Here is a 71710-nt window from a genome sequence, read left to right on the forward strand (position 1 = left end):
GTGATTGGACCCTGAAAGGAAAGTTATTCTTTAAAGGTTTTAACAAAGATGTTCCATCACTAAAAGCTTCAAAAATCTTCTGCAGATTCTTACGATATATACTAATCTTTTACAAGCAGAGGATTTACATATAAAGTTTGAGGCCAAAATACATTTTTCTGCTATGGGGCTTCATCACTAGTCATTTTTAGTAATGTGGAACTGCTCAGACTCAGCACTGCGCTCATACACATATATGTTCATTGGGGGGATGAAGGAACTTTCCCTGAGATGGTGAAATGTATGTCTTTATTGTCATGTTTGGTTTGTATTTGTTGTATTTTGTCTCCACAATCTACTTTACTTTAAATGTTCACTTTGAGGTCACCAAACAAAAAATAGAGAGTACTCCATTGTGACAAGTCCAGATCACATTGGGGGTCAAATTATTTTAACTGAAAAGGTTAATAAACCCCCTGATGTTGGTAAAATCCAGATTTTCTTCTCTAAGGGTAATGAAGTGTTTTTGGGGTGCCATAGTAAAGGTAAGGAGGTGGCCTCACCAGTGTGCCCCATACTTCCAGTACTTTATTGAGCAAGGCATAGGGAATCATAGACCAAATGTGGAGGAAATGCAGGAAATAAGCAGCTACTCTGCATTAGGTTGGATAGTAGAACATGCTTGATAATTACCTTCTATATTACTAGATTGCTGGATTGCCATATTCAGGAAAAGGATATTGGAAGAACCAACTGAAGGCGGTCAATTTAATAGGGATAATAGTAAACTGAAGAGGAAATATTATTTTGTTTGTTTGATTTTATTTATTTTTTGTTTATTTTATTATTAAGGTAAAAAAATCATGAATTGAAAGATTTTTATTTTTTTAAAACTTGTTTTAGTTTATTGTGATTTGTTTTATTGAAATGCATTGTATTTGTATGAAATTAAAGCTAAATGTTGCAGGGAGGATGTTTGGTAATGGTCACATTTTAGCATCCTCATTTTTAGAAAAGGGGAACTTTGTAGAAAATGAATAAAGTGAATACAGATGTTGCAGATAAATTATAGCTTTATTTTTTTCTCTGTGCATTGTAAAAACTTTCTAGTGTATAAAGCTGTGTGTGGTCAGTGGACCAGAGTATGGAGTATTTTAGGGTTCTTTTGTTATACACTACAAAACATTGTTGTTGGGGGAAATGGTAGCCATTGTCATTGTCAATTGTTTCTGCTGAGTGTCTGGGTGTTCACCTCTACTATTGTTTGTTTACTGTAATTACCAAATCCCATCACCATTGCCTTCAGTTCCTCCTCTGTGTATTGTCTGTTGGGTGTAGGCTGAAACCATTCAGGGTAGATCTTATTGTTCTGGTAAATTTCTGTGCTCCAACACCTTGGGTGTACGGAATATTGTAGTCTGACTAATTGCTTAAAAAAATAAATAAGCTCAACTTGTTAGTGGAACTCTGAAAAGTTTTAAGGTAATTACTTGGAAACTGTGGGCACCATCTGCTGGAAATGGCTGCCATGTTTAGTATGGAAAGCTTTGTAACTAAAGCCCGCCATAGAAGGTTCAAATCTTGGACGGTTCAGCAAGGACCTGCCAATATTTAACCTATGTATAGGTGTGGTGAATGTACCAAAGTTGATTGATCGATCAAATTGGGTACAGCTAATAGACTCCCTTCACCACCTATCTCCACCAGGGGAACAGAATAGCTCAATGGGAGGGATTCCCCCATCAACACTGACTGTGTTGATGGGAGACTAAAGTGATTTTGCTTCCTGCACCCCGTGACTATAAGACAATGAACTCTCTGAGATCTATTATCTCTAGTGGTATAATTTAGTAAAGTATATTGATTGGGTAACTTAATTTGTGACCACTTGTCAGAAGACTCAACTGAGGGTTTCAGTGCAACATAGTGGGTATTAGAAGACCTCCAAAACAAACAGGGAGGATACACCACAGAATTGTTTTTCAATATTTAGATCTCCCATAAATATATTGGAAGAACCATTAAACACAGTTAATTTAATGGGGAAGATTTCAGTAATGGGAATTTTTGGGTTTAATCTTTTTTCTCACTATGATATTTTTATTTTATAAGGCAAAAAGCTGGACCTTTTTTTTTAATAAAAGCCTTAACAGTTTTTTCATTTAAATTTTGTGTCACCTAAATGCATTGGGTTTGATTTATTAAAACTGGAGAGTGAAAAATCTGGTGCAACTTTGCATGGTAGCCAATCAGCTTCTAACTTCAGCTCGTTCAATTAAACCTTGACAAAAAACCTGGAAGCTGATTGGTTTCTATGCAGGGATGCACCAGATTTTGCACTCTCCAGTTTTACTAAATCAACCCCATTTTATTTTGCAGGAAAGTGAAACTAGGAGAAACTTATGGAGATGATTTTAATGTTTTAAGCATTCTCATTGCTGGGAAAGTGGAAATGAATTCATTACTTCCAATTATTTTAAATAGATGAGTTTTGGTCTTTCTGTGCAAGGCTAAAACACGTTCTAGGGTATGGAGCTGTGTATGTGTGGTCAGTTTAGCAGATACGTATTTGTTGGATTGTGTTTTTAATATCTGTTACATCTAGAATACATTATTATAAGTTGAGGTTGACTTTTGAGGTGTACTGCCCCCTAACATTGGCTGTTGAATTGCTTGTGGTAGTTATTAGCATAACACTGCCAATGTTTACTGTTCCTATTGTCCTCCTGGGGGGTCCACCTGTACTATTGTTCATTCCATGCTTACTGTACATACAGGATCCCATCACCATTGTTCATCATGTCCCCTCTGTCTATTGACTATCAGGTGTTGGCTATTCAAAGTAGACACCATTGTTATTCTAAATTTTGTGTCTCCATCCTGTGTATGGAATATTCCAGTCTTAGAACATTGTGGGATACATTTTTTATTTGTTTTATTTCAGAAAGCCAGGAAAGCGTATCCAAAAATACTTTACCAAGTCAGCTTTACCAAATTAAAATAATTATGAAAGGATGTTCAAGAAACAAGTGCCACATGATCAGATCGGCATTTCAGACTTATGTATTATTGGACTACCGAGAACTGATTTTTTTTTTCTTTTGTGATTATGAACTTCGTACATCCAGAGCAAAAATGATGGACTACAGACATTAAGATCCAGATCTATGGAAGAGAGATCACAGAGCTGTACTGGAGTCTACCTCCATTCTGCCTTCCAATGGGGTCCAATCTGCCTCCATTCTGCCTGGCTATGTGGTCTAGTCCCCCTCCCTGCCAAAGGGGTCCAATGTGAGAATAGATATCATTTTGTGATTAAAGAGTCTTCAGAATACAAAGGCAAAACTTGAAATCTTAAAGGAGATTGCATATAAACCATTATTACATGTGTGGTCTGGTTTTACTGGCTACAAGGGGGTGACTGTTACAATATGAGTTTATGTGAAATCTCCATTGGTAGATATCAATAGTTCTTGTACTGAGAAATATATATTAGCTAGAGTTTGATCAATGTGGTTGTGTAATATGTCTTATACTGTATGTCCGGGTTCTGAAGATAGAAGGGAATTGTTTGATTTAAATGTAAGCTGCCAAGGGGCGATATTCTATTAATTACAGGTGATACTGTATGACATAACAATAGACCGGGTTGCAGGAAGGTAGTCATATTGGCTCATTATAAGGAGAATCTGATTCCATCTTATCATATTTGTTGTAATTCACCTCTTCTCATTATTGTTCTACCTGTCTGAACAGACTGAATACAATCAATACACTTGCTGTGTAGCTTCCCCCTCATGTCAGCTGTTGTTCATCAAGGAGGCCTACTGCATGGAGATGGTCACTAAAAAACAGCTGAAATCTGAAATGTAGTGAAAAGTATAAAACAAATAATTTAACAATTTAGGTAAAATGTAACAATACAATAGAGATTGTGATATTTAATAAAATATGCTTTAGTTTTTCTTCATTCTATGACAATGACTATGTAGTTGCAGAATAAAGAGAGAAATGTTACCCCCAGGACAGAACTGATCATCTCAATGGTGATGGGCTTGTGAATTGATATGTTAAAGAGGAGGTAGAACACCTGGCTGAGGTGTGACTGCCGATACTGCTTGCATCACAATGGACATTTTTATGGGAGCCACCCTCCATTGTTGGGACTAGGGGTGTCCCACTGTGGACCTCTGGGAATGCCAAATTTGCAGGATTATCTCAGCATAGGAAGGGACACAACTGCTTACATTAGCAACTGCTACAAGAGTTGCCATAAACACCAACAACCCAACTATTATCAGATCAAATGTGCTGTGCTAGCCCTGTAACATCTCAATGAATCCAGGGATGCACATAATCAATTCATGAAAATGACAAATACATTTGTATTAAACCATATAAATGATACTTAAATAATTAATTGCATATCCTTGTGATGGTGGAGAAACACGAATACCAGCTGCGATTTTTGGCTGGATTCCTGGAAGTGGATCATTTGCACTAAGTCACTTCTTTTGCACTGAGCAGTTATATTTTATTGATCACAAGGATATGTAATGGTTTAACTAAAAGTATGATTTATAGGAATTGATGAGAATTTGTCACTTTCACAAATTGATTATATTTTTCACTGCTGATGAGTGAATCTTGATGGAAAATGATGGGTGAATCCTCTTTGAATTTAAATGCAATGGACAAATCTTAATTTAGTTGAAATCTAGTATGTTGTATGTAGATGACGGTTAAATATTGTTTACCTTTCTCAAATAAGATTCATCCATCTGCTGCATTTTTCCAAGAGAATGAATCCCCTGTTAGTGGCATAAAATACAGATGAATGAATGTCCAGCAAACCTTTGCAGTAAATCCTTTATAAATAGCTACAGATTTGGTTTTGTTATAATGCAATATTTCTAAACATGTTAAAGAGAAGTTTAAATGAAGCAAAAAAAATTGACATCAAACTTAATTCAGTCTTTTTTTGTTTACAAAAGTTTTTATTAAAAGATGGGACTACAAAAACTGCACATCATACATGAGATAGAATGAACAGCAAGAAAAATGTACATAAATAATTTACAATGAAATAAAGATAATCACAAAAAATGAAAGATCAAGTACATGAGAGAGGAAGTCATCATTGTAGGCAGATTAACCACATAACTGACAAGAGTCAAAGACAAACAATGGTACAGCAGATATTATCTATCATTAAGTGCCAATGCATCATCCAACCATCCCATTTTCTGTTGAACGAATGCATCCTGTCCAGTAATGTGTACTGAATACGTTCCATGAGCATGACCATATCAACTACCCACAATACAGAGGCAGAGGAACTACTGGGGACTTCCAATGGAGAGCAATGGCCCATAGGGTGGAAATGCAAATAATATGGATAAGTCTATTATTATACAATATTTATATAGCGCCAACGGTTTGCTCAACGCTGTACATTATAATGGGAGACAGTACACGAGACAGTACAGTAACAATACACGAGGGATTCGAGGGCTCTGCTCCTTGGAGCTTGCAATCTAGGAGGGAGGTTATAGTGGTACCGGAGGAAATAGCTGTGGGGGATAGAGTGGTAGGAAGAGTGGAGGAGATTGGCAATTAGCTGAGGGCAGGGTAGGCTTCCCTGAAGAGATGGGTTTTCAGGGTGCGCCTAAACGTGAGGAGGGTATGCAACAGTCTGATGGATTGGGGTAGTGAGTTCCAGAGGATGGGGGAAGCCCTGGAGACGGGCATGGGAGGAGGAGACCAGGGAACTCGAGAGTAGGAGGTCTTATGGGGAGCGGAGAGTACGTTTTGAGTGGTAAATGGATACCAGGTCGGTGATGTAGTTTGGGGCAGTGCTATGAACAGCTTTGTACATCAAGGTTAGTAATTTGAATTTTATGCGTTGGGCAATCGGAAGCCAGTGGAGGGATTGGCAGAGGAGGGTGGCGGATACAGAGCAGTTGGTGAGGTGGATGAGTCTGGCTGCAGAATTCAGCATAGACTGAAGCGGGGAAAGCCTGCGGTGAGGTAAGCCAGTGAGGAGGGAGTTACAGTAGTCAAGTAATGATATAATAAGGGAGTGAATGAGTTGCTTAGTAGTTTCCGGGATAGGATCGGATGTGTTTTGGAGATGTTGCGGAGGTGGAGTCTACATGAATGCCAGTGATTGGACCTGGGGCTGTAAAGACAGATTGGAGTCTAGGATGACATCTAGTACTCTGGCTTGCGGGGTGGGGCATATGGTGGCGTTGGTCGTGATGGAGAAGTCGGGGTGGGGGGGGCGCAGGCTGGGGAGAAAGAAAAACAAAACTAGGAGCTCGGTTTTGGAAAGGTTTAATTTGAGGAAGTGGAGTGACATTCAATCCAATATGTCGATCAGAAGGCTAGTGATTCAGGCGGAGACTGAAGGGGTGAGGAAAGGGGTAGAGCTTTGCATGTCATCGGCAAAGAGATGGTAGTTGAAGCCGTGGGAGTGTATCAGTTGGCCAAGGGAGGAGGTGTAGATGGAGAAGAGAAGGGGCCCGAGGACAGAACCTTGAGGGACCCCAACAGAGAGGGGGAGTCAGGGGGAGTTGGTAGCGTTATAGGTAACACTGAAGGAGCGCTGTGATAGATAGGAAGAGAACAGAGTCTGAGGCCAAGAAAGTATAGTTTTGAGGAGGAGGGGGTGGTCAACCATGTCAAAAGCCGCAGAGAGGTCAAGGAATAGGAGCACTGACTAGTGGCCATTAGCTTTGGCGGTTAGCAGGTCATTGGAGAGTTTGAGTAGGGCGGTTTCGGTGGAATGTAGGGGACGAAAGCCAGACTGTAGGGGATCAAGGAAGTTGTTGTCGGTGAGGTGGGAACTCAGGCGATTATAGACTAAGCGCTCAAAGAGTTTGGATGTAAATGGCAGCAGGGAGATGGGTCTGAGGTTGTTCGGGTTGGTGGGATCCAGGGAGGGTTTTTTAAGTATGAGAGTGATGTGCGCATGCTTCAGAGGGGAGGGGAATGCGCCAGTAGAGAGGGAGAGATTAAAGATGTGAGTGAGGGAGCATAGGATGGAGATCGTAGGAGTTGTGTAGGGACAGGGTCAAGGGGGCAGGTGGTAAAGCGAGCTTCAGAAGACCTTAGCAACCTCTTCAGTGGTAGCAGGGTCGAAGGAGTGGAGTGTTGAGGGGGTTTTAGTGTGAGGAATGTTGGGCGGGGTGGAGGTCTGGACAGTGGCGAGGTTGAAGGAGAGGAGTGTTGAGGGGGGTTTTTGTGTGGGGGTGCTAGGTGGGGCGGACGTCTGAGCAGTGACAATGTCCCTATGATTTGCATCGATCTTGCTTTGGAAGTGGTTAGCAATCTTGTGGGCGGTGAGTGAGGTACTGGGTGGAGGTGGGGGCGGAGAGAGTAGAGTTAAAACTAAAGAGCCAGCGAGGACTGGAGGAGAGGGTATTGATGAGGGTTACAAAGTAGGCTTGCTTGGTGGCGTGGAGGGAGGAAGTGTAGGTGAGGAAGGCGGAATTATATCAGGTGAACGCTTGTTGGGATCTGGTTTTGCGCCATAGTCGCTCCAGTGCAAGACTGCGTCGCTTGAGGTTTTTGGTATGGTCATTCTGCCAGGGTTGAAGCGGTCGGGGTGTAATGTTTGCTGGAATCCTCCTCATAGACTGGACATAAGGATTTCCCATTCTTTACCTTTGTAGTAGGTCATGATGATTAAAGACAGGTGAGACAGGCCAAGGGGGGAAAAAAAAACCCCTCAAAATATGTCTATTGATTGACGAGTATCATCATAAATTAAGATACATTGATAAAACAATTGATATACATGCAAAGTTATTTAACAATCATCCTAAATTTGTTCAATTTGAAAGTGATCTTAAAAACACACATAGAACATACCAAAGAAATTTTAATTGGTAAGGAGAGAAGTTCGTAGGGATAAATTAGCATTTGGTGAACAAAAAGCTTATAAATGTCATTTAAATTCTAGGATTGGTAGAAAGAAAATCATGTATAGAAATTTTGATGATGCACACTCCTAATTTTTCCAACCTTTCACAAAATTCAATGGAGGCCAAGAGGAGTTAAACAGGTTTAAAAAAAAAAATCCCATAAAAAGGGAAAAAAGAAGTCCCCCTGGCGATGGGCTGGTCAAACAATCATTTAAGAAAAATGCACTACTGATCAAGCACCTTTTAATGTTCCAAATAGGGACCTTACCGGATCAGGTGGTAATTTAAGTGGAGAGGATTGCATTGCTACTCCATCTACTGCACATGCACTCAAAATACCTCACATTCAGCCCCACGTAGTCCAGGAAATATTTCATATACACCCAAGGAAGGTTTTTTTAGAACCAAACCACAATCATTTCAAATTCCAACATAGGTCACAGAAATTGATTGCTGATGAATCCAGCATACCTAGTAAGGACAATGAAATGAGCATCAATCTTACAAGTTATAGTTTATCTGAACATAAAATTAGTATCCTTAACAAGGGTCTTGGCTTCTGTCCTAACACCAACATGGACAAATTTGAAGCCTAAAAAACACACCATACAACTGTTTGCGAGGAAGTTAATTCTAAAAACCATGTATACTAAAAACAAAACTAATCAATCTTTAGACACTCCAGATTTACAGGATGATGCCTATACCACACTTTTATCACTGCTATTCTGCCTAGCCATGCGAGGGGAAGGGAAGACCATTTGGTCAGAAGAGCAGAAAGATGGTTTAGCACCGGAAGATAGTTAGCTGCGTAAAGGTCTGATAACTTAGGAGTCAGTTTGATTCCTAAGAAAGGGATATGACACTGTGACCATGGGAATGGTAAAATCTGCTTCAGATGCGTCAGCTCTATAGGGGGGAGAGAAATGTTGAGTGCTGTTGATTTATTGTGGTTTATTATTAGACCAGAGAGCGAACCAAACGCCTCGAGAAGCCGTAGTAGGGAAGGAGAGGAAGTCAATGGGGATGTGAGAAAGAGCAAGACGTCATCCGCAAAGAGACATAACTTATGATGTGTGCCCCCTATCTCGAGTCCCCTGACATCCGGGTTAGCTCTGATTAAGAGGGCCAGAGACTCTATAGCCAGGGAAAAGAGCAAGGGGGACAGAGGGCAGCCCTGTCTTGTGCCTCTAGAGATCGGAACTGAGCTGACCTGTGCCCCAGATACCTAATTCTGGCCGAGGGTTCTCGATACAGTGAGAAGATCCAGGTTAAAAAGTGTGGGCCAAAACCCCAACGGTGCAAAATATAGTTGAGGTATGGCCATGAGACTGTATCGAATGCTTTCCGGATATCTAAGGACAGGAAACAGGCGGGAATATTGCGAGACCTGGCTAAAATTTGCCAAAAGAGATGCACGTCTGATGTTATCTCCCGCTTGTCTAGTTGGGATAAAGCCCACTTGGTCGTTATGAATTAGAGAGCCAATACACAGGTTAAGACGTGAAGAGAGGATTTTTGCTAAAAGTTTGATATCAATGTTCAGGAGAGAGATTGGCCTATAATTGGCCCACTGCGTGTCATCAGAATTCGGCTTTGGGATCATTGAAATGTTCGCTTGCACTGTTTCATGGTTGAAGGTTTGGCCAGATAGTAAAGTGTTAAAAGCATTAGTGAGGATAGGTGTGAGGAGATGAGCAAATTTTTTATAGTAAGTGGCTGAGAAGCCATCTGGTCCTGGGCGTTTACGTAGTTTTAGACTTTTAATAGCATCTAAGGTTTCGGCTGGGGAGATGTCGCTAATTGGCACTCTGAGAGTTTCGGTAAAGAAATGGAAGTTAGAAGGGTATCAGCTTGTGTAGGGTCAAAAGGTGTGGAAGAAGAATAAAGCTGTGACAGGTGTTTATGGAAAGTCTGTAGAATGTGTTCTGGGTTACTAGTGAGGTTGCCAGAAGAGGTGCGAATTCGGATAGGTTTAGTGAGCTGGTCGAACCTGCGAAGTGAGAGAGCCAGGAATGTATTGGGTTTATTTGCCCTAATATAATATTTGTGCCTAGATCTACGGAGTGAGAGTTCCGCTTGATCTGTGAGAAAGAGATCTAGAACCAATCTAGATCGCTCCAGGGCCTCACGGTTGGCAGGCGTAGGAGCCGCCTGGAAGGCTTGATGAGAACAATCATAGGTTTGCTCCAGTGAGAGACGTTGTTGTCTTTTGGTTTTATTTAAGAAGGATGCTTTGCTAATGCAAAACCCTCGCAATACCGGTTTGTGTGCTTCCCATAACAGGAGAGGGGAAATATCAGGTGATTCGTTAAGAGAGAAATAGTCTTTAAGGGCTGCTTCGATTTCTAGACAGTGAGCTGGATTTGCAAGCAGGTTATCGTTAATGATCCAAGAGGATTCAGCGGGGGATGGGGCTAACGAGGTCATAGTCGTGAATATGGTGCAATGGTCAGACCAAGGGATTGGAATTATTTCAGAAGTCAGGAGCCGGGGGGAAGAGGCGGTGGTAATGAAAATATGATCTATCCTGGAGAATGACTGGTGGGGGTGAGAATAGAAGGTGTATTGGCGTTTAGTCGGGTTGAGTTCCCGCCATGTATCTATCAAAGAATAACGTTGTAGTATGGCTTGGAAGGTTTGTTTAGAGGCAGGGACAGGGGATGGTTGAGGAGATTTGTCTAGAAAGGGATATATTACACTTTTAGAGTCTCCGCTAACAATTAAAGTTCTGCGCTTATGGTGGTCTATAACTGAGAGTATGTGGGAAGGGAATGGTAAAGGGTCTTGGTTTGAGGCATAGTATGCAACAATAGTGACATCTACGTCTAGGAGTTGCCCTACTAACAGGAGGTAACGACCCTCCGGGTCTTTGATTTCGGTGCATAGGTGTTGTGCGATGGAAGGCAATCAGTACCCCCCTGCGTTTGGTGGTGGCAGAGGCTGTATAGACCTGAGGATATTGAGGGCCAAAAAACTTAGGGGTGGAGTTGGGAGTGAAGTGTGTTTCCTGTAGACAGACCACGTGAGCTTGAAGTGTAGCAAAGGTTCGGAAAGCCTTATTCCGTTTCTGTGGAATATTAAGGCCCTGTACATTCAGGGTAAGGATATTTAACGAGCCCATGGGGAAAGTGCATAGTGGTTTGGATAGCATGGCACTACCGCCCGGAATGGAGCCTGACGATTACTGTGGGGGATGAGAACGTTGCAGAGTATGTTGCACAAAGTCATGGAGTCATGTTGGGGGGAGGGAGGAGGGGTACGGTATGAGAGAGGTAACATGAAAGAAGGGGTGTAGGAGGCCATTTAAGGCCTAAAAGGTGGGTTCCCAAGGACACCCTGGATCAGGGTGGGCTAGGGAGCAATAGTAGCCCAAGTGTTATTAAATAACCAATAACACAGGGACTAGGGTGGAGTGTGCAGGTACGCGGACCGTGAGGATGACAGCAATGTGATTAATAAATGGTGGCGAGGTCCCGGTAGAAAAAACAGATATATATATAAAAAAAAAAAACATCCGAGAAAATCAGGGTGTCCCAGACTCAGACGGCACTAGCAGTACTAGTGAGACATCTTGGGTGTAGGGGTGTGGCATCGCATGCTGCCAAAGCCTAGGCTCCAAAATATAAACTAAAATGAAGCCCAGGAGGGGGGGTGCAGAACAATCCCCAGGTTGCGGGGCAACCAAAATTTAACAGTTAGAGGGAGAAAGGATATCAATGTTAGTCAAAAAAGTACACCGTTTGGTGTGTGTGGCAAAAAAAGGAAAAAAAAAGATAAGCGTGGGACATAGTTCAGTCCATGGTATCTTGCGAAGATAGGCCCGGAGACGAAAAACGCCCTCTTTTGTGGAGGCTGAGTTGACCTTCAGTTGTATGTGCGGGGAAGGACTTCCGCGGCGAGCAGGATGTGGACCTCCGCTTGGCGCTTTCTGAAGGCATCGCTGGGGGATGTAGTTGTAGGATCCGCAAGGTGTCTAAAAGGTCCTCTGGAGTCTTGAAGGTGTAATCTCGGGTCTGATATCGGAATCGCACTGCAAAGGGGAAGCTCCACCTATATGGTATAGCGTGTTGTTGAAGTACTTGTAGGTGAGGTTTCATAGCCCTGTGCTTGGAGATAGTTGTGGGGCTCAGATCCTGGAATAATTGGTAGGTATGACACTGGAACTGTACAGATTCTGCGTTACGGGCAGCTTGTAGGAGTTGCTCCTTGGTACGGAAAAAGTGGAGCTTGGCTATAATGTTGAGTGGTGGACCGCCCGTGCGTCATGATGCTAACGCCCTGTGAACTCTATCCAATTCTAATCTTTCGATTGGGATAGCTGGGGCAAGCTCTTGGAACAGAGCTGTTACCGTTGATTGGACATCGACGATCGTTTCCGGAAGGCCACAGATACGTAAATTTGAGCACCGTGCTCGGTTTTCAAAGTCCTCCAGTCGTGTTAATAATGTTGCATTTTCGTCACACAGGAGATCAAGGTCATCCGTATGTGTCTGAAGCAAGGTGTCAAGACCGTCTACTCTCTGTTCTAGGTCCACAGTGCGTTGTCCTAGTTCATGGATTTCCCTAGATAGCATGGCAGTGATGCGGTCCGAGGTTTGCTTCAAAGCTTTATGTAGCATTTTTTCAAAGCGTGACAATAGGTCAGGGGGTGTAAGGTCAGGCGTCAGGGATTGTGCAGGGACATCAGTTTCAGTGTCAGACTCGCCCTCAGATGTGCAGGGATGGCTGGGCTGCGGATCCTGCAGGGCTGCATATGCCCCTGCTGCTTGCTTGCTTCCACGAGCTGGGGCGGTGGCCATCTTTGTGGAGGCCTTTGCCAGGGCCTCTTAGATTGTTTTGGTTGAAGGGGGGACCTGGTGCCGGGGTGCCCCCTTAACCATTTTGCTGCTTGTCAGGGGGGGGCTGTTATGCTGATCTCAGCCCCCCTGCTCTCTCTCCTCAGCCTCGGCGCTGTGTAGACAGCGGTGGGCGGGCCTGTGCACGGCTCACAATGGGGACAGAGTCCCCTGTCAGATTTCTCCGACCTGCTGCGGAGTATCCGCCGTAGACCAGGGTGGATCAGACCCTGGGAGGGTTGCCTCGGGGATCGGATCCCCCCAGGCTGTATTGCGGGCCGGGACCCGCTGCTCCTCGGCGCTGTCACCCGACGGGGAGATGGAGCCTCATCGGGACATGTCCGTCCCGCCGGCCGCGCATGCGCACTCCCATCAATGGTAATCACTCTTAAAAAAGACAAGATGGCAGCTATTTATTGACTGAAACTGAATTGCTTTAGTATAAAAGCAAAATCAGTGATGGATATTGTGGTGGAAAAAGTGATGACTTAGTGCTGAACTGCTAGTGTGACATGGCCCTAAAAGATTAAATTGTGAATTGAGAAAGGCACATACCTGGGGAAGTTGGCCATATGTGATGTTCTTTCTGATGCACCATCACTCACGATTATCCTTCATCCAATGTCTACCTCTGCATCATGTAAGGAGAACTCATCATACAATATGATCAGTGCCTATTCCATGTCGTCCTTCTGTGGCACTGGAGCCATCTCAGACTGAGATCCAGAAGTGTCTGTGGTCAAAAAGTAAGACAAGGACGTGTTAGTAACACTACGCTGTGAGGTGTTCAGGTGAGAAATGGAGATTACCTCAGATTGTACAGAACTGCTTTTGATGGGATCCTCATCTTCTTGTCCTGTGATTGCATCTGGGATTTCTTCCTTCCAGCTTTCTCTCATGTATTTCAGGATTTATGTAGATTTACTTCTTTTAGAAAAGTCAATGGCCACAAGATCACCAAACATCCTTCTTATTCTGGATGAAATCTTTTTCCATGCTTCAGGAGGATTGTCCATATGAAAATTGTTTTGCCAGTCAACAAAACCTTTATATCCTTCATCTTCAGGCATGGCCACCTGCCATGGATACTCCCCTAGGAGTATGGTTGGAGGTGGGTTGGTGGGAGTCCGCTGATAGGATCTTCCAGACTTTCAAGAGGTCGAAGCCTGCTTCAAGAGATTTAATTGTAAAGAACCTTCCTTGTTGTTTAACAATGACCTTTGTGGGGAAACCCCATTGGTAGCCCATTCCGTGGTTCCACAGAGCTTTTGTTATGGTGACAAGCTTCTTGTGGTTTAGAAGAGTGGCTTTAGATAGGTCTGCAAATAATTTTATATTTGCTTGGTCTGGCGGTAGTGATGTAATGTTTCTTGTGGTTATCGTAATTTTTTCTTTCACATGGTAAAAGTGGATACGTGCCAGGATGTCCCTAGGGACTGCGGCCAGTAGGAACGATAGTTTTGGTAATCTGCGCACAGGACCTATAGCGAGCTCTACATCTGATAGGGAAGGAATGCGGTATTTCATGTATTGTTGTAAATATGGTTCTATGGTGTCCAAATTGATGTTTTCTAGGATTGCGTGGAATTTGATGTTGTTCCGCCTAGAGCGGTCTTCAGGATCCGCTAGTTTGAGGTTAATCTGTTCTATGTCGGTGCCCTGGTCGGTGTATGCGTCTATTAGGTCGTTGTGAGCTGCGAACATTTCCCCCATTTTATTTTCAATATGGCGGATATGGTGGTCCTGTCGTTGTACCATGGTTGAAATTTGTGATAGTGTCGTCGTCAGGTCATCATGTAATGTTTGTCACAGTGAGAGAAGCATACTGTTCATAGACAGTTCAGTGATAGGTTGGTCTGAAGCAGGAAAATTTTCTATTAAGGATGGAGTAGAAATAGCAGAATTGAGTGTAGAATAGGAAGGCTGAGTGACAGGAGGAATTTCTATGTCCAGCCTAGGTCTGGACTTAGCAGGGCTACTTGTGGTGGGAGACAGGGGCGGAGAGGACTCACCAGGGTCTCCAGGGTATAATGTTGCTTTGAGCCTGGGGTCTGTGGTGTGCTCTGGTCTCCATTCTGTCTGTAAGGCATCTGTCTGTGAGAAGCCAGCACCATCTTGCCTGCAGGGGCTGAGAGCTGGGAAAAAGCTTGTCAGCTTTCCTGGCTTCCCTGGTGATCTGCGGCATCGGGGCATATTCCCTGGGGATCCAGTGGAGACCTGCGTCCCCTTATCAGCGTGGGGAGAGGTCAGTGCCGCTGCTGGGATTGGTGAGTGCCGGGTTATTGCTGGCGGGGATGCGGAGCTCTCTTCACGGAGCTGTAATCCCAGAGCCGGCCGTGCATGCGCCCCCAAAAATATGATAAACTTTGAGAATAATTCACATAGTGAGGTGAAAATGGTGAATTTAAAGAAAACCTGAAGATACTATTTACCCGGATATACTATATGATTATCATGGTTTACTCCAAGCAGGAGTTGCCTGGAAGCTACAATTTGCCTCAATGATGAATCCAATTCACCAAAAAGTAATTTGGTGGTTGACTTACAAGTACACACAGTTACAAATGTTAAATCATGTGGCAAAGTGGTTGACATACCAGTATATACCTCTGTCAGTGCTAAACAGGTCCTTCTAAACCTGGCTGACAACACTGCTTAGCATTTCAGATGCAACAGAGGCAGTGTTGTCAGCTCAAAAAGTAATTTATGAACTCAAAGTATTTCTGGCAGGATCAATGGGCATTTTTCTGTACAGAGAAAATTCAAGAGCCCCACCCAGTGCACAGGAGGAGTAACTACTCATATATCTACAAGTTACATTCCCCCATGTACCAGGCAGGGGCCTTGTTCATCCACTGTGGATAGTCCAGACTTGTCATCTGAAAAATGTAAAGAAATATTGTTAGAGCAAAATATAGAAATGATCTGTGAAATGCAAACATGAACAGGGAATGTAACAGGACAAAATGCATGTGGTCAGTTCTGAATATCTATATAGAAAAACTGAGGATCCTGGAGTAATAAATGAAATCACCGGTTGTGGTTCAGTTAAAAAGGTTACAAAAATGTTTAAAAGGTTCCGCCAAGAGGTTATATGACAGATTGTGGTTGTGTAAATTACAAACTATCCCCAGAATAGACAAATCTAGTCAAAAAGACAAAATAAAAATGGATAGAGACCTACAGCAACCAAAAAGAAACCATCCTTCATTGATCTGACTGCTCTAGATTCATAAATAAAATGAATGACGAAGGCTCTCTCATAATGTACTATAAATGGTCTTGGCAATGCCATAATAAAATACTAACAATTTCAAATATTTTACCGCAAACTTCTAATATCATATCCAACAATAGTCCTGTTATTACCATTGTTAGCTAGAAGGACTTTAGTATCGGCCCCTTTGATTCAAGCTTCACTTTAAACTTCTGAACTACAAGGCCTAACCCAACCCCTTTGTGAGTTGCTAACAAGAGTTCTATCACGGACGTACCCCCCCCCCCCCCCCCCAACCATCTGAGATGAAAGTGAAGGCTGCATAATGCAAGTATGTAGGTATAGACTGCACCCCTGCCATTCTTACAAAAATGTAGAGTTGGGATGAAAGGTTTAGTGTGTTACAACATTCTTGGTATTATTACATTATTACATTACATTACATTGAGTTTATATAGCGCCGAAGGGTTTGCTCAGCGCTGTACAATAGAGGGGGGGACAATACATGAAACATTACAGCAACTACGAACAGCACACGAGGGGTAAGAGGGCCCTACTCTTTCGAGCTTACAATCTAGGAGGGAGGGGGTAGAGGCACAGGAGGAAGTGGCTGTGGGGGATGGAGTGGTAGGAGGAATGAAGGAGAGCAGCAGTTAGGTGAGGGTGGGGTAGGCTTCCCTGAAGAGATGGGTTTTCAGGGAGCGCCTGAAGGTGAGGAGGGAAGGTGACAGTCTGATGGATTGGGGTAGTGAGTTCCAGAGGATGGGGGAGGACCTGGAGAAGTCTTGCAGTCATGCGTGGGAGGAGGAGACCAGGGAGCAAGATAGAAGGAGGTCCTGTGAAGATCGAAGGGTACGGGTAGGGTGGTACTTGGGAATCAGGTCGGTGAGGTAGTTAGGGGCAGTGTTGTGAATGGCTTTGTAGGTCAGAGTGAGTAGTTTGAATTTGATGCGTTGGGCGATAGGGAGCCAGTGGAGGGAGAGGCAGAGGGGGGTGGCAGAGGTGGAGCGGGTGGTGAGGTGGATGAGTCTAGCCGCTGAGTTGAGGATGGTCTGAAGCGGGGAGAGCCTGCACTGGGGTAGGCCGGTGAGGAGGGAGTTGCAGTAGTCAAGGCGTGAGATAATCAGGGAGTGCACAAGTAGTTTAGCGGTGTCTGGGGTAAGGAAGGAGCGTATTTTGGCGATATTGCGGAGGTGGAGCCTGCATGTGTTTGTCAGTGATTTGACATGAGGTTGGAAGGAGAGGTTAGAGTCCAGAATGACTCCAAGGACTTTGGCTTGCGGGGCGGGATTGATGGTGGTGATGTTAGTAGTGATGGATAGGATGGGGGGGGCAGGAGGGAAGACGAGAAGCTCGGTTTTGGAGAGGTTGAGTTTGAGGAAATGGAGCGACATCCAGTCAGAGATGTCGTTTAGGAGGTGAGTGATGCGGGCGGAGAATGTGGGGGTGAGGTGAGGGGTGGAGAGGTAAATTTGAGTATCATCAGCATAGAGATGGTAGTTGAAGCCGTGGGAGTGTATGAGTTTGCCAAGGGAGGAGGTATAGATGGAGAAGAGAAGGGGTCCAAGGACAGAGCCCTGGGGGACCCCAACAGAGAGGGGGAGGGAAGGGGAGGTGGCACCATTGTAGGAAACGCTGAAGGAGCGTCGGGATAGGTAAGAGGAGAACCAGGAGAGAGCGGTGTCTCTGATGCCAAGGGAGAATAGTTTATTAAGGAGGAGGGGGTGGTCAACTGTGTCGAAGGCCGCGGAGAGGTCCAGGAGGAGGAGGACAGAGTAGTCGCCTTTGGCTTTGGCGGTTAGTAGGTCGTTGGTGATTTTGAGGAGGGCGGTTTCGGTGGAGTGTAGGGGACGGAAGCCGGACTGTAGTGGATCAAGGAGGTTGTTGTCAGTTAGGTGGGCGCTTAGGCGGTTGTAGACTAAGCGCTCCAGGAGTTTGGAAGTGAGTGGCAGCAGGGAGATGGGTCTGAGGTTGTTTGGGTCAGAGGGGTCCAGGGAGGGCTTTTTGAGTATGGGGGTGATGTGCGCATGCTTTAGGGGGGAGGGGAATACGCCGGTAGAGAGGGAGAGATTGAAGATGTGGGTGAGGGAGCAGATGAGGGAAGAGGGGGGTGGCTGGAGGAGTCGAGAGGGGATAGGGTCTAGGGGGCAGGTAGTGAGGCGGGCTTCAGAGAAGACCCTGGTGACTTCCTCAGTGGTAGCGGGGCAGAAGGAGTGCAGAGCTGGTGGGGTTACGGTAAGCGGGGTCTTGGGTGTGGAGGGGGGCAGTGCGGTTGCGAGGTCAGAGGAGGGAAGAGATGAGGGGGAGATAGGGGGGGGGAGGCTAGGTGGGGAGGTAGATTGCGAGTTGACTATGTCCTGATGGATTGCATCAATTTTGTTGTGGAAATGAGTGGCAATCTCGTGGGCGGTGAGTGAGGTACTGAGTGGAGGAGGGGGGGGAGAGAGCAGGGAGTTGAAGGTGGAGAAGAGCCGGCGAGGGCAGGAGGAGAGGGTGTTAATCAGGTTTACGAAGTAAGCCTGCTTGGCGGCGTGGAGGGAGGAGGTGTAAGTGAGGAAGGCAGATTTGTAGAGGGAGAATGAACGGGGGGACCTGGTTTTGCGCCATAGTCTCTCCAGCGCACGACTGCGACGTTTGAGGCATTTAGTGTGGTCATTCTGCCATGGTTGGAGCGGTCTGGGTTTGATGTAGCGTGTGGTTAGGGGTGCCAGAGAGTCTAGGGTGGCTGATAGTGAGTCGTTGTACGCGGTGGTGGCTAGGTCAGGACAAGACAGTGGAAGGATGCTGTCGTGTAGGCGGTCGGCAGCTGAGTGGAGGGGGGCCGGGTTCAGGTTGCGGAGGTTGCGGCTGGTGATGGTTTGGCGCTCTGGGGGGGGGGAGTTAGGGGAAGGGGAGATGGAGAACGTGAGGAGGTGGTGGTCGGAGAGAGGGAAGGGGGTGTTAGAGAACTGGTTGAGGGTACAGAGGTGGGAGAAGACGAGGTCCAGGGTGTTCCCAATGATGTGGGTGGAGGATTGAGTGTGCTGTGTGAGCGCGAAGGAGGAGGTTAGGTGGAGGAATTGGGAAGTAGCCGGGCTGTTGTCATTGATGGGGATATTGAAGTCCCCGAGGATGATGGTTGGTAGCTCAGAGGAGAGGAAGAAGGGAAGCCAGGCAGCGAAGTCATCCAGGAAGCGGGGTATGGATCCAGGAGGCCTGTAGATCACTGCGATCCTTAGGGGGGTGGGTGAGAAGAGCCGGATGCAGTGAGCCTCGAAGGAGGAGAAAGTTAGGGAGGGAGGATTAGGGAGGACCTGGAAGGTGCTCAGTGGTGATAGGAGCAGGCCGACCCCACCACCTTTGTGACCGCTCAGTCTTGGAGAATGGGACCAGACGAGACCTCCATAGGAGAGTGCCGCAGGGGAGGTGGAGTCAGTGGCCTGTACCCAGGTTTCGGTGATGGCTAGGAGGTTAAGGGAGCTGGAGATAAAGAGGTCATGGATGGCAGTAAGTTTGTTGCAGACCGAGCGGGCGTTCAGGAGTGCAACCGAGAGAGGGGGGATGGATGCGGGGAGAAGGGGCACAGATATGAGGTTGAGGGGGTTACGGCAGCTGGCGGGAGCGGGGGGGTCCCTAGAGGAGGGGTGAGGTGGCGAGGGGCCAGGGTTTGGGGAGATGTCCCCAGCAGATAGGAGAAGGAGAAGGGTGAGGAAGGTGGCATGGGGATGGGAAGTGTAGGAGCGTGTGGGTCTGATAGTGGTGGCACGTGGGTCGACGGGGGAGTGGAGTAGCAGGAGGAGGTGGTGAGTGCCGTAGTGGGGAGAGGGGAGTAGTGAAGGGGCAATGTAGAGCTGTTTTGGGGGGGTAGGCGGGTAGAGGGAGGCGATTTTTGGGATGGTGGAGAGGAAAATGAGGAGGAGGAGTGCAGGAGGCATGTTGGGGTGGGTGGGGTGACAGTTGGGTCAGGGGAGGTGAAGGGATACAGGTCAGGGCAAGGTGGTGTGGGGAATCTGTATTACCGTGGGAGAGTCATTTGAGTCTTTCTGTAGGGGTAGAGTGAGGGTGGAGGGCGGCAGCTGGTTGGCAGCAGTCTGTGGGTGCAGTAAGCTGGCGACCATGGGTGCTGTGGCATGTCTTCAGTGGGTACGGTGGTTCGGCTAGTGGAGGGGTCGTAGGGTGCGATGGCTGGGGGTGATGGTAGGCACGGCGACTGGAGATGCTGGCGGCTCGGTGACTGGGGTTGTTGAGGCCAGGCGTCGGGTGCTGAGGGCTCGGCGTCGTGAGGCGCTGAAGGTGTTGAAGGATCGTCATCAGAGTCTAGCGGGGCGTTGCGGTAGCGATCGTCGGCCCTGCGTGGTTTGTGCTCAACCGTGATCTGTTGCGGCCGGTAGGAGAGACCGCGGCTTCAAGGGTCGTGGTGGGCCATTAGTCGCCGGGGCATCGCCAGAGGGAATAGCGTGCCGGAAATCAGGGTGCTGGGCGAGCGGTCCCTGGTGTGGTGGCTGGCTGGTAATCCCAGGTGGGGTGGTGGGCAGGGGATCCCCGGTGGGATGGTGGCCGTGCTATCCCTGGTGGGGTAGTAGCAATCCCTGGAGGGATAGTGGCTTAGGGTCCCTGGTGGTTTGGGGTTTCAGGTGGATGGTGGGATCCCTGAGTGAGTGAGTCCCTGGAGGCTGGCGGTGTGATGGTGGTTGGGCTCCCTGGTGGGTAGTGGGCGCCCCTGGTGAAGTACCTGGTGTCCTGGAGCGTCGGGGTGGAGGTGGATCCATCCTGGGTTAGCAGGACCGTTGGTGGTGGTGGTAGCTTCCCGGAGGAGCGGAGGCGTCCCGCCGCGGCCGCAATTCCCGCCGCGATTCCAGCCACGGCTGGCAGGAAACACCGCGGCTTCGGGTGCCGTGGTAGGCCTCAGGCTGCTGCGAACCGCCGGAGCTCCGCTGGAGGGACGGAGTGACTGTGGGTGTTGGTGGGGACCTCGGCAGCAGACACAGGGGCCCGGATGGGCCCTGATGGCAGCGGTAGGGGCGCAGGGGTGATCCCCTGATCGGCGGGGACCGAGGAGCGGAGTGGCAGTAGTCCGGGCTGATGTCCGGCGATCCTGGTCGGCCGCGCCAAAAATCGAGGCCGCGGCTTCGGGTGCCGGGTAGGCCGCAAGTCCCGGAGCTCCGGGAGAAAGGTCCAGTGGCCTTCCCTGGCTGGCGAACAGGGACCGGAGGGTCGTGGGGCCCCCGTCAGGGTCCGCTGCCGCCCAGATGGCAGCGGATTGGGGCCGGGGGAGCAGAAGCTCGCCGAGACACGTCCGTCTCGCCGGACGTCCGGATCAAAATTGGTAGATCGGTAATACATTTTATAGAGATCTGCAGATCAGAAGAGGTACAGAGAGCCTCTAAAAGAATATAATCCCTCTATAGGAAGATAAGGTGGCGGCTATTTATTGACTGAAACTGGATTGCTTTAGTATCAAAGCAAAATCAGTGATGGATATTGTGGTGGAAAAAGTGATGACTTAGTGCTGAACTGCTAGTGTGACATGGCCCTAAAAGATTAAATTGTGAATTGAGAAAGGCACATACCTGGGGAAGTTGGCCATATGTGATGTTCTTTCGGACGCACCATCACTCATGATTCTTCATCATCCAATGTTTACCTCTGCACCAACAAGTAAGGAGAACTCATCATCGAATATGATCAGTGCTTCTTCCATGTCATTCTTCTGGGGCAATGGAGTCATCTCAGACTGAGATCCGGAAGTGTCTGTGGTCAAAAAGTAAGACAAAGACGTGTTAGTAACACTACGCTGTGAGGTGTTCAGGTGAGAAATGGAGGTTACCTCAGATTGTACAGAGCTGATTTTGATGGGATCCTCATCTTCTTGTCCTGTGATTGCATCTGGGATTTCTTCCTTCCAGCTTTCGTTCATGTATTTCAGGATTTCTGTAGATTTACTTCTTTTAGAAAAGTCAATGGCCAAAAGATCACCAAACATCCTTCTTATTCCAGTTGAAATCTTTCTCCATGCTTCAGGAGGATTGTCCATATGAAAATTGTTTTGCCAGTCAACAAAACCTCTATATCCTTCATCTTCAGGCATGGCCACCTGCCATGGATACTCCCCTAGAAGTAGGCAGTAGATGGTAACACCAAACGCCCACACATCAAGGCAGCCATCTACAACCAGTCCATCCGTAATGGTCATGTCACGTAGTTCTGGGGCCATGTAGGTTTTGCTACCACACCTGGATGTTATCACTGTCCCTCTGACCTTCGCAAGGCCAAAGTCTGTGATCTTGATGAAGTGACAGTCCTGGTCAAACACCAAAATGTTTTCTGGCTTCAAATCCATATGCACCAGTCCTTTCTCGGATATGAATTCGAGAGCATTGGAGATCTGAAGAGCACACCTCTTAACTGAGTCTTCTGGAATTCCCACCTAGGAATACAAAATCAAAATATAATAGTTGTTAAATACAGTAAGATAGAATATAAAGAGCAATTCAGAATAAGTTAAAGTATAAGCATGGCCATCACTTTTGATCTAGTTTTAGACTAGGAGTGGAGTCTATTGCCGTTTGTTTTCCCCCAAAAGAGATTCTCTTTTTATAAATGTTCCGGCAATCTCCATCATTAAGACAAAGTGATGGGCATTATTAGTTTTATCCCTCCCTTATCCAAAACTTTAAAAAAAAGGGCATACTGAAACCTTAATGTACTTACGTATGGTGTAATCATGGAGAAGAGATCACCAACAGGGGCTAGTTCCTGGGCAAACACAAAGTAGTCGATGGTGGTGAAGGCGATGCCATTACATCCAATGATATTGGGATGAGATGAAAGAAAGTATGAAATGCAGAACTCCTGGAGGAAAGACCGCTGGCTGGTTCTGTTTTTATCCATGGTCTTCAATGCCATTCTTTGACCTGTAGAAAAAAATAATTTAACTTTGATTAAGAAATGGAAATTTTTAGCTGATCATTTTTTCTATCCACTTGAAAATCTCAATATTCGAGCAACGGATCTTATTAAAATGTTTGAGAATGTATTATGCTTCATTCATAGCTAAATTTCAGCCTTACCATCAATCAGCTGTACAAGAACCTTTCCTGGGCTGAAATGTCCTACTCTGATTTCACTGAACACAGCGATAGTCTCTCATTGTGCATCGGAAGCTTCAGCAAGTCATACAGATCCCATCTCGTTTCCTGGCTGGAGGACGTCCAGCATTGTTAGCATCATATCCTTCCCAGCCTGACTATTCCTGGCCTGCCCCTTTCATTCATTATATGTCTGTCCTTTTAATCATGGAGGCTCAGCATCACATGTGATCATTATCTAGGACAGTCTGCATGGAAATACAGTCCACTGCTCCAGACAGATATGTACCCATCAAGGCATTTTAATATTTGCATAACTGCTCCCAAGAATCAGCCCAATGCTTAGTTCCCTAAATCATTCTACCAACATGAAAAAATATTTAAACATGATATATTATGGAGATTTAATAAATATAAAGTCTATAGTGTACAAATGTACAAACATATACATACATATTTGCAGAGGATACTGAAACGGTACTTAGAATAGTTCACTGACCTGTTATCTTGTCCTTTGCCAATAAAACTCTTCCATATCCACCTTCTCCAAGTTCCTTCATAATGGTGAAGTACTCCTGTAAGTCTACCTGCTTTATTTCTTGTGAATAGAAGGAGACCATTCTATTCAGAAATCCTTCAACACCATGAGTAATGGAGGCCATAGTGTCCTGGAGAGCGAAAAAAGAAAACGTTGAATTATTAAGAAGAAAACAAATTGTTTTAGAAAAACTATAGAAATGTTTCAAATATGAATACTATTACCCACATTGATATACATATATATATATGAGATGCTCACTAAAGCTTCACATCTTACTGAATGGGGCTCGGGAATAAGTTTCAGTTATTAAAGTAAGAGTTTGAACACAACAATAGAAATTTATGGAGTATAGTTAAATGAGCTGAATATGGAAAGCCAGCAATCCTTATATAAGAAAATTATCAAGTAAGGTTATAACTTTATCAAGTGCAAAACAAATGGAAAAGCCAAGACATATAGCAACACATAAATATATCCAATAGCTATAAGTGCAGTTGTGTGCGGGGGGAGAGGCTCTCAGTAATTGGTGGTCAGGAGACTCATTTAACCCCCAAGTATCCTTCAGGAAGAGAATGTAATAAACTTTGGTCAGCATTGATGGAAAGGTGTATCTGCTGCCAGAAGAGTTTTGGTGACCCTCATATTTCTGGCAGATACTTCCATGAAAAGAGTAAACATTCCTTAAGAATAATCTACAACAGATACTCTGCTCTCTTGTTGCCGACCTGCTATGCCAACTTTCCAGTTTTGATTACATAAATTCAGGGGGATGAACACAGAGCTCAGTCAGTTAAAAAGCGTAATTTAATCAAAACTCTCAAGGAAAATATAAAAAACGGTTGCCTCACTTTTTGTACTCAGAAGACAGCAGAGGTCATGCTAAAGGATATCAGAAGATATTAGTGGCATTTCCCTAAAACATTCTCTCCAAAACTGTGAAGTCCTAGAATGAGCCACAATAACCATGAGTGATGTCATATCATCCAAACACTCAACTGTCACATCCCTTTTCAAGCACCTTAAAAACATTTAAGGCGTTTTCCTGCTAAATGTCATCTTTATGTTCTCAGGAAGACCACATAGCATCAGACGGACAGACATCATGAAGTGAATTTTCAGTGAGATTATGAAGTAGAATGTTGTACTCCTGTTTTGGTGAGAGGTAGTATTTCATAGCAAAGAATTCAACATTGTCAATTTCCTGTCCTAAACCTCCACTCCTTGCCCCTTTGTGTCAGTTTTCCATATATTTATTAAATATGCCTCATAAACCTCTGCAGGATAATTATCAGAATGTTCATTAAATAATAAAGATCCCTTGATTGGTTAGTTGAAATTGACCTTACCTTAATGTGGTGAAGATTCCGCTGTGATGAAGTCCAATTAGTTTTCTTGAGTATTCTGTTCCTCTGCAGATCAGCTCCGAACAACGTCACCAAATCTCCAGCTGGGCTGTAATAGATGAGTATACCGGTATCTCTGGAAGTAGAGTCATTGAATAGGGGAAGGAGAGGACCTCTTTATACAAGGGAGATGGGCGGGGAAGGCAGCGAATGAAGGCTTTCCATTGGCTGACTCCTGATGTAAATGTTGTGTAAATAACCCCGGATTGTTCTTGCTGATTTGCATATAAAAAGTGTGTCCTGAGAAAAGGTGAAAGGATTAAACATGATGAAACCCAAATACTTTGAAACTTTACAGAGTTTTAATATTAAACTTTTCAACATTGTAACTAGAGATGAGCGAAGTATTCAAAAATTCGATTCGACTGATTCGGCGAATTCGTAGAAAAATTTCGATTCGAGTCGAATATATTCGCTGTGAATTTAACTTAAAAAAGGGTGTTTCTAGGCTTCAGAGAGACTTAATATTAGTGCTGAACACTGTACCTTTAATTTAAATGCCCTTGGAGTCTGCTGGGGAAGAGAAATAATACTGTCAGGCAGTATGACATGATGAGTGCCGTCGATCTTAGAATCACCGCACACTTCACTCATTTGGGCAGTCACGGGGCCAAAACCAGAGTGTGGAGCCACAGTGTGGCGGTGGAGGCAGCAGCAATGGGAGGCCATACAGCACCCTATGACAAAAATGGAAACCACCAGCAGTGTGAGGAGACCTGAAAGTGGCACATGGCAGAGTGTGGCGATAGAGACAGCAGCAATGGGAGGCCGTACAGGGACCCATGACACACTCTGGACCTGGCAGCAGCATGAGGAGGCGGTACAGGGGCCCATGGCAGATTACGGGCCTGGCAGCAGCATGAGGAGTCGGTACGGGGGCCCATGGCAGATTACAGGCCTGGCAGCAGCAATGGGAGGCCGTACAGGGACCCATGACACAATCTGGACGTGGCAGCAGCATGGGGAGGCGGTACAGGGGCCCATGACAGATTACGGGCCTGGCAGCAGCATTTGGAGTCGGTACGGGGGCCCATGACACACTCTGGACCTGGCAGCAGCATGAGGAGGCGGTACAGGGGCGCATGACAGATTACGAGCCTGGCAGCAGCAACTTGGACAGGAGGACGTTCAGTTTCTGCACCGTCTGGTGCGTGCTCGCAAACTGTTGTCTCTTGGAAACGGATTCCAAGAAAGACTGCTGACGGAATCCGTGAAGAGGAGTAGCAGGAGAAGGAGCATCTGAACGAGCGGAATATGCCAACAAGCGACAACAGGGGCCCATGGCAGATTAGGGGCCTGGCAGCAACTATGGGAGGCCCGTAATCTGCCAGCACCCTATGACAAAAAATGGAACCCACCAGCAGTGTGAGGAGACCTGAAAGTGGCACATGGCAGAGTGTGGCGATGGAGACAGCAGCAATGGGAGGCCGTACAGGGACCCATGACACACTCTGGACCTGGCAGCAGCATGAGGAGGCGGTATATAGGGGCCTATGGCAGATTAGGGGCCTGGCAGCAGCTATGGGAGGCCCGTAATCTGCCAGCACCCTATGTCAAAAAATTCTACACACCAGCAGTGTGTGAGACCTGAAAGTGGCACATGGCAGAGTGTGGCGATGGAGACAGCAGCAATGGGAGGCCGTACAGGGACCCATGAGAGACTCTGGACTTGGCAGCAGCATGAGGAGGCGGTATAGGGGCCCATGGCAGATTAGGGGCCTGGCAGCAGCTATGGGAGGCCCGTAATCTGCCAGCACCCTATGACAAAAAATGGAACACACCAGCAGTGTGAGGAGACCTGAAAGTGGCACATGTTTGGGGCATGATTCATGGCGGATTTAGTCAGTTGTGTCAGGAACTGGTGGTTTGAAATCCAGACTAATCCACGCCTGATTCATTTTCACAAACGTCAGTCTCTCCACACTTTGGGTGGACAGTCGTGTCCTCCGCGGAGTTGCAATACCTCCTGCCGCACTAAACACGCGCTCCGATGCCACGCTACTGGCCGGGCATGACAGCCTTTCAAGGGCAAATTCAGCTAGTTGGGGCCAAAGGTCAAGTTTCGTTGCCCAGTAGTCAAGGGGATTGTCTACCTCGGTTGGCAGGGTGCTGTCCAAGTAGGCCTAAGCCTGTTGTTTGAGGTCCTGCTCCAGGTCCACCTGATGCTGCTGCTGCTGCTGCTGCTGCTGTGGCTGGTTAGTAGTTTCCTCACTGCGCTGGTGAAGAAAGCTACTCATCATCGACTGCAGACTGAGGCAGCCGCTGCTGGTGGAGCTGCCACTGCTCCTACCACCCCACCCCTCCCCTGCTGCCATGGCAGCGGAACGCGAGCGCACAGGGCCCACAGTGTCTGAGGATGGACGTTGGCGCAGACAGGCAGAGACCAGCTGACTACATAGGTGGTTTTTATAGTACGTTATTTTGGCCTCCCTCTCAGCAGGTGTGAAAAAGGCCACCATTTTGGAATGGTAGCGAGGGTCCAACAAGGTGGACAGCCAAAAGTCATCCCTCTGTCTGATGGTTATTATTCGGCTGTCGCTACGCAAGCAAGCGAGCATGCTATGGGCCATTTGTGCCAAGGAATGCGAGGGACTCCCTGCCTCCATCTCCACAGCATACTGCCACGGTGCGTCTGGGTCCTCTGTCTCCTCCTCCTCCTCTACCAGATGCTCCTGCTCCTCCACTCCTGTCCGCTGAGTGGAAAAACCACCCATTTCACTCAATAATTCCTGAGCACCAATGTCCTCCTCTACCTCCTCCTCTTCTTCCTGTCCTGCCCCCACAGGGGTCATGTGGCGTTGAGATCTGTGCGCCACGTCTACCGCACCCTGACCAGCCATTGTTAACAGCATTTGTTCCAGGACGTGCAACAGAGGAATGACGTCGTTCATCCCATAGTCCTGCCGACTCACGAATAGCGTGGCCTCCTCAAAGGGCCTGAGCAAGCGCAGGTGTCACGCATGAGCTGCCAATGGCTGACATCTAAGTTACACAGGGAATACCTTTATCCGCTTTTAACATCAGGAAATCTGTGATGGCCTTTTGCTGTTCGTAAAGGCGGTCTAACATATGTAGGGTTGAATTCCACCTTGTTGCAACGTCACAGCATGAGGAGTCGGTATAGGGGCCCATGGCAGATTAGGGGCCTGGCAGCAGCTATGGGAGGCCCGTAATCTGCCAGCACCCTATGTCAAAAAATTCTACACACCAGCAGTGTGTGAGGAGACCTGAAAGTGGCACATGGCAGAGTGTGGCGATGGAGACAGCAGCAATGGGAGGCCGTACAGGGACCCATGACAGACTCTGGACCTGGCAGCAGCATGAGGAGGCGGTATATAGGGGCCCATGGCAGATTAGGGGCCTGGCAGCAGCAATGGGAGGCCCGTAATCTGCCAGCACCCTATGTCAAAAAATTCTACACACCAGCAGTGTGAGGAGACCTGAAAGTGGCACATGGCAGAGTGTGGCGATGGAGACAGCAGCAATGGGAGGCCGTACAGGGACCCATGACAGACTCTGGACCTGGCAGCAGCATGAGGAGGCGGTATATAGGGGCCCATGGCAGATTAGGGGCCTGGCAGCAGCAATGGGAGGCCCGTAATCTGCCAGCACCCTATGTCAAAAAATTCTACACACCAGCAGTGTGAGGAGACCTGAAAGTGGCACATGGCAGAGTGTGGCGATGGAGACAGCAGCAATGGGAGGCCGTACAGGGACCCATGACAGACTCTGGACCTGGCAGCAGCATGAGGAGGCGGTATATAGGGGCCTATGGCAGATTAGGGGCCTGGCAGCAGCTATGGGAGGCCCATAATCTGCCAGCACCCTATGTCAAAAAATTCAACACACCAGCAGTGTGAGGAGACCTGAAAGTGGCACAGCACATGGCATGAGAGACTCTGGACCTGGCAGCAGCATGAGGAAGCGGTATATAGGGGCCTATGGCAGATTAGGGGCCTGGCAGCAGCTATAGGAGGCCCATAATCTGCCAGCACCCTATGTCAAAAAATTCAACACACCAGCAGTGTGAGGGAGACCTGAAAGTGCACATGGCAGAGTGTGGCGATGGAGACAGCAGCAATGGGAGGCCGTACAGGGACCCATGACAGACTCTGGACCTGGCAGCAGCATGAGGAGGCGGTATATAGGGGCCTATGGCAGATTAGGGGCCTGGCAGCAGCTATGGGAGGCCCTTAATCTGCCAGCACCCTATGTCAAAAAATTCTACACACCAGCAGTGTGTGAGGAGACCTGAAAGTGGCACATGGCAGAGTGTGGCGATGGAGACAGCAGCAATGGGAGGCCGTACAGGGACCCATGACAGACTCTGGACCTGGCAGCAGCATGAGGAGGCGGTATATAGGGGCCTATGGCAGATTAGGGGCCTGGCAGCAGCTATGGGAGGCCCATAATCTGCCAGCACCCTATGTCAAAAAATTCTACACACCAGCAGTGTGTGAGGAGACCTGAAAGTGGCACATGGCAGAGTGTGGCGATGGAGACAGCAGCAATGGGAGGCCGTACAGGGACCCATGACAGACTCTGGACCTGGCAGCAGCATGAGGAGGCGGTATATAGGGGCCTATGGCAGATTAGGGGCCTGGCAGCAGCTATGGGAGGCCCGTAATCTGCCAGCACCCTATGTCAAAAAATTCTACACACCAGCAGTGTGTGAGGAGACCTCAAAGTGGCACATGTTTGAGGCATGATTCATGGCGGATTTAGTCAGTTGTGTCAGGAACTGGTGGTTTGAAATCCAGACTAATCCACGCCTGATTCATTTTCACAAACGTGAGTCTCTCCACACTTTGGGTGGACAGTCGTGTCCTCCGCGGAGTTACAATACCTCCTGCCGCACTAAACACGCGCTCCGATGCCACGCTACTGGCCGGGCATGACAGCCTTTCAAGGGCAAATTCAGCTAGTTGGGGCCAAAGGTCAAGTTTCGTTGCCCAGTAGTCAAGGGGATTGTCTACCTCGGTTGGCAGGGTGCTGTCCAAGTAGGCCCAAGCCTGTTGTTTGAGGTCCTGCTCCAGGTCCACCTGATGCTGCTGCTGCTGCTGCGGCTGGTTAGTAGTTTCCTCACTGCGCTGGTGAAGAAAGCTACTCATCATCGACTGCAGACTGAGGCAGCTGCTGCTGGTGGAGCTGCCACTGCTCCTACCACCCACCCCTCCCCTGCTGCCATGGCAGCGGAACGCGAGCGCACAGGGCCCACAGTGTCTGAGGATGGACGTTGGCGCACAAAGGCAGAGACCAACTGACTACATAGGTGGTTTTTATAGTACGTTATTTTGGCCTCCCTCTCAGCAGGTGTGAAAAAGGCCACCATTTTGGAATGGTAGCGAGGGTCCAACAAGGTGGACAGCCAAAGTCATCCCTCTGTCTGATGGTTATTATTCGGCTGTCGCTACGCAAGCAACCGAGCATGCTATGGGCCATTTGTGCCAAGGAATGCGAGGGACTCCCTGCCTCCATCTCCACAGCATACTGCCACGGTGCGTCTGGGTCCTCTGTCTCCTCCTCCTCCTCCTCTACCAGATGCTCCTGCTCCTCCACTCCTGTCCGCTGAGTGGAAAAACCACCCATTTCACTCAATAATTCCTGAGCACAAATGTCCTCCTCTACCTCCTCCTCTTCTTCCTGTCCTGCCCCCACAGGGGTCATGTGGCGTTGAGATCTGTGCGCCACGTCTACCGCACCCTGACCAGCCATTGTTAACAGCATTTGTTCAAGGACGTGCAACAGAGGAATGACGTCGTTCATCCATAGTCCTGCCGACTCACGAATAGCGTGGCCTCCTCAAAGGGCCTGAGCAAGCGGCAGGTGTCACGCATGAGCTGCCAATGGCTGACATCGAAGTTACACAGGGGAGTACCTTTATCCGCTTGTAACATCAGGAAATCGGTGATGGCCTTTCGCTGTTCGTAAAGGCGGTCTAACATGTGTAGGGTTGAATTCCACCTTGTTGCAACGTCGCAGATCAGGCGATGCTGTGGAATTCCGTTCTGCCGCTGCAGCTCAAGGAGGGTGTGCTTTGCGGTGTAGGAATGGCTGAAATGCATGCAAAGTTTACGTGACATTTTAAGGATGTCTTGCAGTGGGATGGTGGATTTTAAGAACCGCTTGACAACCAGATTGAACACGTGAGCCATGCATGGCGCATGGCACAACCTTCCTTGACGCAGAGCAGACACCATGTTCTTTCCGTTGTCGGTCAACATGGTTCCGATTTTCAGTTTGCGCGGAGACAGCCATCTGTCGATTTCTCTGTTCATTACACTCAGAAGTTCCTCCCCTGTGTGACTACGTTCGCCAAGGCATACCAGGTGCAGAACAGCGTGACACCGTTGCGCCCTGCACATGTGATATGCCGGTCGGTTAATGGGACTTGGCACGGGGGTGGCGGCTGAGGACACGGCGGAAGAAGAGGTGGTAGAGGCGGACATCTTTGCTGGACCAAGGACGTGCAAACGTGGAGGCAAAAGCGGCGTGACCTGTCCAAGTTGCTGGTGCGGCTGTGACGGCACCACGTTCACCCAGTGGGCCGTAAATGACATGTACTGTCCCTGACCATAGTTACAGCTCCACACGTCGGCGCTGCCGTGCACTTTGGCAGAGACCGACATGCTCAAAGACTGGCCCACCATGTCTTCTACATGTGAATGCAGGGCTGGCACTGCCTTTTTGGCGAAGAAATGACGGCTTGGCACTCTCCACCGCGGCGCGGCACAAGCCATCATTTCTCTGAAAGGTGCTGAGTCCACCACTTGGAAAGGGAGGGACTGCAGCACCAGCAACTTGGACAGGAGGACGTTCAGCTTTTGCACCGTCGGGTGCGTGCTCGCAAACTGTTGTCTCTTGGAAACGGATTCCAAGAAAGACTGCTGACGGAATCCGTGAAGAGGAGTAGCAGGAGAAGGAGCATCTGAACGAGCGGAAGATGCCAACGAGCGACAACTCCCCTCAGCAGAGGTGTTGGAGCCTTGACTGGCTGATGGAGGGCGATTGACGTCGGGTGACGGAGCAAGTAACGGAGCGGGTGATGGAGCGGGGGCTGGGGCGGGCAGAACCGCCGTATCTTTATCACGGTTTTCCCAGGCCACCAAATGGCGACGCTGCATATGCTGCCGCAACGCTGTAGTCCCAACATGGGCCCCCTGGCCACGCTTGACTTTCTGGCCACATAGTCGACATACGGCTACGTTTACTTCCTCGGGCGGCTTGACGAAAAATTGCCACACCGCCGAGTAGGAAACTTTGCCCCCGATACTCCTCACTGGCTGACTGCTGCTTCCTCCGTGCACACCGGCACCACTACTGGCCGTGGTGGTAGGCTGCAGTGGAGCTGGTGCTCTACTCCGTGGACGTTTGGCTCCACTGACACTGCTGCGACCCTGCTGCTGTCTCCTGGGCAACCCACCGACTGTTTTGCTCGCTGCCAAGCTGCCACCCTCTTCTCCTGATGATGCGGAAGAAATTGCCTGATGACGACGAGGCTGCCAAGTGCGATCAACCTCCTCATCATCAAGTAGGGTCTCCGCCTCACTACTAGCCCCCTCGGCTGCGTCTGGGTCAGGAGACAGACCTGTCTCTAGACCGGCTACCAAGCCACTCTCCTCGCCAGTACTTCTTCGCCTGGCTGCTGAAAAGGCGGATGTCTCCCCCCGTTCCTGACCGCCCTCTGTTAGCTCTTCCTCACTGTACAGTGGGGCTGAGCCCACAGCATGCGATACTTCGCTTGGTGAGGGAACACCAAAGGACAGGGGCAGGTAGAGGACACGTGATTTCAGTGGGCTTGGTCCCGGGCCATGCCAACTAACGGTTGTGTCTGACGTACCCACCGACCGTTGGCTGTAGGTGTCAGAGGTGACCTGGGAAGAGGAAGACGACCGAGCCAACCAATCGACGACGGCAGGGTTGTCGGTGGAGACACGACCGCTGGATGACACCGGAAGCACTGGCCTCTGGCTGCGAATAGTGCTGCCTCGACCCCTTCCTCTGCTGCCACGTCTGCTCGCTCCTAAAACATTGCCTCCTCTGCCACTCCTCTGCATGTTGTCTGACATACTCTTTAATTAAACGATTATGTGTCCCTGAGTAACAATTCTGTGTCCCTGAGTAACAATTCTGTGTCTGTGCGAGTAACAATTCTGTGGCCCTAAGTAACAGTTCTGTGGCCCTCAGTAACAATTCTGTGTCCCTGATTAACGTTTCTGTGGCCCCAAGTAACAGTTCTGTGGCCCTCAGTAACAATTCTGTGTCTGTGCGAGTAACAATTCTGTGTCTGTGCGAGTAACAATTCTGTGGCCCTAAGTAAAGTTTCTGTGGCCCTAAGTAACAATTCTCTGGCACTCAGTAACAATTCTGTCTGTCCCTGAGTAACAATTCTCTGGCACTCAGTAACAATTCTGTCTGTCCCTGAGTAAAAATTCTGTGGCCCTAAGTAAAGTTTCTGGGGCCCTGAGTAACAATTATCTGGCACTCAGTAACAATTCTGTCTGTCCCTGAGTAACAATTCTCTGGCACTCAGTAACAATTCTGTCTGTCCCTGAGTAAAAATTCTCTGGCCCTAAGTAAAGTTTCTGGGGCCCTGAGTAACAATTATCTGGCACTCAGTAACAATTCTGTCTGTCCCTGAGTAACAATTCTCTGGCACTCAGTAACAATTCTGTCTGTCCCTGAGTAAAAATTCTCTGGCCCTAAGTAAAGTTTCTGTGGCCCTGAGTAACAATTCTCTGGCACTCCGTAACAATTCTGTCTGTCCCTGAGTAACAATTCTCTGGCACTCAGTAACAATTCTGTCTGTCCCTGAGTAAAAATTCTGTGGCCCTAATTAAAGTTTCTGTGGCCCTAAGTAACAATTCTCTGGCACTCAGTAACAATTCTGTCTGTCCCTGAGTAACAATTCTCTGGCACTCCGTAACAATTCTGTCTGTCCCTGAGTAACAATTCTCTGGCACTCAGTAACAATTCTGTCTGTCCCTGAGTAAAAATTCTGTGGCCCTAAGTAAAGTTTCTGTGGCCCTGAGTAACAATTCTCTGGCACTCCGTAACAATTCTGTCTGTCCCTGAGTAACAATTCTCTGGCACTCAGTAACAATTCTGTCTGTCCCTGAGTAAAAATTCTGTGGCCCTAATTAAAGTTTCTGTGGCCCTAAGTAACAATTCTCTGGCACTCAGTAACAATTCTGTCTGTCCCTGAGTAACAATTCTCTGGCACTCCGTAACAATTCTGTCTGTCCCTGAGTAACAATTCTCTGGCACTCAGTAACAATTCTGTCTGTCCCTGAGTAAAAATTCTGTGGCCCTAATTAAAGTTTCTGTGGCCCTAAGTAACAATTCTCTGGCACTCAGTAACAATTCTGTCTGTCCCTGAGTAACAATTCTCTGGCACTCCGTAACAATTCTGTCTGTCCCTGAGTAACAATTCTCTGGCACTCAGTAACAATTCTGTCTGTCCCTGAGTAAAAATTCTGTGGCCCCAAGTAAAGTTTCTGTGGCCCTGAGTAACAATTCTCTGGCACTCCGTAACAATTCTGTCTGTCCCTGAGTAACAATTCTCTGGCACTCAGTAACAATTCTGTCTGTCCCTGAGTAAAAATTCTGTGGCCCTAAGTAAAGTTTCTGTGGCCCTCAGTAACAGTTCTGTGTCTGTGCGAGTAACAATTCTGTGTCTGTGCGAGTAACAATTCTGTGGCCCTAAGTAAAGTTTCTGTGGCCCTAAGTAACAATTCTCTGGCACTCAGTAACAATTCTGTCTGTCCCTGAGTAACAATTCTCTGGCACTCAGTAACAATTCTGTCTGTCCCTGAGTAAAAATTCTGTGGCCCTAAGTAAAGTTTCTGTGGCCCTGAGTAACAATTCTCTGGCACTCCGTAACAATTCTGTCTGTCCCTGAGTAACAATTCTCTGGCACTGAGTAACAATTCTGTCTGTCCCTGAGTAAAAATTCTGTGGCCCTAAGTAAAGTTTCTGTGGCCCAGAGTAACAATTCTCTGGCACTCCGTAACAATTCTGTCTGTCCCTGAGTATGAATTCTGTGGCCCTAACTAGCGTTTCTTTGTCCCTAAGTAACAGTTCTGTGGCCCTGAGTAACAATTCTGTGTCTGTGCGAGTAACAATTCTGTGGCCCTAAGTAACAGTTCTGTGGCCCTCAGTAACAGTTCTGTGTCTGTGCGAGTAACAATTCTGTGTCTGTGCGAGTAACAATTCTGTGGCCCTAAGTAACAGTTCTGTGGCCTTCAGTAACAATTCTGTGTCTGTGCGAGTAACAATTCTGTGTCTGTGCGAGTAACAATTCTGTGGCCCTAAGTAAAGTTTCTGTGGCCCTAAGTAACAATTCTCTGGCACTCAGTAACAATTCTGTCTGTCCCTGAGTAACAATTCTCTGGCACTCAGTAACAATTCTGTCTGTCCCTGAGTAAAAATTCTGTGGCCCTAAGTAAAGTTTCTGTGGCCCTAAGTAACAATTCTCTGGCACTCAGTAACAATTCTGTCTGTCCCTGAGTAACAATTCTCTGGCACTGAGTAACAATTCTGTCTGTCCCTGAGTAAAAATTCTGTGGCCCTAATTAAAGTTTCTGTGGCCCTAAGTAACAATTCTCTGGCACTCAGTAACAATTCTGTCTGTCCCTGAGTAACAATTCTCTGGCACTCAGTAACAATTCTGTCTGTCCCTGAGTAACAATTCTGTGGCCCTAATAACGTTTCTGTGGCCCTAAGTAACAATTCTCTGGCACTGAGTAACAATTCTGTCTGTCCCTGATTATGAATTCTGTGGCCCTAACTAGCGTTTCTTTGTCCCTAAATAACGATTCTGTGGCCCTCATTAACAAGTCTGTGTCCCTGAGTAATGGTTCTCTGTCCCTAAGTAACTTTTCTCTGTCCCCAATTATCGTTTCTGTGGCCCTAACTCTGTCCCTGTCCCTAGTACAGAGCGGTCTGCCTCTGTTCAATAACTGCAGGCAAATGAAGAATTCCAAAATGGCCGCTATTTATAGCTCGACCATTACACAGTGCTGGCTGGCTGGCTGCTGATAGGCTGATGCGATCACATGTAGTTGAGGAATGCATTATGGGTCAGCGCGCCTTGTCTGCGCGCCTTCCCAGACATCCCCGCTCCGTCGCCGCACATGTCAGCCGCCATTTTCTGAAAAATTTCGATTCGCGCGTCCGAATTAGGCTATTTTTCGGATTCGGCACGAATCAAAATTTTTCCGATATTCGACTCGAATTCCACTTCGGAGACTTCGATTCGCTCATCTCTAATTGTAACTATAAAATGGGAAATTATTTTTGCTTTATAAGAATTATTTTTTTTAACTGATTCTAATTTAAATAAATAATACAAGAGGAAATAGTAACCAGCTCATTTATTGAAAACAAATGTACCCATTATTTGCTGGTTCTTTTATACATTATGCCTTATTTCTAGCACATTGCACACCAATGGGTTTAATAAAAAAAAAAAACTAAACCTAAAAAAACTTTATTGCCAATAAAAAAAACAATGAATTTAAAATGAATTCAGCATAAAACTACAGTTTGGCATGGCATAAAGGATTCCTTGAACCTTATAAGTCTAAATGAAAAACTGCTGCAGAATGGCCCCATTGGCCCACACTTGTCATTCCTTAATGGCTGGAAACTTAGCTCCAATAATAAGAGAATTGGTCTAGATCAGCTTCTCTCAATCAGGGTTCCATGGAAGCTTAAGGTTCCTCCAGAGGTTGCTAAGGGTTCCTTGACCATGGAGCAAATTCTACCTCATTGATGAGTTGAGGCTAACACCAGTTATCTGTCCAGCGATCTGTAAAGGGGATTCTTCCTATTGACCACAAAGGCAAAGGACATTCTTTGCACTGACCATCACACTAACATACACAGAGCTGTACATACTGTAGAGTAATTATTAGCAGGGGTTCTCTGAGACTTGAAAGTTGTTGCAGAGGACCATTTTCAAAAATCTGAGAAATGATGGTTTAGACATGACTTTAGGGCCAGCTAAAAGTGGAACTAAACATAGGGTATCCAGGGCTCGTGCGATAATGTTCAAGTACACACATCATTTTTGTACATTATGGCAGACTTCCCTCACATGATGTCCAGGTTTCACCTAGTTGCTCCATTGCCACCTTCTCTTGGTCTTCTGGTTCCAGAGTCTTCAGCTTTTTTATTGACTGGCCAGGTTTTATGTAACTTTGTGGAGTTAAGCATTAAGGTAAAAAGAAAAGATTATGTGTACAAAGACGGAGTCAAAGTTGCTCGTTCCACATGGAGAATCTGCTTCCATCTTATCACTTTTTGTTTTACTTCACCTCATCTCAATATAACTCCACTAGTCTATAAAATCAATACTCCTGCTATGTTATTTCCCCTTCATGTCACCTGTAGTTCATCAAGGAGGACTACTGCATGGAGATGGCCACTAAAAGAAGGACCTGAAAACCTGAAATGTAGTAAAAAAAAACAATTTAAATATTCATATGAATGTAATAATACAACTGAGATTGTGTTATTTACTAAAACACACTTTGGTTTTGCTTTGACAATGACAATGTATCTGCAGAATATTGAGAGAACTTTTACCCCCAGGACAGAACTGGCCATCTCAATGGTGATGGGCTTGTGGATTGATATGTTAAAGAGGAAGTAGAATACCTGGCTGAGGTGTGACTGCAGATACTGTTTCCATCACAATGACCTTGTTTATGGAAGCCAACCTCCATTGTTAGGACTAGTGGTGCCCAACTGTGGCCCTCTGTGGATGCCAAATTTGCATGATTATATTAGTATAGGAAGGGACATAAGTGCTTAAATAATAATCTGTACAAGAGTTGTCATTGAGATGAATAAACCCAAATGTTATATCTGATCATCACAAAGCAAAGAATCACTTCCATCTATAAGAACCTCTATGACGTCTCCATGAGGTGAAAACAGGAATTTATTTTGAATAAAGAAGTATCGGTGTAATATGGGCTGTGGCCTCTTGATGGATCTTATACCATTTTCCCCATTTCCAGCAACATTGAACACCAATGGGTTTAACTTAAAAAATACTTTATTGACAAAAAAAGATTTAAATTAACTTAAAAAATGTAATTAGCATAGAAATATTTCATGAAGATTAAACAGAACTCTCAGTATAGGAATATTGGAGCTGCCATGTCTGATCTTATTTTTAGAGATTCATCTCCAAACAGCCTGATCATTTCCTCACTACTTGGTGATCACTGACCTAGAACAAGCCATGTGTATATCAAGTAATGGAAAATATACTGACATGATGTTCTGGGTGAATAACAAGCCAAGTATTGAGGCAAGGAACCCAGATCTGTAACTTTCACCTTCAAGAGCAAACTTTAAAAATGGCTGCTTCTGAATATTGTACAATTAACGTGGGTTAGATATAATTATTCTGAACAATAACACAACACTGGATTTTGGCATACTTAAAGAAACCTTAACCATAGTATTATCAATAGAAAACCACCACAGAATGATCCTGTTGGACAAAATAGCCATTCCATTACAGCTGGAAAACTTTGAATTTTTTTAGGAAGAGGATTTGTCTAGATCAGCCTTTCTCAGCCATCATTGCATGGAACACGGAGGTTCCTCCAGAGGTTGCTGAGGATTCCTTGAGCAAGGAGCAATTTCTGCCTCATAGATATATTGCCACTGACACCAATGATCTTTCTAGCTTTCTGTAAGGGGGGTTTACAGTGACCTCAAATGTAAGGAACATTCTTCCCAATGACTATCATACAAAAATGTGTATAAGAAGGGATTCATAATTGCTCATTACATACAAAGAATATGATTTCATCTTAACAATTTTGTATTACTTCACCTCATCCCAATATAGCTCTACCAGCCTGAACAGACCATATACAATCAATGCTATGTTGCTTCCCCTTTATGTCACTTGTGGTTCATTCAGGGAGGCCTACTGCATGGAAATGGCCACTAAAAGGAGAATCTGAAAATCTGAAATGTAGTGAAAAAAATAAATGAAAATAAAAAATAAATGAAAATAAAAAATAAATGAGCAACTATTTAAAAAAAACTATTTAAAAAATTCTGTAAATATAACAACCAAGATTGTGTTATTCACTAAAATACACTTTGTTTTGCGTAAAACTTTGACTATCTAGCTGTAGAATATAAAGAGAACTTTTATCCCCAGGACAGAACTGATCATCTCAATGGTGATGGGCTTGTGAATTGATATGTTAAAGAGGAGGGAGAATACCTGGCTGAGGTGTGACTGCCGATACTGTTTCCATTACAATGACCATGTTTATGGACACCAACCTCTATTGTTGGGACTCCTGATGTCCAACTGTGGCCCTCAGGGAATGCCAACTTTTCATGATTATCTCAGTAGTAACCTGTGCAGGAATTACATGAACAACCCAACTATTACACCTGATCCTTACAAGCCCGACCTTCTACAACCTCTCCATGTGGTGAAAACAAGAGTCACAGGAACACAGCCTGGCTTTATGAGTGTATACAAAGAGTCACAGGCCTTCATAAACACTGAAGTCTTCTGATTCCTAACCCATCTATGAAGAAGGAATGAACAAAGCACTCTGGGCTCAATTCACATAAGGATATTGCATGTGATATTCGGGTCACATGACACATTTTTCCCAAATATCATATGCAATACTGGAAATGTCAATTTATTATCCGTTTATGTGGAATTTACTTCAAAATGCTAAAACTAGATAAATATTTCCTAAAAGTGTTAAAGTCGATTCACCAAAAGTACATAACTAAATAAATGTAAATGTTAAATAAGTAGAGGTCCAGGTATGCGATATTCAAGTAATGTATGAAATTTCAGCTGGTTCTTCCAGAGCCGTCACCAGCCATGTGTTTAGTGAATAGACTAAAGTTTACCAAGTATTTCTGCTTTTTGAGGTAAATACCGCATAAAGGGATTGTGAATTATCATTTTCAGTATCACATGCGATATTTGGGAAATGTGTCATGTGACCCAAATACCACATGCAATATCCTTTCATGGGGTGAGCCCGCCATTATTTATGAGGTTATGTGAAATCTCCATTCATAGATGTAAATAATCTTGTGGTTAGAAATATATTTTAGTTAGAGTTTGATCAATGTGGGTGTGTAATAGTGATGGGCCGAACACCGCCCTGTTTGGTTCGCGGTTGAAGATTGGAACCTACAGAATGTTTGACCGCGAACTTCGTACACGAACTGAACAACTGAGTGGTATCTGACTGCATCTAAGTATGTGGTGAGATCCCGTTCAGTTACTAAAATCTGACATGAGTTCTGTTATAAAGTCATGTGTTTTTTAGTAGTGAAACATTCATTCCTGTTTCAGCTGTCAGTGGGGTTTCCTGCTGACAGGTGAATGTAAACAGAATTGTTGGCATTTCACGACAATTACTTTAAAAAAAAAACAGCGTGGGGTCCCCCCTCCCATTCATACCAAGCCCTTGGGATCTGATATGGATTTTGAGGGGAAGTCCCACGCCAAAAAGTAAAAAAAAATGGTGTGGGGGTTTCCGCCAAAAAAATTCCAGACCCTTATCCGACAATGGAGCCCAGCAGGACAGGAAAGGGGGTGAGATGAGCGAGTACCTCCCCTTATGAACCATACCGGACTACATGTCCTCAATATTGAGGGGCACTTAGGGCAGGGGATCCCCTTTCCCAAAGCACCTTGCCTCATGTTGATGGGGACAAGGGCCTCTTCCCCACAACAGTGGTCTGTGATTGCGGGGATATGCGGGTGGAGAGCTTATCAAAATATGGAAGCCCCCTTTACAAGATCCTAACCACCCCCCCCCCCATGTAAATGAGTATGCGGCACATAGTACCGCTACCCATTCGCAAAGAAAAAGTGTAGTGTAAAAAAGACAGGAGACAGTTTTTGACAAGTCCTTTATTAAATATACAAATTAGAAAAATGTCCCCCAAAGTAGATCCAACATCAATCACGATGCCCGCTGCTGCCACTACCCAAAAAAAGAAAAAAACACTCCGCGCTCCATGCTGGCTCTCACTGTTTGACAGCTGCACCCACCATGACAGTTCTGATATACTGTCATTATGGCACAAGGGGGCGGGGGTTCATCCTACCCCTTGTGACATCATCACACACTGTGATTGGTTAAAGCAATGCATCTGAGCTGTGTTCAGTGAACACACGAACGGCCCATGTTCGAGTCGAACATACAGCCCATATCTAGTGTGTAATATGTCTTCTGATATCCCCAGGTTCTGAAGATAGAAGGGAATTGTGTGATCTGAATGGAATCTGCCAAGGGGCTCATTCTATTCATTACAGATGATACTGTATATGAGAAGGCTGACAATAGGCTGAGGAGCTTCTTTCAGATGATTCCGTGTCTCAGTAGTGATCTACACAATGGGGTAGATTTACTAAAACTGGAGCTGCCAGGTCTTATTGAAAAGCTTAATTGAGGAAGCTGAAGCTAGAAGCCGATTGGCTCCCATGTACAGCTGCACCGGACTGTGTGCGCATCAATTTTAGTAAATCTCCCCCAAAGAAACCAACTCCAAAATATCCACTTTAATGGATCCCCCTTGTTTAGATATGTAATGAAGGAGGCCATCCTTTCAGGAATGCGTCATTTGACCTTTGAAGTCCCAGTCCTGTTTATATCTAATTTTCCCTCCAAAAAGGTTGTGCTTAGGATTTATTACAGTATGCTAACTAAAGGTATATTGGAAGTTGTCCAATCCTGAAAAGATGAGTAATATTTGAGTAGATGGAATAGATAGACCCACCAATTGGTAGTACACCATGCAAGTCTATGGAAAGAGCTCTATACCAATCCATTTAATTTTCTTTTTGTAGTGGTTGTAAAGTCTCAGGGTTTTTTACCTTCATGCATTCTATGTATGCAGCTCCCCCAACACTTATCTGAGCTCCCTCTTGATCCATCGATGTCCATGACAGCCTCTGTTTTCTGGGACCTCACTCTTGATTGGATGATGCAGCAGCGTGAGCCAATTCACAGCCAGTAAGTCAATTAGGAGAGGGAGGGGCAGGGCTGAGACACAGCTTTGTATGTGAATGGATACGTAGAACCATGGTTTGGGAGTGCGCCTGCTCAGATTTTCCCATAGCAAGCTATTTGCTATTGGGGCACCCGACAGAAGGGAAAGACCAGGAGCACCAGTGGAGGACCCGCGAAGAGGAGAATCCCATCTGCTCTGTGCAAAACCATTGCACACAGCGGATAAGTATGACATGTTTGATGTTTTTAAGAAAAAACAAAACATTAGTGTCACTTTAATCATTTCTGTGTAAATGAATAGATTGATGGTTTGTTAGATTTAAGCCTTTTTACCAATACATTTCTTTCAGTTAGTTGTGTGAACACTCTACCAAATCATATCTTTAGAGATATTACATCTTAATGTAAATAGATTTGGGGTGAAAAATTTACAAAACAAAAAAAATGAATGAGAAACTAACCTGTCCAAAGTTTATGTAATGGTAAAAAATATTTTTGAGTTTTCCATCAACTGGTGAAGGATTATATCTTTTGTCAGGTTCTGATTTTCTGTATGTGTCACTTCTGGGGAGATCCACCCTCTCTATTTGTCCTGGTGACCATTGCCTCTAAAACAGAAACCGAGCAGAAATCCACAATTTTACAGTTGTAACCAAAACAGGACTAGAGGGGAATTCATCCAATGGGAATACCTTTTCCACTGACAACTGTCTAAGAGGGGAATTCCCTCACTTTGTTCTGAGGTACGAAGGTTGGCAATTTCTTGGGGTACATTTTCAAGTAATTTTTTGTGGTTCAAGGTAAATAGCTGGTCTGTTGTGGCCGAGAGTTTGATTCCTAAATATGGGATATTATTTTTTTCCCAAGTGAAGGGAAATTGTTTAGCAAAGGAATAGTTGAGTGAAATATGGTGTGTGAAGGTTTAGAATTGAGGATTTGGGCTTGTTTAGTTTATAATAGGAGACCATCGTATATTGTTGAAGATGGGTATGTATTGTTTGGAGGGATTTGGCTGGGTTGGTAATCATCAGTATGATGTTGTCTGCGAATAGGTTAATTTTGGGCTCAGTGTTAAGGTGTCGTATGCCAGTGAACATCGGGTCATCTTGAAGTTTAGAGGCTAGGGGTTCAATAAGTAATGCAAATATGACAGGAGATAGGGGGCAACCTTGTCTGGTGCCATTGGTAATATCAAAGGGGTCTGATAGTGTTCCGTCCGTTAATACTCTGGGTGATGGGAGGGAGTATAGTGCTAAAATGGCTCTTAACATCCAACCTGTGATGATAAATTTTTGTAAGGTCATTTGCAAGAATAGCCAGTGTATGCGGTCGTACATTTTTTCAGCGTCCAATGATAAAAGCAATTCGGGTTGTTTGGTGTGTTCTAAGTGATGGATGAGGGATATGAGTCTTCTAGTAGCGTCAGGTGCCTGGCAGCCTGGTATGAATCCTACTTGGTCTGGGTGTATCAAAGTGGGGAGATAGGGGAGTAGTCTGCTATAATTTTTGCATAGAGTTTGACGTCTGTGTTAAGTAGGGAAATTGGTCTATAATTTTGGATAAACTGTGAATCTTTGGCAGGCTTTGGTATTGTGGTTATTGTTGATTGTAGCATGTCCTTGGGGAATGTGCCAGTGGTGGCCGCATGGTTAAAGAGTCTAGTCAGATATGGCGATAGGTTAGGGGCAGATTGTTTGTAGTACTCGTTTATATAACCGTCATTTCCTGGAGACTTGTTAAGAGGAAGTGTTTTAATGGTGGATTCTATTTCGGTGGTAGTGATCGGAGTTGATATGTCATCAAGTTGGGTTGAGGAAAGTTGAGGGAGTTTAATTGTGTGGAGGAATTGTTGTATGGATGTAGGTGTTGGTTGAATGGTGTTGGGGTAGACTTTAAGGTTTTATAGTTGTTAGTAATAGGTAGAGAAGCCATTACTATATCCTGCGGGTTTGTGGTTAGGGATCGTGAGGATGGATAATAAACTGAAGATATTTTATTTCTTAGTTGTTGTTTAATCATTTTGATTAGTAAGGAGTTGGCTTTGTTGCTAAGGGAGTAGAATGTAGTTTTTGTTTTTTGAAGGTTGAGGATTTGTAGAGCAGGAGGGTTCTAAGTTTGTTTCTGTCAGCGGTGAGTTGGGCAGATGTTGCGGAGTTTGGGGATTTGTTGTTTAATTCTTCTTTTGTTTTAATGGAGAGGAGGATTTTGTCGATTTGTTAGTTTCTCTGTTTGGAGATTCGGGAATTTAATTGTATAAGGATACCTCTCATGTATGCCTTATATGTGGACCATAGTGTGTGTATCGATGTTTCAGATGAGTCATTTATGTAAAAAAACATATTGTGAGCGTCCAATATGAGTTTTTTGTGGTCCAGGTTCTTCAATAAGAATGTGTTAAGTCTCCAGATACAGGGGATTGTTGAGTGTTGATTGTGATCTAAGGAGATGGAGATTGGAGCGTGATCTGACCAGGTTATGGTACCAATTTTGGAGGATGTGGCGTGTTGTAAAGTCCACTTGTCCGTGATGAACAAGTAAATTCTGGAGTAGGAGAGCTGAGAGGGGGAGTAGTAGGTGTAGTCTTTTTCTGTACTGTGATGGCATCGCCAGATGTCGTAGAGGTCATTTTTGTGTAGAAAGACGTTAAACGATTGTTTGGAGGAGCGTTTGCTAGAAGAGTCCAGGAGTGGGTTGCCGATAATGTTGAAGTCTTCTCCTATAATTAGTCTGCCTTGTTTCTGAGCGGAAATAATGGAATTGATTTTGTTGTAGAATTGGAGTTGATTGGTGTTTGGACCATAGATGTTGACCAGGGTGTACAGGATTCCATTAATTTTGCATATCAGGATATGGTAGCGCCCTTGAGGGTCTGCGACTTCTGAGATGCAGTGGTATTGGAGAGAGTTTCTAATGGCTGTGATGACGCCGTTCTTTTTGGGGCTGGTTGCCATATAGATTGGAGAAAAATGGTGTAAGTGAAATTTAGGGGTTTTGTTGGTGGCAAAGTGGGATTCTTGAAGGAATAGGACATCAGCCTGCAATGAGCAAGCTTCTTTTTGTAGTAGAGATCTTGTGAATGGTGAGTTGAGGCCACGGACATTTAAGGATGATATTTTAATCATAGTCCTGGATGTAGGCGAGTTGTTTGAAGTAGCAGAGGTATTTCATGGATAATGTAGAATAATGGCATATCTTTTTGTTGTTTTTGAGAAGTTTCCCCAAAGAAGAGGTAACGTGCTGGATGTGGTTGCTGGTTTGATGAGGATGTTTCATCTTGTAGGATGTTATTTCGAATGTGGAGAGGTTGAGTTAATCGACTGGTATAGGTAGGAGGGTAAGGGAGTAAAAAAACTTGTTGAAAACACAAGTGGTATGTGTAGCACTTATTGCTACTATCTAACGGGGGGATTTGAACATACATGACTTACATGGTAAGTCATGTTGACGAGTAACTTGGGGTTCGATGATGGTCGTAATGGGGCCGTATGCTGGCCATTAGTGGTTGATAGGGTCCCAGCTTGTTGGTTGGTTGTTGATGGTGGTGATCTTAGGATCTGGACCATTCTGCTTCCATGTGTTGTGTATGGTTGGAGGTGGGTTGGTGGGAGTCCGCTGATAGGATCTTCCAAACTTTCAAGAGGTCAATGCCTGCTTCAAGAGATTTAATTGTAAAGAACCTTCCTAATTGTTTAACAATGAGCTTTGTGGGGAAACCCCATTGGTAGCCAATTCCGTGGTTCCGCAGCATTTTTGTTATGGTGACAAGCTTCTTGCAGTTTAGAAGAGTGGCTTTAGATAGGTCTGCAAATAATTTTATATTTGCTTGGTCTGGCGGTAGTGATGTAATGTTTCTCACGGCTATCAAAATTTTTTCTTTCACATGGTAAAAGTGGATGCGTGACAGGATGTCCCTAGGGACTGCGGCCGGTCGGAACGATGGTTTTGGTAATCTGTGCGCACGATCTATAGCGAGCTCTACATTTGATAGGGAAGGAATGAGGTGTTTCATGTATTGTTGTAAATATAGTACTATGACGTCCGAATTGATGTTTTCTAGGATTGCGTGGAATTTGAAGTTGTTCCGCCTAGAGCGGTCTTCAGGATCCGCTAGTTTGAGGTTAATCTGTTCTATGTCGGTGCCCTGGTCGGTGTATGCGTCTATTAGGTCGTTGTGAGCTGCGAACATTTCCCCCATTTTATTTTCAATGTGGCGGATACGGTGGTCCTGTTGTTGTACCGCGGTTGAAATTTGCGATAGTGTCGTCGTCAGGTCATCATGTAATGTTTGTCACAGTGAGAGAAGCATACTGTTCATAGACAGTTCAGTAATAGGTTGGTCTGAAGCAGGAAAATTTTCTATTAAGGATGGAGTAGAAATAGCAGAATTGAGTGTAGAATAGGAAGGCTGAGTGACAGGAGGATTTTCTATGTCCAGCCTAGGTCTGGACTTAGCAGGGCTACTTGTGGTGGGAGACAGGGGTGTAGAGGACTCACCAGGGTCTCCAGGGTATAATGTTGCTTTGAGCCTGGGGTCTGTGGTGTGCTCTGGTCTCCGTTCTGTCTGTAAGGCATCTGTCTGTAAGGAGCCGGCACCATCTTGCCTGCAGGGGCTGAGAGCTGGGAAAAAGCTTGTCAGCTTTCCTGGCTTCCCTGGTGATCTGCGGCATCGGGGCATATTCCCTGGGGATCCAGTGGAGACCTGTGTCCCCTTATCAGCGTGGGGAGAGGTCAGTGCCGCTGTGGGATTGGTGAGTGCCGGGTTATGGCTGCCGGGGATGCGGAGCTCTCTTCACGGAGCTGTAATCCCAGAGCCGGCCGCGCATGCGCCCCCAAAAATATGATAAACTTTGAGAACAATTCACATAGTGAGGTGAAAATGGTGAATTTAAAGAAAACCTGAAGATGCTATTTACCCGGATATACTATATGATTATCACGGTTTACTCCAAGCAGGAGTTGCCTGGAAGCTACAATTTGCCTCAATGATGAATCCAATTCACCAAAAAGTAATTTGGTGGTTGACTTACCAGTACACACAGTTACAAATGTTAAATCATGTGGCAAAGTGGTTGACATACCAGTATATACCTCTGTCAGTGCTAAACAGGTCCTTCTAAACCTGGCTGACAACACTGCTTAGCATTTCAGATGCAACAGAGGCAGTGTTGTCAGCTCAAAAAGTAACTTATGAACTCAAAGGATTTTTGTCAGGATCAATGGGTGTTTTTCTGTACAGAAAAAATTCAAGAGCCCCACCCAGTGCACAGGAGGAGTAACTACTCATATATCTACAAGTTACATTCCCCCATGTACCAGGCAGGGGCCTTGTTCATCCACTGGGGATAGTCCAGACTTGTCATCTGAAAAATGTAAAGTAATATTGTTAGAGCAAAATATAGAAATGATCTGTGAAATGCAAACATGAACAGGAAATGTAACAGGACAAAATGCATGTGGTCAGTTCTGAATATCTATATAGAAAAACTGAGGATCCTGGAGTAATAAATGAAATCACCGGTTGTGGCTCAGTTAAAAAGGTTACAAAAATGTTTAAAAGGTTCCTCCAAGAGGTTATATGACAGATTGTGGTTGTGTAAATTACAAACTATCCACAAAGTAGACAAATCTAGTCAAAAAGACAAAATAAAAATGGATAGAGACCTACAGCAACCAATAAGCAACCATCCTTCACTGTTCTGACTGCTCTAGATTCATATAAAAATAATGACGAAGGCTCTCTCATAATGTACTATAAATGGTCTTGGCAATGCCATAATAAAATACTAACAATTTCAAATATTTTACTGCAAATTTCTAATATCATATCCAACAAGAGTCCTGCTATTACCATTGTTAGCTAGAAGGACTTTAGTATCGGCCCCTTTGATTCAAGCTTCACTTTAAACTTCCGAACTACAAGGCCTAACCCAACCCCTTTGTGAGTTGCTAACAAGAGTTCTATCGCTGACATACCCCCCCCAACCATCTGAGATGAAAGTGAAGGACGCATAATGCAAGTATGTAGGCATAGACTGCACCCCTGCAACTCTTACAAAAATGAAGAGTTGGGATGAAAGGTTTAGTGTGTTACAACATTCTTGGTAGATTGGTAATACATTTTATAGAGATCTGCAGATCAGAAGAGGTACAGAGAGCCTCTAAAAGAGGATAATCCCTCTATAGGAAGATAAGGTGGCGTCTATTTATTGACTGAAACTGGATTGCTTTAGTATCAAAGCAAAATCAGTGATGGATATTGTGGTGGAAAAAGTGATGACTTAGTGCTGAACTGCTAGTGTGACATGGCCCTAAAAGATTAAATTGTGAATTGAGAAAGGCACATACCTGGGGAAGTTGGCCATATGTGATGTTTTTTCGGACGCACCATCACTCATGATTCTTCTTCATCCAATGTTTACCTCTGCACCAACAAGTAAGGAGAACTCATCATCGAATATGATCAGTGATTCTTCCATGTCATCCTTCTGGGGCAATGGAGTCATCTCAGACTGAGATACAGAAGTGTCTGTTGTCAAAAAGTAAGACAAGGACTTGTTAGTAACACTGCACTGTGAGGTGTTCAGGTGAGAAATGGAGGTTACCTCAGATTGTACAGAGCTGCTTTTGATGGGATCCTCATCTTCTTGTCCTGTGATTGCATCTGGGATTTCTTCCTTCCAGCTTTCGTTCATGTATTTCAGGATTTCTGTAGATTTACTTCTTTTAGAAAAGTCAATGGCCAAAAGATCACCAAACATCCTTCTTATTCCAGTTGAAATCTTTCTCCATGCTTCAGGAGGATTGTCCATATGAAAATTGTTTTGCCAGTCAACAAAACCTCTATATCCTTCATCTTCAGGCATGGCCACCTGCCACGGATACTCCCCTAGGAGTAGGCAGTAGATGGTAACACCAAACGCCCACACATCAAGGCTGCCATCTACAACCAGTCCATCCATAATGGTCATGTCACGTAGTTCTGGGGCCATGTAGGTTTTGCTACCACACCTGAATGTTATCACTGTCCCTCTGACCTTCGCAAGGCCAAAGTCTGTGATCTTGATGAAGTGACAGTCCTGGTCAAACACCAAAATGTTTTCTGGCTTCAAATTCATATGCACCAGTTCTTTCTCGGATATGAATTCGAGAGCATTGGAGATCTGAAGAGCACACCTCTTAACTGAGTCTTCTGGAATTCCCACCTAGGAAAACAAAATCAAAATACAATAGTTCTTAAATACAGTAAGATAGAATATAAAGAGTAATTCAGAATCAGTTAAAGTATAAGCATGGCCATTACTTTTGATCTAGTTTTAGACTAGGAGTGGAGTCTATTGCCGTTTGTGTTCCTCCAAAAGAGATTCTCTTTTTATAAATGTCCCGGTGATCTCCATCATTAAGACAAAGTGTTGAGAAATGCAAAACATTAGTTTTAACTCTCCCTTATCCAAAACTTTAAAAAAAGGGCATACTGAAACCTTAATGTACTTACGTATGGTGTAATCATGGAGAACAGATCACCAACAGGGGCTAGTTCCTGGGCAAACACAAAGTAGTCGATGGTGGTGAAGGCGATGCCATTACATCCAATGATATTGGGATGAGATGAAAGAAAGTATGAAACGCAGAACTCCTGGAGGAAAGACCGCTGGCTGGTTCTGTTTTTATCCATGGTCTTCAATGCCATTCTTTGACCTGTAAAAAAAAATAATTTAACTTTGATTAAGAAATGGAAATTTTTATCTGATCATTTTTTCTATCCACTTGAAAATCTCCATCTTCGAGCAACGGATCTTATTAAAATGTTTGAGAATGTATTATGCTTCATTCATAGCTAAATTTCAGCTTTACCATCAATCAGCTGTACAAGAACCTTTCCTGGGCTGAAATGTCCTACTCTGATTTCACTGAACACAGCGATAGTCTCTCATTGTGCATCAGAAGCTTCAGCAAGTCAGACAAACCCCATCTTGTTTCCTGGCTGGAGGACGTCCAGCATTGTTAGCATCATATCCTTCCCAGCCTGACTATTCCTGGCCTGCCCCTTTCATCCATTATATGTCTGTCCTTTTAATCATGGAGGCTCAGCATCACATGTGATCATTATCTAGGACAGTCTGCATGGAAATACAGTCCACTGCTCCAGACAGATATGTACCCATCAAGGCATTTTAATATTTGCATAACTGCTCCCAAGAATCAGCCCAATGCTTAGTTCCCTAAATCATTCTACCAACATGAAAAAATATTTAAACATGATATATTTATGGAGATTTAATAAATATAAAGTCTATAGTGTACAAATGTACAAACATATACATACATATTTGCAGAGGATACTGAAACGGTACTTAGAATAGTTCACTGACCTGTTATCTTGTCCTTTGCCAATAAAACTCTTCCATATCCACCTTCTCCAAGTTCCTTCATAATGGTGAAGTACTCCTGTAAGTCTACCTGCTTTATTTCTTGTGAATAGAAGGAGACCATTCTATTCAGAAATCCTTCAACACCATGAGTAATGGAGGCCATAGTGTCCTGGAGAGCGAAAAAAGAAAACGTTGAATTATTAAGAAGAAAACAAATTGTTTTAGAAAAACTATAGAATGTTTCAAATATGAATACTATTACCCACATTGATATACATATATATATATATGAGATGCTCACTAAAGCTCCACATCTTATTGAATGGGGCTCGGGAATAGAAATTTATGGAGTATAGTTAAATGAGCTGAATATGGAAAGCCAGCAATCCTTATATAAGAAAATTATCAAGTAAGGTTATAACTTTATCAAGTGCAAAAACAAAATGGAAAAGCCAAGACATAGCAACACATAAATATATCCAATAGCTATAAGTGCAGTTGTGTGCGAGGGGGGGGGGGGGGCTCTCGGTAATTGGTGGTCAGAAGACTCATTTAACCCCCAAGTCTCCTTCAGGAAGAGAATGTAATAAACTTTGGTCAGCATTGATGGAAAGGTGTATCTGCTGCCAAAAGAGTTTTGGTGACCCTCATATTTCTGGCAGATACTTCCATGAAAAGATTAAACCTTCTATAAGAATAATCTACAACAGATACTCTGCTCTCTTGTTGCCGACCAGCTATGCCAACTTTCCAGTTTTGGTTACATAAATTCAGGAGGATGAACACAGAGCTCAGTCAGTTAAAAAGTGTAATTAAATCAAAACTCTCAAGGAAAATATAGAAAACGGTTGCCTCACTTTTTGTACTCAGAAGACAGCAGAGGTCATGCTAAAGGATATCAGAAGATATTAGTGGCATTTCCCTAAAACATTCTCTCCAAAACTGTGAAGTCCCAGAATGATCCACAATTACCATGAGTGATGTCATATCATCCAAACACTCAACTGTCACATCCCTTTTCAGGCATCTTAAAAACATTTTCAAGGCGTTTTCCTGCTAAATGTCATCTTTATGTTCTCAGCAAGATCTCATAGCATCAGAAGGACAGACATCATGAAGTGAATTTTCAGTGAGATTATGAAGTAGAATGTTGTACTCCTGTCTTGGTGGGAGGTAGTATTTCATAGCAAAGAATTCAACATTGTTCAGTCAATTTTTTTTGTACAGATTGGAATATACTTGTAATAGGAGATTTAGAAAACAAATATACATTATTTGGACATCTAAACATATGTTTGAAATTGTATTACATCACACAAATTACTGCCACAACGTTTATTATATCCTGTAATACGAACAACTTTTTCATCAGGCTGATCATGGGAAGCCTCCAATGGCTATCCTGTCTTCTGTATACATTGTATTACATATTATCCTGTCCTAAACCTCCACTCATTGCCCCAATGTTTCAGTTTTCCATATATTTATTAAATATGTCTCATAAACCTCTGCAGGATAATTATCAGAAAGCTCATTAAATAATAAAGATCCATTGATTGGTTAGATGAAAGTGACCTTACCTTAATGTGGTGAGGATTCCGCTGTGATGAAGTCGAATTAGTTTTCTTTGAGTATTGGGTTCCTCTGCAGTTCAGCTCCGGACAACGTCACCAAATCTCCAGCTGGGCTGTAATAGATGAGTATATAGGTATCTCTGGAAGTAGAGTCATTGATCAGGGGAAGGAGAGGACCTCTTTATACAAGGGAGATGGGCGGGGAAGGCAGAGAATGAAGGCTTTCCATTGGCTGACTCCTGATGTAAATGTTGTGTAAATAACCCCGGATTGTTCTTGCTGATTTGCATATAAAAAGTTTTTCCTGAGAATAGGTGATAGGATTAAACATGATGAAACCCAAATACTTTGAAACTTTACAGAGTTTTAATATTAAACTTTTCAACATTGTAACTATAAAATGGGAAGTTATTTTTGCTTTATAAGATTTATTTTATTTTACCTGATTCTAATTTAAATAAATAATACAAGAGGAAATAGTAACCAGCTCATTTATTGAAAACAAATGTACCCATTATTTGCTGGTTCTTTTATACATTATGCCTTATTTCTAGCACATTGCACACCAATGGGTTTAATTAAAAAAAAACTAAACCTAAAAAAACTTTATTGCCAATAAAAAAAACAATTAATTTAAAATGAATTCAGCATAAAACTAGAGTTTTGAAAAACTGCTGCAGAAAGGCCCCATTAGCCAAAACTTGTCATTCATTAATGGCTGGAAACTTAGCTCCAAAGAGAATTGATCTAGATCAGCTTCTCTCAATCAGTGTTCCATGGAAGCCTAAGGTTCCTCCAGAGGTTGCTAAGGGTTGCTTGACCATGGAGCAAATTCTGCCTCATTGATGAGTTGAGGCTAACACCAGTTATCTGTCTAGCTATCTGTAAAGGGGATTCTTCCTATTGACCACAAAGGCAAAGGACATTCTTTGCACTGACCGTCACACTAACATACACAGAGCTGTACATACTGTAGAGTAATTATTAGCAGGGGTTCTCTGAGACTTGAAAGTTAGAGGACCATTTTCAAAAATCTGAGAAATGATGGTTTAGACATGACTTAAGGGTCAGCTTAAAGTGGGTATCCAGGGCTCGTGCGATAATGTTCAAGTACACACATCATTTTTGTACATTATGGCAGACTTCGCTCACTTGATGTCCAGGTTTCACCTAGTTGCTCCATTGCCACCTTCTCCTGGTCTTCTGATTCCAGAGTCTTCAACTTTTTTATTGACTGACCAGGTTTTATGTAACTTTGTGGAGTTAAGAATTAAGGTAAAATGAAAAGATTATGTGTACAAAGACGGAGTCAAAGTTGCTCGTTCCACAAGGAGAATCTGCTTCCATCTTATCACTTTTTGTTTTACTTCACCTCATCTCAATATAACTCCACTAGTCTATAAAATCAATACTCCTGCTATGTTATTTCCCCTTCATGTCACCTGTAGTTCATCAGGGAGGACTACTGCATGGAGATGGTCACTAAAAGAAGCACCTGAAAACCTGAAATGTAGTAAAAAAAAAAAAACAATTTAAATATTCATATGAATGTAATAATACAACTGAGATTGTGTTATTTACTAAAATACACTTTGGTTTTGCGTTGACAATGACAATGTACCTGCAGAATATTGAGAGAACTTTTACCCCCAGGACAGAACTGGCCATCTCAATGGTGATGGGCTTGTGGATTGATATGGTAAAGAGGAGGGAGAATACCTGGCTGAGGTGTGACTGCCGATACTGTTTCCATCACAATGACCTTGTTTCTAGAAGCCAACCTCCATTGTTAGGACTAGTGGTGCCCAACTGTGGCCCTCTGTGGATGCCAAATTTGCATGATTATATTAGTATAGGAAGGGACATAAGTGCTTAAATAATAATCTGTACAAGAGTTGTCATTGAGATGAATAAACCCAAATGTTATATCTGATCCTCACAAAGCAAAGAATCACTTCCATCTATAAGAACCTCTATGACCTCTCCATGAGGTGAAAACAGGAATGTATTTTGAATAAAGAAGTATCGGTGTAATATGGGCTGTGGCCTCTTGATGGATCTTATACCATTTTCCCCATTTCCAGCAACATTGAACACCAATGGGTTTAACTTAAAAAATACTTTATTGACAAAAAAAGATTTAAATGAACTTAAAAAATGTAATTAGCATAGAAATATTTCATGAAGATTAAACAGAACTCTCAGTATAAGAATATTGGAGCTGCCATGTCTGATCTTATTTATAGAGATTCATCTCCAAACATCCTGATCATTTCTTCACTACTTGGTGATCAGTGACCTAGAACAAGCCAGGTGTATATCAAGTAATGGAAAACATACTGACATGATGTTCTGGGTGAATAACAAGCCAAGCATTGAGGCAAGGAACCCAGATCTGTAACTTTCACCTTCAAAAGCAAACTTTAAAAATGGCTGCTTCTGAATATTGTACAATTAACGTGGGTTAGATATAATTATTCTGAACAATAACACAACACTGGATTTTGGCATACTTAAAGAAACCTTAACCATAGTATTATCAATAGAAAACCACCACAGAATGATCCTGTTGGCCAAAATAGCCATTCCTTTACTGCTGGAAAACTTTGATTTTTTTTAAGAAGAGGATTTGTCTAGATCAGCCTTTCTCAGCCATCATTGCATGGAACACGGAGGTTCCTCCAGAGGTTGCTGAGGATTCCTTGAGCAAGGAGCAATTTCTGCTTCATTGATATATTGCCACTGACACCAATGATCTTTCTAGATATCTGTAAGGGGGGTTTGCAGTGACCTCAAATGTAAGGAACATTCTTCCCAATGACTATCATACAATAATGTGTATAAGAAGGGATTCATAATTGCTCATTACATACAGAGAATATGATTTCATCTTAACAATTTTGTATTACTTCACCTCATCCCAATATAGATCTACCAGCCTGAACAGACCATATACAATCAATGCTATGTTGCTTCCCCTTTATGTCACTTGTGGTTCATTCAGGGAGGCCTACTGCATGGAAATGGCCAGTAAAAGAAGAATCTGAAAATCTGAAATGTAGTGAAAAAAATAAATGAGCAACTATTTAAAAAATTCTGTAAATATAACAACCGAGATTGTGTTATTCACTAAAATACACTTTGTTTTGCGTAAAACTTTGACTATCTAGCTGTAGAATATAGAGAGAACTTTTACCCCCAGGACAGAACTGGCCATTTCCATGGTGATGGGTTTCTGAATTGATATGTTAAAGAGGAGGGAGAATACCTGGCTGAGGTGTGACTGCAGATACTGTTTCCATTACAATGACCATGTTTATGGACACCAACCTCTATTGTTGGGACTCCTGATGTCCAACTGTGGCCCTCAGGGAATGCCAACTTTTCATGATTATCTCAGTAGTAACCTGTGCAGGAATTACATTAACAACCCAACTATTACACCTGATCCTTACAAGCCTGACCTTCTACAACCTCTCCATGTGGTGAAAACAAGAGTCACAGGAACACAGCCCGGCTTTATGAGTGTATACAAAGAGTCACAGGCCTTCATAAACACTGAAGTCTTCTGATTCCTAACTCATCTATGAAGAAGGAACGAACAAAGCACTCTGGGCTCAATTCACATAAGGATATTGCATGTGATATACGGGTCACATGACACATTTTTCCCAAATATCATATGCAATACTGGAAATGTCAATTTATTATCCGTTTATGTGGAATTTACTTCAAAATGCTAAAACTCGATAAATATTTCCTAAAAGTGTTAAAGTCGATTCACCAAAAGTACATAACTAAATAAATGTAAATGTTAAATAAGTAGAGGTCCAGGTATGCGATATTCAAGTAATGTATGAAATTTCAGCTGGTTCTTCCAGAGCCGTCACCAGCCTTGTGTTTAGTGAATAGACTAACGTTTACCAAGTATTTCTGCTTTTTGAGGTAAATACAGGATAAAGGGATAGTGAATTGTCATTTTCAGTATCACATGCGATATTTGTGAAAGATGTGTCATGTGACCCAAATACCACATGCAATATCCTTTCATGAGGTGAGCCCGCCATTATTTATGAGGTTATGTGAAATCTCCATTCATAGATGTAAAGAATCTTGTGGTTAGAAATATATTTTAGTTAGAGTTTGATCAATGTGGGTGTGTAGTAGTGATGGGCCGAACACCGCCCTGTTTGGTTCGCGGTTGAACATTGGAACCTACAGAATGTTTGACCGCGAACTTCGTACATGAACTGAACAACTGAGTGGTATCTGACTGCATCTGAGTATGTGGTGAGATCCCGCTCAGTTACTAAAATCTGACATGCGTTCTGTTATAAAGTCATGTGTTTTTTAGTAGTGAAACATTCATTCATGTTTCAGCTGTCAGTGGGGTTTCCTGCTGACAGGTGAATGTAAACAGAATTGTTGGCATTTCACTACAATTACTTTAAAAAAAAAACAGCGTGGGGTCCCCCCTACCATTCATACCAAGCCCTTGGGATCTGATATGGATTTTGAGGGGAAGTCCCACGCCAAAAAGTAAAAAAAAATGGTGTGGGGGTTCCGCCAAAAAAATTCCAGACCCTTATCCGACAATGGAGCCCGGCAAGACAGGAAAGGGGGTGAGATGAGCGAGTACCTCCCCTTATGAACCATACCAGACTACATGTCCTCAATATTGAGGGGCACTTAGGGCAGGGGATCCCCTTTCCCAAAGCACCTTGCTTCATGTTGATGGGGACAAGGGCCTCTTCCCCACAACAGTGGTCTGTGATTGTGGGGATATGCGGGTGGAGAGCTTATCAGAATATGGAAGCCCCCTTTACAAGATCCTAACCACCCCCCCCATGTAAATGAGTATGCGGCACATAGTACCGCTACCCATTCGCAAAGAAAAAGTGTAGTGTAAAAAAGACAGGAGACAGTTTTTGACAAGTCCTTTATTAAACATACAAATTAGAAAAATGTCCCCCAAAGTAGATCAAACATCAATCCCGATGCCCGCTGCTGCCACTACCCAAAAAAAGAAAAAAACACTCCGCGCTCCATGCTGGCTCTCACTGTCTGACATCTGCACCCACCATGACAGTTCTGATATACTGTCATTATGGCACAAGGGGGCGGGGGTTCATCCTACCCCTTGTGACATCATCACACACTGTGATTGGTTAAAGCAATGCATCTGAGCTGTGTTCAGTGAACACACGAACGGTCCATGTTCGAGTCGAACATACAGCCCATATCTAGTGTGTAATATGTCTTCTGATATCCCCAGGTTCTGAAGATAGAAGGGAATTGTGTGATCTGAATGGAAGCTGCCAAGGGGCACATTCTATTCATTACAGATGATACTGTATATGAGAAGGCTGACAATAGGCTGAGGAGCTTCTTTCAGATGATTCCGTGTCTCAGTAGTGATCTACACAATGGGGTAGATTTACTAAAACTGGAGCTTCCAGGTCTTATTGAAAAGCTTAATTGAGGAAGCTGAAGCTAGAAGCTGATTGGCTCCCATGTACAGCTGCACCGGACTGTGTGCGCATCAATTTTAGTAAATCTCCCCCAAAGGAACCAACTCCAAAATATCCACTTTAATGAATCCCCCTTGTTTAGATATGTAATGAAGGAGGCCATCCTTTCAGGAATGTGTTATTTGACCTTTGAAGTCCCAGTCCTGTTTATATCTAATTTTCCCTCCAAAAAGGTTGTGCTTAGGATTTATTACAGTATGCTAACTAAAGGTATATTGGAAGTTGTCCAATCCTGAAAAGATGAGTAATATTTGAGTAGATGGAATAGATAGACCCACCAATTGGTAGTACACCATGCAAGTCTATGGAAAGAGCTCTATACCAATCCATTTAATTTTCTTTTTGTAGTGGTTGTAAAGTCTCAGGGTTTTTTACCTTCATGCATTCTATGTATGCAGCTCCCCCAACACTTATCTGAGCTCCCTCTTGATCCATTGATGTCCATGACAGCCTCTGTTTTCTGGGACCTCACTCTTGATTGGATGATGCAGCGTGAGCCAATTCACAGCCAGTGAGTCAATTAGGAGAGGGAGGGGCGGGGCTGAGACACAGCTTTGTATGTGAATGGATACGTAGAACCGTGGTTTGGGAGTGCGCCTGCTCAGATTTTCCCATAGCAAGCTATTTGCTATTGGGGCACCCGACAGAAGGGAAAGACCAGGAGCACCAGCGGAGGACCCACGAAGAGCAGAATCCCAGCTGCTCTGTGCAAAACCATTGCACACAGCGGATAAGTATGACATGTTTGATGTTTTTAAGAAAAAACAAAACATTAGTGTCACTTTAATCATTTCTGTGTAAATGAATAGATTGATGGTTTGTTAGATTTAAACCTTTTTACCAATACATTTCTGTTGTTGTGTTGAAGCTTTCAGTCAGTTGTGTGAACACTCTACCAAATCATATCTTTAGAGATATTACATCTTAATGTAAATAGATTTGGGGTGAAAGTCAAGAACCATGACAAACCTCCGCATGTCACAGATGTATTTGCCCATGACTAAAGCGGTTTATCGATGGGCAGCCTGAGACAACAACACTTATCTACTCTGTTGGGGGAAATTGGCCTTTTGGGAGGCTTTGGGGACTGGAGTCCAATGCTTTGGGCAGAAGAGATTTTCTGACCCGTATAATACAATCCATACACTAAAAGTCACCAGAGACTTAATTTTCTTTGCTTATGAAGAAAATTGGGGGGGGGGGTCCTCACTGCATGATAAAAATTCATCTTTTCCTAAACTCTACAATGTTAATCCAGCAGACACACTTCCCTGCACTTTGATCCATGTGATGCACTCGTGTAGATTTTGCTCCATCAGTGTACATTTTAGCCAGTAGAACGTGCATTGAAATTAATCCAGACTTGATCTTGGTCAGATTATTCCACCAGCAGAGAAATTTACAAAACAAAAAAAATGAATGAGAAACTAACCTGTCCAAAGTTTATGTAATGGTAAAAAATATTTTTGAGTTCTCCATCAACTGGTGAAGAATTATATCTTTTGTCAGGTTCTGATTTTCTGTATGTGTCATTTTTGGGGAGATCCACCCTCTCTATTTGTCCTGGTGACCATTGTCTCTAAAACAGAAACCGATCAGAAATCCACAATTTTACAGTTGTAACCAAAACAGGACTAGAGGGGAATTCATCCAATGGGAATATCTGTTCCACTGACACCTGTCTAAGAGGGGAATTCCCTCACTTTGTTCTGAGGTACGAAGGTTGGCAATTTCTTGGGGTACATTTTCAAGTAATTTTTTGTGGTTCAAGGTAAATAGCTGGTCTGTTGTGGCCGAGAGTTTGATTCCTAAATATGGGATATTATTTTTTTCCCAAGTGAAGGGAAATTGTTTAGCAAAGGAATAGTTGAGTGATATATGGTGTGTGGAGGTTTAGAATTGAGGATTTGGGCTGGTTTAGTTTATAATAGGAGACCATCGTATATTGTTGAAGATGGGTATGTATTGTTTGGAGGGATTTGGCTGGGTTGATAATCATCAGTATGATGTTGTCTGCGAATAGGAAAATGTTGTGCTCAGTGTTAAGGTGTCGTATGCCAGTGAACATCGGGTCGTCTTGAAGTTTAGAGGCTAGGGGTTCAATAAGTAATGCAAATATGACAGGAGATAGGGGGAAACCTTGTCTGGTGCCATTGGTAATATCAAAGGGGTCTGATAGTGTTCCGTCCGTTAATACTCTGGGTGATGGGAGGGAGTATAGTGCTAAAATGGCTGTTAACATCCAACCTGTGATGCCAAATTTTTGTAAGGTCATTTGCAAGAATAGCCAGTGTATGCGGTCGTACATTTTTTCAGCGTCCAATGATAAAAGCAATGAGGGTTGTTTGGTGTGTTCTAAGTGATGAATGAGGGATATGAGTCTTCTAGTAGCGTCAGGTGCCTGGCAGCCTGGTATGAATCCTACTTGGTCTGGGTGTATCAAAGTGGGGAGATAGGGGAGTAGTCTTCACGCTATAATTTTTGCATAGAGTTTGACGTCTGTGTTAAGTAGGGAAATTGGTCTATAATTTTGGACAAACTGTGGATCTTTGGCAGGCTTTGGTATTGTGGTTATTGTTGATTGTAGCATGTCCTTGGGGAATGTGCCAGTGGTGGCCGCATGGTTAAAGAGTCTAGTCAGATATGGCGATAGGTTAGGGGCAGACTGTTTGTAGTACTCGTTTATATAACCGTCATTTCCTGGAGACTTGTTAAGAGGAAGTGTTTTAATGGTGGATTCTATTTCGGTGGTAGTGATCGGAGTTGATATGTCATCAAGTTGGGTTGAGGAAAGTTGAGGGAGTTTAATTGTGTGGAGGAATTGTTGTATGGACGTAGGTGTTGGGTGAATGGTGTTGGGGTCGTCTTTAAGGTTGTATAGTTGTTGGTAATAGGTCGAGAAGCCATTAGCTATATCCTGCGGGTTTGTGGTTAGGGATCGTGAGGATGGATGATAAACTGAAGATATTTTATTTCTTAGTCGTCGTTGTTTAATCATTTTGATTAGTAAGGAGTTGGCTTTGTTGCTAAGGGAGTAGAATGTCATTTTTTGAAGGTTGAGGATTTGTAGAGCAGGAGGGTTCTAAGTTTGTTTCTGTCAGTGGTGAGTTGGGCAGATGTTGCGGAGTTTGGGGATTTTTTGTTTAATTCTTCTTTTGTTTTAATGGAGAGGAGGATATTTTCGATTTGTTAGTTTCTCTGTTTGGAGATTCGGGAATTTAATTGTATAAGGATACCTCTCATGTATGCCTTATATGTAGACCATAGTGTGTGTATCGATGTTTCAGGTGAGTCATTTAAGTAAAAAAACATATTGTGAGCGTCCAGTATGAGTTTTTTGTGGTCCAGGTTCTTCAATAAGAATGTGTTAAGTCTCCAGATACAGGGGATTGTTGAGTGTTGATTGTGATCTAAGGAGATGGAGATTGGAGGGTGATCTGACCAGGTTATGGTACCAATTTTGGAGGATGTGGTGTGTTGTAAAGTCTACTTGTCTGTGATGAAAAAGTAAATTCTGGAGTAGGAGAGCTGAGAGGGGGAGTAGTGGGTGTAGTCTTTTTCTGTACTGTGATGGCATCGCCAGATGTCGTAGAGGTCATTTTTGTGTAGAAAGACGTTAAACGATTGTTTGGAGGAGCGGTTGATAGAAGAAGAGTCCAGGAGTGGGTTGCCAGTAATGTTGAAGTCTTCTCCTATAATTAGTCTGCCTTGTTTCTGAGTGGAAATAGTGGAAATGATTTTGTTGTAGAATTGGAGTTGATTGGTGTTTGGACCATAGATGTTGACCAGGGTGTACAGGATTCCATTAATTTTGCATATCAGGATATGGTAGCGCCCTTGAGGGTCTGCGACTTCTGAGATGCAGTGGTATTGGAGAGAGTCTCTAATGGCTGTGATGAAGCCGTTCTTCTTTTTGGGGCTGGTTGCCATATAGATTGGAGAAAAATGGTGTAAGTGAAATTTGTGGATTTTGTTGGTGGCAAAGTGGGATTCTTGAAGGAATAGGACATCAGCCTGCAACGAGCGAGCTTCTTTTTGTAGTAGAGATCTTGTGAATGGTGAGTTGAGGCCACGGACATTTAAGGATTATATTTTAATCATAGTCCTGGATGTAGGCGAGTTGTTCGAAGTAGCAGAGGTATTTCATGGATAATGTAGAGTAATGGCATATCTTATGTTTTTGAGAAGTTTCCACAAAGAAGAGGTAACATGCTGGATGTGGTTGCTGGTTTGATGAGGATGTTTCATCTTGTAGGACGTTATTTCGAATGTGGAGAGGTTGAGTCAATCGACTGGTATAGGTAGGAGGGTAAGGGGGTAAAAAAACTTGTTGAAAACACAAGTGGTATGTGTAGCACTTATTGCTACTATGTAACGGGGGGATTTGAACATACATGACTTACATGGTAAGTCATATTGACGGGTAACTTGGAGTTTGATGATGGTTGTAATGGGGCCGTCTGCCAGCCATTAGTGGTTGATAGGGTCCCAGCTTGTTGGTTGGTTGTTGATGATGGTGATCTTAGGATCTGGACCATTCTGCTTCCATGTGTTGCGTATGGTTGGAGGTGGGTTGGTGGGAGTCCGCTGATAGGATCTTCCAAACTTTCAAAAGGTTTGATGCCTTCTTCAAGAGATTTAATTGTAAAGAACCTTCCTTGTTGTTTAACAATGACCTTTGTGGGGAAACCCCATTGGTAGCCAATTCCGTGGTTCCACAGCGCTTTTGTTATGGTGACAAGCTTCTTGTGGTTTAGAAGAGTGGCTTTAGATAGGTCTGCAAATAATTTTATATTTGCTTGGTCTGGCGGTAGTCATGTAATGTTTCTCGTGGTTATCGTAATTTTTTCTTTCACATGGTAAAAGTGGATACGTGCCAGGATGTCCCTAGGGACTGTGGCCGGTAGGAACAATAGTTTTGGTAATCTGCGCACAGGACCTATAGCGAGCTCTACATCTGATAGGGAAGGAATGAGGTGTTTCATGTATTGTTGTAAATATGGTTCTATGGTGTCCAAATTGATGTTTTCTGGGATTGCGTGGAATTTGATGTTGTTCCGCCTAGAGCGGTCTTCAGGATCCGCTAGTTTGAGGTTAATCTGTTCTATGTCTGTGCCCTGGTCGGTGTATGCGTCTATTAGGTCGTTGTGAGCTGCGAACATTTCCCCCATTTTATTTTCAATATGGCGGAAACGGTGGTCCTGTCGTTGTACCGCGGTTGAAATTTGCGATAGTGTCGTCGTCAGGTCATCATGTAATGTTTGTCACAGTGAGAGAAGCATACTGTTCATAGACAGTTCAGTGATAGGTTGGTCTGAAGCAAGAGAATTTTCTATTAAGGATGGAGTAGAAATACCAGGATTGAGTGTAGAATAGGATGGCTGAGTGACAGGAGGATTTTCTATGTCCAGCCTAGGTCTGGACTTAGCAGGGCTACTTGTGGTGGGAGACAGAGGCGGAGAGGACTCACCAGGGTCTCCAGGGTATAATGTTGCTTTGAGCCTGGGGTCTGTGGTGTGCTCTGGTCTCCGTTCTGTCTGTAAGGCATCTGTCTGTGAGAAGCCAGCACCATCTTGCCTGCAGGGGCTGAGAGCTGGGAAAAAGCTTGTAAGCTTTCCTGGCTTCCCTGGTGATCTGCGGCAGCGGGGCATATTCCCTGGGGATCCAGTGGAGACCTGCGTCCCCTTATCAGCGTGGGGAGAGGTCAGCGCCGCTGCTGGGATTGGTGAGTACCGGGTTATTGCTGGCGGGGATGCGGAGCTCTCTTCACGGAGCTGTAATCCCAGAGCCAGCCGCGCATGCACCCCCAAAAATATGATAAACTTTGAGAACAATTCACATAGTGAGGTGAAAATGGTGAATTTAAAGAAAACCTTAAGATGCTATTTACCCGGATATACTATATGATTATCATGGTTTACTCCAAGCAGGAGTTGCCTGGAAGCTACAATTTGCCTCAATGATGAATCCAATTCACCAAAAAGTAATTTGGTGGTTGACTTACCAGTACACACAGTTACAAATGTTAAATCATGTGGCAAAGTGGTTGACATACCAGTATATACCTCTGTCAGTGCTAAACAGGTCCTTCTAAACCTGGCTGACAACACTGCTTAGCATTTCAGATGCAACAGAGGCAGTGTTGTCAGCTCAAAAAGTAATTTATGAACTCAAAGTATTTCTGGCAGGATCAATGGGCATTTTTCTGTACAGAGAAAATTCAAGAGCCCCACCCAGTGCACAGGAGGAGTAACTACTCATATATCTACAAGTTACATTCCCCCATGTACCAGGCAGGGGCCTTGTTCATCCACTGTGGATAGTCCAGACTTGTCATCTGAAAAATGTAAAGAAATATTGTTAGAGCAAAAAATTGTCCTTTCTTCAACTTTGCCAATCTTGTCCATCAACTTCTCCATAAAGCTCAAAAGTTTTGGTAGCTATTCAACAGTACACCACCACCAAATAAAAAAAAAACGTATCCCACAATGTTCTAAGACTGGAATATTCCATACACAGGATTGAGACACATAATTTAGAATAACAATGGTGTCTACTTTGAATAGCCAACACCTGATAGTCAATAGACAGAGGGGACATGATGAACAATGGTGATGGGATCCTGTATGTATAGTAAGCTTGGAATGAACAATTGTACAGGTGGACCCCCCAGGAAGACAAAAATTCAATAAAAATATTAGAATATAAAAAGGGTAGCTTAAGAAATAGAATTGCGTGGGCCATTGTAAGGAAATGGGGAGTGTGATTAAACAAATAATACAGAAATTAATAATATAATTGTTATTGACCCACACCCACCTCTCACTGTTCTTTCAGGGGTAGGACAGCAATGAAACACACACTGTAGGTGAAAAAGATTCTATTGTACAAAGAATAAACATGAACAGCTTTGCTGCAGACAAGAAAATATAACTTTAATTACATAGAAATATAACCAAGTGGCATATAAATCATAGGCAAGGATTAGCAGCAATATGACCCAATACCTTCAAGCAATACAACCTCTGCATCATGGGAAACAAATCCAAAAAAAAGACAAAAGTCCAGTAAATATATTTAGCTAGCCAACAAGATATCTAGCTAGCAAGTACATCACATATTACCACTCTCCATAGTCAGCCTCCACTCAAGGTCTCCAGGCAACTCCCCAGTCAAGCTCCCCCCATCAAGTCTCTAGTAGAGCTTGTCAATAAAGCTCCCCCCCCCCCTTTAATATCCAGTCCAGCTATTCTTATACTAGTTCCCTCCATTACCCATCATCAAGGAATTTCTAAGTGGTACAATCATATCTTTCTGGAGAAAGCGATTAGATGGAGCTCAAGTCCTACTTTAATGTGATGGCTGTCCAATGTTAACACCTCTGCCTACTAGTTGGTGACAAGATGTCTACAGGATGTATGCATTCATTAAATCTGCCATCACCCTAGACTTTTAGATAAACAGACCCCATATTATCATGGTAAAGCCCTTTAACAAAATGGAGACACAGTGTCTGGCCACCACCTTTCAGCAGGCCCTAAAGACAAAAATGGCCATCTTATTTACAATGTCTAGCATTTGGCTTTGAAATACTAATAAAGTCATGGACGGTTAGTTCTTTTGAGAATCAGGAAGACATTTTGTCCCATATGGTTTACAAACTTACTTTAAACCAGCTACTTGCATAGTCATATCACTATGTGGTCACAAATATCCTATTATTCCCATATAACATATCATATATAAACATATTACATATTGGTGATGGGCATTTCTTACATCATTTCACCTAAGAAATCCACAAAGACCCAGATAGCAGTGTGCCCATTTGATGGACATTTCATCATCCATCGATATTACTGGATATAAGGTATTATCCTGCCTTTGACTTGGTAACCGCCTGAACTGAGATCCAGAAATCAGAAGATAATGGAGGTGAGAACCAACACTTCTGTCAAGGTGGTTGATTAAACAAGTTGTGTAATGGCTGAAAGAGTCCTTAGATCTGGTGAGTGAACTGGAAGTGGCTGAAGGAGTCATTAGATCTGGTAGATTAGCTGGAAGGGATGCCACTTAGGTTCAATCTGTTGAATAGGTTGAATCTGATTTCCAGCTCTCCTCCATATAACACAAGACTTCAGTCGGTTTGCTCCTCTGATTGTAGTCCACAGCTAAGAGACATCTGAGCATTCTCTGCAGACATGTGGGCAGTTTGTTCCATGATGCTGGGGGGTCATCACAATGATTGTTTTGCCAGGCAACAAATCTGCTGAATCTTTTGTCTTTATCTATGGCCACCTTCCATGGAAATTTTCCTGTAATCAGGCAGTAGAGGAGCACTCCAAAACTCCATACATCCAGAGTGGGATCTACAGCCAGTTCTTCCTGTCCAGTGAGTTCACACATCTCAGGGGCCCTGTAGGAGGTGCTGCCAGACTTAGATCTAATCACTGTTCCTTTCATACGAGTAAGGCCAAAGTCAGTGATTTTCACACAACGACACTCCTGGTCAAATACCAAAATGTTTTTACATTTTATGTCCATGTGCACCAGTCCTTTCTCGGCAATAAATTCCAGAGCACTGGAAATCTGCATGGCACATCTTTTAACACTGTCTTCTGGAAGTCCAACCTGGAATATAGAAAAAAAAGTTATTACCCTGAAATAGAATGATCCAGAAAATTGCTAAAATTCGGAATAAGCTGGAATCAGACTTACATTGCGTACAATTATAGAGGACAGGTCACCAACTGGTGCCGCCTCTAGGCCAAATACAAAGTGGTCTTGGGTCTTGAAGGCCATGCCAAAACTCCTGATGATGTTGGGATGAGGAGAAAGGTAGGAGGACACACTGAACTCTATCAGAAATTGCCTTTTATTTGTTCTTTTCTTTTCCATGATCTTCAAAGCCATCTTCTGATCTGTAAATAGGACATGATTAGATTGATATTAAGCACAGCATTTGTGTACATATATATTTAAATCATGTTATGGGTATGGAGAGATGTATAAAATTAAAACATCCTGTATAACTGGCACTTACTTGTTTCTTTGTCCTCCACCAGCAGCACTGAACCATGTCCTCCACTTCCAAGTTCCTTTATGATGTGGAATCTCTCCTGTAAGTCTATCTCCTGTAGACCTTGTGATGATGAGGAGACAAGTCCTTTCAGAAGGATCTTCACATCGTGGGGAAGCAGAAGCCATTTTGATCTGGAAAAGACAGAACAGTTTTTAGCCCTTATTCAAATAACATCTCAACCCCCCCAAATAATATGTAAAATATCCTTCTTGTAATACAACCAAAAACACACAACATAATAAAACATATACTAAAATATTGACTTAAAGTCTTCATTTGTACCAACTATATGTACAGGCTGGTAGGGAATGAGATGGAAAATAGGATTGATAGAAAAAGCTCCAATTAAATTCTGATTTTCATAAACACATACAACTGAGGGCCGATATAAAACTACAACATTACTATATACAGCTCAGTTATATTTGTGTATTGATTGACAAGTGTCATTCTATAATAGTGAGGAAGTAACAAAACATTCCTTATAATAGTATGAATATAATGACTTACCTTAGGAAATGTTGAGATGACTCTTCAATGTATCCTGCAAAGTGTTCCTCTGTTATCAGGCTCCACTGATTTCCAGGTGAGATCTTCAGCTATTCTCCAATGTCACCCTAGATCTGGTGTTGAAGAGAAGTGAAAGAGGGAAGAGAAGGTCACCTTTAAATGGGAGTTTAAATGGGGGGGGGGGGGGGTGGTTGTAAAGTTGAAGCATTCTGATTGGCTGCCTGGGAATTTACATACGTTGTACAAGTAAGCCAACATTGTGTTTGCCAATTTGCATTTGAACTGATCACTTGTAGACTGTAATCAGAATGTGAGAATGAATACAAAGAAACAAGGAAGACTTGAGGTTCAGGAGTATCAGCGTTTGCTGGGCTATAGATGATCACTTTATATACAGTATTCCATTCTACTGGAATATGAAATGACATTTTTCATTTTGCTGTGGAGCTCCTGGTGAGAAGGTTCGGTGTGTGAAGGTGTACTCAGGTTCTATGACTTTCCGGCCTCAGCAAAATCCTAGAAGGTGGAAAAGACATAAGCAGGAATCTTCTGGTATCGGATTTTTAGATATTATTTGCTTTGTAGTTATCCTAAACTAACAATATAACATTTATCAAAGCAAAGGATCTTAGCAAGTTTAACCGATTCCCAACCGCCCTATAGTAGAAATAGCGCTACAGGGCGGCACGTGCGTAAAATCAAATACCACCAAAAGAAAGCTCAATTCATGGGAAAAAAAGGACGCTGAGAGTGTTTTACTATGGGGCTGCATGTGTGCGTCACTGTAATCACAGGAACTGACAGGGAGAAGAACTGTTAGTAAACAAAACAGTTCTCCTTCCCGGCGGAGATCCTCGGTAATCATGGGGTGCCGGCGAGTAATCACCGGCCAGGACCTGGTGATTGACAGCCATGGCCCCTACCTGGAAATGCAAAATCATGTGTATGTGTGTATATATATGTGATTATGTGCACCCGTGCCGCCCTGTAGCAGTAATTCTTCTATAGGGCGGTCAGGAAGCAGTTAAACTGGGTGTTTAATTTCTTCCCTCTGTAAAATACATAACATGGGACCCATCCAATGATTTTTATTATGTGGCCCTGCTCAGAATTTGCAATAAACGGCTTTTGCTAGGGCCCACATTTACGGCAAATTGCAGTCCATGCATTTTATTTCCTTTACTCATTTCGGCTTCATCCATAGGAATGATTCGGGTCGTGCTCATAAGTTTACATACCCCTGACAGAATTTGTTAGATACAGACCATTTATAAGGAATGCATTCATGATCAGGTCAAAAACACAACCAATGTAGTTCACAGAAACCACTTCCCATCCGTGAAGACACCACAGGAACAAAACACAATCCCTGTATCTATGGAACAAGTTCCTTCTGTTCGGCCCCCAGCCACCATACACTAACTCGGGGACAAGGTCAGCCAACCACAGACACATACTGATCCATAGATACCCGGTCACTACAAGCTGACCAAACCAAATGAGGACACCTAGAGTCATGACTGCTTTATACGCCTCCACATCTACACTAATATACCTTTTAGGTCAGCAATTTCTTCCATATCCACTGGAAAAGGATAATTTTAGATCTGTATCCTTCTCTTCCCAATACTCCTCACATCCCTCACCCTTCCCTACATCATAGGCACAGATAGAAGCAGATGTGATAATATGTCCCAACCTCTCGGCTATGGCAGCCTGAACATTGAAAATTGAAATAGTTTACATTGTGCATAATCTGTAATGTTTCCCTTTTCGCCTGGGGTTGGGCTAGGACCACTTTGTGTAAACCTATGGTGTGATTTTGCTCAGTTTTCGCTTTTGCTATCAATTCTTTGTTTTGTGTCACCTTCAGATTTGTAATTCTTAATTTTTAAGACTTTCCTCCTGGGAGGCCTTAACAATAATAATACTTTAACAATACCAGGTAAAAACCCTTTACATTTACTCTTTTTTTTTTTTTTTTCCATTTTCCGATGCCCTAATATTTGGTTAATAAGGTTTCCTGCAACCGCGGGTTTCAGGAAAGAAAATCACTTGATTCCCATATCAACACAATCAGTGTTGAAGGGAGAATCCCTTCCATGGAGCTATTGTGTTCTCTTGGTGGGGATAGGGGGTGGGGGAGCCATCCCCACTGGGAGAACACAGTGATTTCTGCTAGCGGCTATATTAGCCTCTACCAATGATCACATGGAAGACCAGACAGGTTAGTTATACCCAATTTTTACCAATCAATCAACTTAGGTACATTCACCCTGTCTATACATTGGTTACATTTTGGCCTTGAACCATCCGAGATTCGAACCTTCTATGGCCGGCTTTAGTTACAGAACTTTCCATGCTAGATATGGCAGCCGTTTCCAGCAGATGGTGCCCACAGTTTCCAAGTAATTACCTTAAAACATTTCAAAGCTCCACTAACAAGTTGAGAAAATGGAAGAAAATAAGTGCTAGAAAACTAAATGACACAATGACAAGCCATTAGTCTGAGACTACAATACTCAGTACACCCAAGGTGTTGGAGCACAGAAATTTACCATAACAATAAGATTTACCCTGAATGGTTTCAGCCTACACCCAACAGACAATACACAGAGGAGGAACTGAAGGCAATGGTGATGGGATTTGGTAATTACAGTAAACAAACAATAGTAGAGGTGAACACCCAGACACTCAGCAGAAACAATTGACAATGACAATGGCTACCATTTCCTCCAACAACAATGTTTTGTATTGTATACTAAAAGAACCCTAAAATACTCCATACTCTGGTCCACTGACCACACACAGCTTTATACACTAGAAAGTTTTTACAATGCACAGAGAAAAAAATAAAGCTATAATTTATCTGCAACATCTGTATTCACTTTATTCATTTTCTACAAAGTTCCACTTTTCCAAAAATGAGGATGCTAAAATGTGTGCATTACCAAACATCCTCCCTGCTACATTTAGCTGTAATTTCATACAAATACAATGCATTTCAATAAAACAAATCACAATAAACTAAAACAAGTTTTTAAAAAATAAAAATCTATCAATTCATGATTTTTTTTACCTTTTTAATAATAAAATAAACCAAAAAAAAATAAAATCAAACAAGCAAAAAACATTTCCTCTTCAGTTTACTATTATCCCTATTAAATTGACCGGCTTCAGTTCGTTCTTCCAATATCCTTTTCCTGAATATGGCAATCCAGCAATCTAGTAATATAGAAGGTAATTATCAAGCATGTTCTACTATCCAACCTAATGCAGAGTAGCTGCTTATTTCCTGCATTTCCTCCACATTTGGTCTATGATTCCCTATGCCTTGCTCAATAAAGTACTGGAAGTATGGGGCACACTGGTGAGGCCACCTCCTTACCTTTACTATGGCACCCCAAAAACACTTCATTACCCTTAGGAGAGAAGAAAATCTGGATTTTACCAACATCAGGGGGTTTATTAACCTTTTCAGTTAAAAAAATTTGGCCCCCAATGTGATCTGGACTTGTCACAATGGAGTACTCTCTATTTTCGGTTTTGTGACCTCAAAATGAACATTTAAAGTAAAGTAGATTGTGGAGACAAAATACAACAAATACAAACCAGACATGACAATAAAGACATACATTTCACCATCTCAGGGAAAGTTCCTTCATCTCCCCAATGAACATATATGTGTATGAGCGCAGTGCTGAGTCTGAGCAGTTCCACATTACTAAAAATGACTAGTGATGAAGCCCCATAGCAGAAAAATGTATTTTGGTCTCAAACTTTATATGTAAATCCTCTGCTTGTAAAAGATTAGTATATATCGTAAGAATCTGCAGAAGATTTTTGAAGCTTTTAGTGATGGAACATTTTTGTTAAAACCTTTAAAGAATAACTTTCCTTTCAGGGTCCAATCACAGCTCAGCATTCCAGCCTTTGTCAGTTCATATATATTGCCCACTTTATAGTCTCAGGTGGGTGGAGTTCTATGTTGATTTTAGATTGTATATTTATGATTTATATATGGATGCATGTTTATATTTCATTTATTTACACAGATATTTTATACATAGACTTTTCATGGTTAAATTGGGTGAATGTGATATTTTGCATTTTTGTAAATTTATGTTGAGCAATTTAATAAAAATATATTATTAAAAGAATATTAAGACATTTTATACATTGTCTCTATAAAACTTTTCATCTAAAAACGGTTTCCTTGGTTAATTAAATCATTTAAAAATTAGTTTCAGGGTAATTTCCCGCCCTCATCACACTGGCACAGCATAAACAATCCCCATTCATATGGACCTACCTGCTCCACCCTTCAGGAGCCCATTCCAAAGTCACCAATCATATGTTAATGAGCAGCTCCTCTGCGTTGGCCAATCAGAATCTCATTTAACAAATTCCTTTTTCTCCTCACATATATACCAGACCTCCAGTTCTTACTTTCAGTGACTCTCATTTTGTTTGTAGCAAAAGTGATTCATTTCCTCCATTGACTGCTTCCCGCCAGAATTGCTTTTCAGAAGACCACATAGATTTCCTCCGTGAAGACCGACTTGGAGACCATCTATACCTTCATTTTCCAAAGTAAGTCATAGAACTTCATAGTTTTATAATCCTCAGTTTTAT

The 71710-nt window shown here is 43.7% G+C and overlaps 4 protein-coding genes across 4 annotated transcripts in view; 1 reads left to right on the forward strand and 3 right to left on the reverse strand.

Moving 5' to 3' along the window:
- The window catches only part of LOC149435280 (serine/threonine-protein kinase SBK1-like), a 10812-nt gene extending 6043 nt beyond the window's left edge, over positions 1 to 4769 (reverse strand). The window contains exon 1 of the mRNA XM_089662830.1: positions 4737 to 4769. Coding sequence (XP_089518956.1) covers positions 4737 to 4769 — 33 coding nt within the window. The remainder of the gene's footprint in view (positions 1 to 4736) is intronic.
- A 10783-nt stretch (positions 4770 to 15552) lies between these two features.
- Positions 15553 to 50499, reverse strand: LOC149435281 (ribosomal protein S6 kinase 2 beta-like). The gene is made up of 10 exons (XM_089662831.1): positions 50379 to 50499; positions 49502 to 49704; positions 48612 to 49211; positions 48429 to 48518; positions 47309 to 47369; positions 46504 to 46610; positions 23529 to 23697; positions 22653 to 22855; positions 21586 to 22368; positions 15553 to 15624 (listed from the first exon to the last, which is right to left on the reverse strand). Exons 1-10 carry the CDS (start codon positions 50497 to 50499, stop codon positions 15553 to 15555), a joined length of 2409 nt encoding a protein of 802 aa, XP_089518957.1.
- A 15063-nt stretch (positions 50500 to 65562) lies between these two features.
- LOC149435282 (serine/threonine-protein kinase SBK1-like) lies at positions 65563 to 68593 on the reverse strand. Its single transcript, XM_089662832.1, has 4 exons — positions 68547 to 68593; positions 66527 to 66696; positions 66202 to 66404; positions 65563 to 66114 (listed from the first exon to the last, which is right to left on the reverse strand). The coding sequence occupies exons 1-4, from the start codon at positions 68591 to 68593 to the stop codon at positions 65563 to 65565; spliced, it is 972 nt and encodes a 323-aa protein (XP_089518958.1).
- Positions 68594 to 69526: 933 nt separating this feature from the next.
- Positions 69527 to 71710, forward strand: part of LOC149435283 (serine/threonine-protein kinase SBK1-like) — a 7812-nt gene continuing 5628 nt past the window's right edge. Inside the window, exon 1 of the mRNA XM_089662833.1 lies at positions 69527 to 69543. Coding sequence (XP_089518959.1) covers positions 69530 to 69543 — 14 coding nt within the window. The 5' untranslated portion in view covers positions 69527 to 69529. The remainder of the gene's footprint in view (positions 69544 to 71710) is intronic.

Source organism: Staurois parvus, unplaced genomic scaffold, assembly GCF_062004578.1.
Source record: "Staurois parvus isolate SC_StPar_1 unplaced genomic scaffold, SC_StPar_1.0 ptg001565l, whole genome shotgun sequence".
Lineage (NCBI taxonomy): Eukaryota > Metazoa > Chordata > Amphibia > Anura > Ranidae > Staurois > Staurois parvus.

Coding starts and splice junctions, on each gene's coding strand:
- LOC149435281 (XM_089662831.1), bottom strand. CDS start 50,499: ATGGTCTCCTTCTATTCACAAGAAATAAAGCAGGTAGACTTACAGGAG. Junction 48,519..48,611: donor GCAGCTCTGTACAATCTGAG/GTAACCTCCATT, acceptor TCTGTATCTCAG/TCTGAGATGACTCCATTGCC. Junction 15,625..21,585: donor CCTTACTTGTTGGTGCAGAG/GTAAACATTGGA, acceptor TACATTTTTCAG/ATGACAAGTCTGGACTATCC.
- LOC149435282 (XM_089662832.1), bottom strand. CDS start 68,593: ATGACTCTAGGTGTCCTCATTTGGTTTGGTCAGCTTGTAGTGACCGG. Junction 66,405..66,526: donor GGTGGAGGACAAAGAAACAA/GTAAGTGCCAGT, acceptor TCCTATTTACAG/ATCAGAAGATGGCTTTGAAG. Junction 66,115..66,201: donor CCTCTATAATTGTACGCAAT/GTAAGTCTGATT, acceptor TCTATATTCCAG/GTTGGACTTCCAGAAGACAG.